This window comes from Sabethes cyaneus, chromosome 1, assembly GCF_943734655.1.
Source record: "Sabethes cyaneus chromosome 1, idSabCyanKW18_F2, whole genome shotgun sequence".
Classification (NCBI taxonomy): domain Eukaryota; kingdom Metazoa; phylum Arthropoda; class Insecta; order Diptera; family Culicidae; genus Sabethes; species Sabethes cyaneus.
In genome coordinates this window covers 65024667-65096755 of record NC_071353.1, presented here as the reverse complement: position 1 = coordinate 65096755, position 72089 = coordinate 65024667, and the positions used below count along the sequence as shown (strand labels likewise).

At 39.2% G+C, this 72089-nt stretch overlaps 1 protein-coding gene across 1 annotated transcript; it reads left to right on the top strand.

The window, feature by feature from the left end:
* Window positions 1–38839: 38839 nt before the first annotated feature.
* On the top strand, window positions 38840–43559 carry LOC128745939 (centrosomal and chromosomal factor-like). The gene has a single exon (XM_053843021.1). The coding sequence runs from the start codon at window positions 39966–39968 to the stop codon at window positions 41649–41651; it is 1686 nt and encodes a 561-aa protein (XP_053698996.1). The 5' UTR covers window positions 38840–39965; the 3' UTR covers window positions 41652–43559.
* Window positions 43560–72089: the final 28530 nt, after the last annotated feature.

Below are 72089 nucleotides of genomic sequence, written 5' to 3'. Positions count from 1 at the left end.
ACTGATCGCGTGTGGTTAATTTAGTAGCTAAACGCCTGCCACTGTTATAAATTAAATTTGTAAGAAATTGTCAAACAATAAAATTTTAAATAATCCGGCATAATCAATCGGCCAGCTAATCGATTATCTAGTAATCGAAGCATAAAGCAATCGATTAAAAATTAATCAATTATTTTAGCGGATAATCGATTAGTTCGATTAATCGACGTTTCTGATCGGAACGAGCCCAATCGGAACGCAGTATCGAGGCGTTTGTCTAGATTTATTGTTCAAATGATAAGATCGATCGAAGGGATAGTTTTACACTTTTACAAACTTGTTTACTTTCAGGACATCGAATTCGTCTAGGTTCAATGTTTAAATTATAACATCGATCAAAGAGCGAGGGTGGTTTCGAATTTTTACGAAATTGTTTACTTTCAGGACTTCAATTTGGTCCTGGTTTACTGGTAATGAATAATTCCTGTCCTGTTGGAAAGCAAGGGTTTGGTCAAATTTTTTGAGAATCAAAGTAAATGAAACCGCAGGTGTATAAGATTGTGGTACCGGGCCTGGGAAGCAAAAGAGTGCTTCCATGTGATTGGCTGATTCGTACGTTCTTGACATGCCTGACATTTATGCTTTTTTCAATAGTAATTTGAAAATTTATTTTTATATTTGCTATATAAATCAGATTTTAGAAAAATTACAGATCGATTGATACAAATATCTCTAAAATCCATTGAAAAATGGCTGAGTTATAGGCGTGCAAACCATAACCACTTTTCATTACATGTTTTTTTCTTGTACTTCTAAAGTGCACTCCTATATAGAAAACAAAAACGTAGTTCTACGTTAAAATAAATATAAAATATTCAGTATGTTCAGCAAATCACTATATCGGTTTTACATTCATCAGTTATGAGCACCCCTAGTCCATGCAGTAAACTCGGCAAACGACGAGAAAACTTAATAAAACTAATGAAATGGAATTCTCTTGCCGTACCAACCCATAGAGAGAAAATGTTTCCCGCCGCGATTAGCTACGGGGACCAAAACGGCGGCAGTGCTCGTTCTAGCTGTGCATGCGGCTCAAGAGCCATTTGGTCCGGAACGGCAAATGAGGAAGTATGCTAGTACTAGAAGCAGGAAAGCGTAAAGATTAAAACTTGTGGAAATGTCGCTCTCATTCCAACATCCAATCCCACCAGCGCCAATTGCTCATTAAGCGAAGCAAGAGAACGTTGCGCTTAGCGTGTTTCGCCGAGTGCGTGTAATAACTTTCGGTTTCGGTGTATTAGTTTTACAGATGCTGGCTGATCTCCTGAACAGCGTGCAGGGTTATACAGCGAGGCTAATGCCTTTTAAAACTCATTCCTTTTAATCAGATCGGACCGATTTTTGGATTGCGACCAGGTTATCATATTATTTTCTTCCTCTTCTTCAAATGCGATGGTCGTTCCGTATACAAGTGGTACTAATTCAACAAAGCATAATCGGTATTTCGGATCCGATTTTCAGCCCTTGCCATAGGGTTTTTTCGGCAGCAATAATGCTTACAGTTGGATGAAATTGTCATTGTTTTGGTGCATAAATGGAAAATTATTGCTCGTCCGGATGAAGTGGCTGATCATTTAGAAGTTAGACTCGACGGGAACGACTAGTGCCATGCGGAAGTTATTTGCACTCAAAAGCTATTCGATGAAAATCTATCGGGATTTTTTTTCTGTTAGTAAAATTGTTATATAATCTTATTTTGCACCAAATGGATAATTGAATCCACCTCGATTTGGACTTGCAACTAAGCTTAAAATTGGACTTGAAATCAGTATTGAAATTGGGCCCGGATTTGAACTTCAAATAGGCTTCAAACTAAACGGTCCCATCATTGCCCAAAGCCCTATGAGTGATGTCAAGGGTGCGGGCAATCGGTTCTAGAGAGGAGATCCATTTAGCAATGACGTTCACACCTTGAAAGTTTGAAGAAAATCCTTCTTAAAATGGCGACCATGTTTGTCTGTCCACTTTTTCGAGTACAGTCTTTAGAATAACGTTGTAGACTGTGGTGTCAAGCTAATATAATTAGCAGTTATAATTTATTGAAAGCCGCAACAAAAATTAATCCGATAAAAACGAAGTTCGATTTTGAGTACGCCAAAGTCATCCGCTCGATGTTGAAAGCAATGACAACTGAACATATTGTATTAACGTGATATGAATTTGAGATGAACATTTCTGTGATAGAAATGAATTAAGGTACGGCGAAAACGAATCGCAAACATCCGAAATGAAAATAACTCCAATTTTTTATTGCACTGCTGAATAATCCAACATAAAGATACCGAAATCGATAGTGAAATGGTAAACGCTTTCAAGCGGAAGGGATAAAACAGAGGTAAAATCGACCGGAGAGCGAAGCCATTGAAAATGCTGCTTGATTTTTTTTAAACAGAAAGAATCATTCAAAGCAGATTTCTATGCCGCAACGTGTTTTAGATATTTTTTTTTTGCAAAGCGATCTCTGTGTCTGCAAATATAGGTAACGTTGAATGCAAGCGAAAGAAAATATCGTTCCGACACAAAAGACAAGAAAAACGAGCTTTGCAACCAACCCGGGTGGAAGGCAGTCTCACTTTTATGCGACACATATGGAACAAAAGACATTGAATATCGGCTTCGTAGTATCACGTTCAGAAGCCTGTCGTCGCACCAATCCACCCCGCCCGGAACGCGTTTCGTTGCTCTATAACCAGAGCTAAAGAGAGAATATTTACAAAGCAGGAGCTCCTTTTCTTTTTGAACACCATGTCTAGTGCTCGTGGACAAACCCGTGCCCGGGGAAACTGGCACGAATGTAACGCATGTCAAACCGGGAAAGATTATCTCTTCCGTTTCAAAGTGATACAATGGCGGTGTTGAGAATATCAAATTTAAGTTGATAGTTGATTGCATGACTGGAAACGGGCTAGTCGTTTGGAAGGCTCTGAGTTTACATACGACCGAAATGAATCACTAAAAGTTTAAACTAATTTACCGTGATTGATGGTTTACTCGAACCTCATTCATGTAGTTCAACTCTAACTGGAACCTTATCATTTTCAAGGCTTCATGCAGCAGTATGCCAACATTCAACAACAGATAACTATCTGTCATGGATTTGAGGACAAAATAACACTAAACGTGCAATATATGAATATTCTCAGTACGAGAATTCGTTTTGTTTATCGAATCAGCAATGGCTGTCCATTGTTCGGTAACAAAAAGGTACTGATTTCAATGGAGTAAAAATGAGTATTTGTATTTGAGCTGAAGATGCATAGAATTTAGAGTATACAACCGCCAAGACACTTATTTTTAACCAAAACGGTTTGAGTACTCCATCAAAGGTAAAGGTAATTTGTCATTTCGGTTTAGTTTTTCATTATGTACATTTTATATGGAGCCATTTTTCTTTTATAGTGAGATGCATCTTTCTTCCAAATGCCATTATTCGAAACCAATTCTGATAGTTTTATGGTCGGTATAAATTAAGCAACATCTGATTTCTAGGAACACCATACACTAACACTCTTCTCGTATGTCGCTGACAAACGGAGGGAACGAGTAAACTTTCAGGAACGATCAATTTTACTTCAAGTCGTTTAGCAGGAAAAGAGAATGTTTACTAAGCTTCCTAGCTTTGGTTTGGTTCGGTTTAGATTACGATTATTGCTTCTAGGTTGTATATTTTCCACTCCGCTTCGCTTCGGCTATCAGCCGTCATCCCTCACGGGAGTGCCATCTACGAATTCAGGGAGAAAATAATATACATTCCGCTTTGTACTCCCAGAACCAGCGACTCCTCTCGGGAACGACCGATGTTTATTGTTTACGGGACGTATTTATTTTCATTAGCAAATCGCTCTAGGTGTCCATAATTTTGTTTTTCCGTTTCTCCTTAGCCCGACTTGTTTCGTCAAGGAGGCTTTCGACGATTGGCTGTTAGAGATTAGAAATAGCCTCCAGAAATCCATCGTATTTGTAACCATGCCTACGCCTTTCCTCAGTTGGGGTGCCCTGCACAATATAATATTCCTACCAATCCTGATAAGTCCATTGAATAGGTCAAACTCATGAACAATTTGACATTTATTAATTATTATTACAGTTCGCCGTGCCCCTTCAAGTGGTATGGTTCGATTATCATTGTTGACATAGTTTTCTGCATAGGCATATACTGTATTCTGCAGGAATAAGACTAAACCTCATTTTTTTCTTCACTTTTAATGAAGTAAGTTGAATTATGAGGAACGTGCTACTCGAGCCTTAAATGTTGAACGTGTTTACAGTGTGTTCAATAAATTCGAATACAACTTTTCATCGTTGTGTAAGTGTGCATCATGTGCATTCTGTGTATTGGTATTGGTGTCAGCTTTAGCCTTATATATAGGCTAATCGACGACGCAAGGTGTCGACTTGATGTCATTTGTTATTTGTTTACCGCGCGCGATGAAGGAGTACCGCAACGTCGTAGTAAAGTTGTTTTCGAGAGGTGAGCGACCTGGCGACATATTTCGGCGGTTGAAATCCCACGGGGTAACGCAGGCTACAACGAAGAAGAGGCTGGATAGAGCAAAACTAATACTTTCGCGGATCAGGAGTACGTGTTTTCTGATGAGAAACTCTTCATCTTGCAATAGCCCAGTGGTGCCCAGGCATAGGCGTGGTGCGGGCCAAATCTGATCGTCCCCTGAGTGCCGCGGGCCGCAACGACCTCTGACTATTCCGGCGCATAACAAAATATTAAATATGCGACAGCAAAAGCCATTTAGGAAACACCATCGGAAAGGAATTTAGGAAAGGTCTACAACATGCACGAGTCATTATGACTAAACTGAGTGACCCCTGTGTCATTTACTCATAAGTCCACCGTCCCTCAAATCAGGCGGGCCGCACGAATTATCGCGAAGGGCCGCAGGCGGCCCGCGGGCCGCAGTTTGGCCATCACTGCAATAGCCGCACAATATCCAAAATGATCGGCTGTGGGCGCCGACGTTGGCCAGCAGCCCCCCGTCCCACATAAACACCCCGCGGTTCCAGAGCGCCGCGTCGGTGATGGTTTGGGGGCCGTTTCCAAGCGTGGGAAGCAGCCACTGGTGTTCATCGAGAAAAACGTGAAAATCAACGCCGCGTACTTTAAGACCGAGGTTCTGGAGAAGGTTGTGGCCCCGGCACTTCGTGACCTCTACTAGAACGATCATTACGTCTTTCAACAGGACGGGGCACCGACCCACACGGCGAATATCGTCCAAGCGTGGTGTCGGAGAATTTGACTGAGTTTCTCGATAAGACTTTGTGGCCTCCCAGCTCCCCGGATCTTAATCCGCTGGAATTTTATGTAAGGTCGCACATGCTGGCCAAACAGAGCGAACATAAAATGAGCACTATGGACCAATTTAAGAAGCTCATTTCCAAGATCTGGGACGAGATGCCCATGGACCAGGTGCGTGCCGCGTGTTATTCTTTTGAGAAACGTCTTAAGTTTGTCATAAAGCACAAAAAGGGGGAGGGGGTGTGCTTTCACCAAGTATGTCGTAAAGGTTCTCAATAAACACTGCTTCAATAAAAATTGACTCAGAAAAAATATCTTGTATTTTCATTTTTTAAACACATTTTTAAAGTGTATTCAAACTTATTGAACACCCTGTATAGTATACCTCAGGTGAGTCCTGTCCCGCACAAGAGAAAAGTAGATAAAGGAAGGTCATTGAAGTAACACTCAAGAACGGTTATCTGCTCCTCGTTTGTGCCAACGAGGTTACAGTAAGATGGCTGGAGAATACGGTACCAACCCTCAAGCCGTGGAATGAAGCGCTGCCACGAACTTACACCATGAAGGGCCTCCCTGTATTCCTGGGGTGTTTTGCGATCAGCGTGGATACCACGAGCGAGAGAATCCTCCGTCTGCTCCAAAAGCAGAACGACTCTGTCACAGCGTGAGAGAGAACACCGTCGACTGACGTTGGAGATAAACTCTCTGTCTGCCAGCCTAATTGCCAAGCAGGGTGCGTACGACGGGTTGGCCGAAGATGATACTGCGCCAGGAGTAGCGAATTTACATGTGGGGCAACCTTCTGAGTGAATTCCACAACCACCACTCCAGGCGACGGTTGCGAAGGTTGGCAAGGTTCCCCGCAAGGGAGCTTTCTATCAACCACTAACCGCACAATTTTGAATCCACCGTATAACGCGCCTGTCGGGATTCGGCCACCAGTCGAATACAGTCACTGAACCTTTCTGATGTAGGGAAGCAGGCTAATCAACAAGATGTTCCCGTGTTCACGTCACTAGCCGCCATTCGAGCAGGTTTGCGAGTCTAACGACTCTTCAAAGGACGGCAGACCTTAGACATAGCGGGCAGCCTTCACTGTGTGTAAGCGAACCTTTATCATGTCAAGGGCGCCCTGATGAACCTAGTTTATTAGACCATAGGCATATCATTTTTGATATTGAGGCAAACTTTTGACGTAGGACTACGTCTTTCAGGAAGGTAGCTGGTATAGGGGGTAATTCCAAAAAATCTTTCTCGAAAATTGGTCAAGTTTTGAATGGTAATAGCTTAGTGGTTTCCCGATCGATTTTCAATATTCTTACACCAATCGATTGGAAAATCTTCGAAGAATTGGCCCAAATGAAGAGAAGTATGGATTCTTGATGTTGAACTATTGAAAAATTGAGAATAATAAACCTATGTTTTACCAGAATTCTCGCTTCGTGATTGGTTGGAAGATTCTTTACGATGATGTGATATCTGTGCTTGGGAAGTAAGCCAAAACAAGTGACAAAGTTTCCTCATTTCAACAAGATTTTTTAATACCGCGATTAAACCTAGACCATTTTGTTGATGTCCTTGCTTGGGAAGTACGCCAGAAAGAGTGACAAAGCCCCCTCGTGCCAACAGATTCCTTATGAACGCGATTAAACCTAGTCCAATTTGATATCTGCGTTAGGGAAGTGTGCCAGAATGACACAAGTTCGTTGTCCCAACAGATCGTAAATTCTTTATTGCGAGATGATTAAATCTAGGCGAATTGGTATCTGTGTTGGAAAAATGTGCTACAGCTATAGTGTTCGGTTATAATATGACTCTGTATGAATACGCATGCTTGCCGTTTTATTAGAAGTGTAGTGAAAAGATGTGCTGTAAGGAATGAATTGGTAAAATCCCTTCAACGTGGGGAACCATGGGTAATTTTGTTAAATTGTTTCCAATTGCACATAGAAACAACTCTGAAATCTGTTGAGAATTGAACGTATGCAATGTTACTACCTTGATAAATGTTATATACAACGCATGTAGCATGTATATATGTTGCATATAGCATATATACATGAAGAATCGAATGATTACAAGCATGGATACAAGCTATTATCACTACAAAGAGACTTACGTAGTCCTGCGTCACCTATATATGCGGTCGTGTCTTGTACGCAACCCCTCTGATTTTTCAAGAGGGAACGTGCCCTGGTGCAGGTAGCATCGCTCAGCAACCTTCGTCGAGAGCCTAGGTCGTTTATCCCATGTCCAATTGGAAGCCCGATAGGGCATATCTCACCAAATACAACGGAGAGCTTCGAAAGGCCAAACGAAAGTTCAGAGTCAGGTTTGGTGAGAGCATCCTCACTCTGTCTGAGGCGGCGCGACTCCAAAAAACGTACTAGGGATGCGTTGGAAATTCTTATGAGCAGGCATTTCCCCGGTTCGACAGTGACCACTGTAAAGGACGTCGACGGGAAGCAGCAAAATCAATCATCACGCAATTTGTCAAACGATTCGGTGCTACTTGTACGCCAATTGTTTACGCAGCCATCAATCAACTAGGCATTGAGCTCCTTTAAACCAATGAAGTCTGTGCTTTCAGACCAATTAGTCTGACAATAATGCTTCTTAAGTTAATGAAAAAAAAAACGAATAATTACATCATTAATGTGTTCTTGAAAAACGGAATATCAACGGAAACTGTCCTTCATTGCTTAATGACGCTGAATGAAATGTCGCTCTAACACCAAGAGATGGCATTCTGTGCTTGTCTTGCTATTGAAGGCGCATTTGACAACACGTCCTTCGCTTCAATTAATACGGTTCTCTTTAACAAAGGAACTGACTAGCCGACATTAAGCTGGATTCAACTGCGACACGAAATTCCGTAGATCTTAGGAGATGCTGCAAATTCAAGCATCGAAGAATGCTGTGAAATCCCAGGGTAGAATCGACTTCTTTTCTCCCCTAGCTGACGAGGCAAGGTGTACATTTGATAGACTCCCCATGTAACCTGGCAGGTCCACACTGATTCAAGCAATGCTGTCAAGCACAGAAATTACAGCCTCATTGGGAGCTACGTCGGTCACGACTTCAGCGATCAAAGGATGCCTTCAAGGAAGAGTTCTCTCTCCCTTGCTTTGGTCACTGGTAGTCGACGCACTCTTGCACAAACTATCACAACATGGTTCTGAAGTCATTGCGTACTCCGACGACTTGGTACTTATTGGTGAATTTGAGGTCGTGTGCAAGGAGCTCTAAATACCACTATTTCGTGGTGTGGCCTAATATAAACCCCACCAAAGCAATCGTTATGCTATTTACACGGCGGAGAAGACATATTCTTACTCCCTCTACACTGAATGGTATCAGAATAAGCTTCAGGCCAACTGAGAACAAGTATTCCTACATGGGTCAAAATTATGAAAAATGTTTTCTTTGACATTTAAGCTTACCTTTACGTCCCCGACATCAAAAATTAAGGAACTTTCATTTACACTTTTGGCTCTATCTCTACTGATTTTCATTCGCTTTTTATACAACTAGTCTTAAAAGAACCACATTAGATTGGCCTTTAATAAAAAAAATATGCTAGTGAATTATGGTTCCATTTTCCCGGAAATATTCCAGATCGCGGTGGGATTTTTTTTGACGTCATAAGTAACAGATGAAATAAAACTCGAAATCTGCTTAATTGACTGCGCAAAAGTAATCCATTTTATTTGTAGTCACTAATAATGACTTTAACACTATCCTGTAGAGCGCTGGCTTACACTTCACACTGCGGAACATCCGTTGTCGGTTCTACCGGAACTCAAAAGTGGTCATTTGGTATTCTCTTCGAAAATATGGTAAATGGGGTATCAAATGACAGGATTTTTCAACACGAGCTCTTTAGTGCATATTTGGATGCATTTTGAGTCAGTCTTGATATTCTGGAACATCATCCGGCTTCGGTTCTACCGGAGCTCAAAAGTGGCCATTTTGAATTCTCTTCGAAAATATGGCAAATGGGGTATCAAATCACAGGATTTTTCAACGCGATCTCTTTAGCGGACATTCGGCTATATGTTGAGTCGATCAACATGTTCTAAGGACATTGTGAATAAAAATGTTCCCTTCGACTGTAATTCAATGCTTAAACGTCGATGAAAAATTAAACTAAATATAAACCTTTTTGTTGAGTTTGGTTGTTGAATCTTGCATGAATTTTTCGTATTCGCTAACTAATTTTAAGGCACATGAAAAGAGCGAAAACGAAACCAACCAAAAGGCGAAACTGTTAGATGACCCTTAGGCCTTAGTGAGATTCGAAGCCGCATTTATTTTCAAAAGCATCTAGTTACAGCAGGGTCCATTATACTACTAGTAATGGAACATTCCGAACGTTAAACTACCTTTCATTCCAGTAAATTATACCGACACACTTTTATAATTTCTAAAAGTCTGAATTGCCTTATTACTGGTGAGATTCATCTTTACGCATTAAGGCGATGAAGTCACTGTGTGTACTAACAAAGATTCATCATTATTGTCTACTAATAGATACAGTTTTGAATTGAATTAGAATCAATAGTTTATTTTTATATGTGCATAGTACAACGTCAGATTTCGAATTACAGCCCTTTCTATGAAATGCACCATTAATGTTGCATCTCAGGCGCTTTCCATTGTGAAACCGTTTTGCAATTGATGACCTCCTGCCAAGGGAGCTTTGCGAATAAGACTGCGAAGAACCGCAGGCATTCTACAAGCTACGAACGCGTAGTATAAATAATGTAATTTTAATTGATTGGAAACAGCGGAATGGAGGCTCTGCCAGGTTTCCGTTTATAATGTTTTCATAAATTAACTCTCATAGATAGAGAACGCTTCACAATGTAATGAAACGTAATGGGCCGTGGAGCGTACCAAATAATGTCAACTTCGTAACAAAGGTAAATGAACAACGCAATCGTGGTTAAATTAATGTCTAAGTTTATTATCCAGCCACAGCCGCCTACTGCCTACCACAACTAATTACACGTTCACATTCATTAAAAACTGAATACTCTAATTCAGCATTTTGTAGCCGAACGTCCAAATTATAGAAAATTGCTGCTGCTGAGGTAATCGCTAGTTGAAATAAGTCGGGAGAAAAACTACACAGAAAATAAGTAATAAGAAAAGTCAGACTGAATAGTCATGCATACGAATTGAAAAAAGTGAAGGAAAAACATCAGTCTGCACTGTTCCATCGTCAGTAACGCAATGACGGTCTTCGGGTAGGCAACTGCGGATACTCGAAATTCCAAGTTTCAAACAGCGGCGTTGCGAGTCAACCCGAGGGAACGAAACAAACTAGCGTGAATGATTATGAGTTATTAAGTTTTAATTACAACTTGGCAAAAGCCAGGATTTTTTAACTACCACGAGTACACCGTCATTGCCTCTAGCTGTACGGCATATGTAGCATCAGGCATCAGTAGCAGTTATACCAAACTCCTAGCTAAATGCAGCTACTTTTTAACTATTCGGCTTTGAAATCCAGCAACGTTAGGCTGCAACATATGTACGTCAATTATATAGTCATTGTATAGAATCATTGTGCAATACAGCAATTTTGGCAGATACACGTACAATAAGCAACTTGTGAAGCATGCGGCGTGATTTTACATTTTCACCTACACCTTGGTGATTTAAACTGCGAAAAATATCTAATTAGCAAGATTTTAGTTGGCGTACCTACATTGATATTATAACATTTGGCAACGTTTTGAAACGTAAATTAGTAATACATTTTATGCTGGGAAACCGAAACTACTATGCGTCACAGAGTAAAGAGGGGTACGGTCAAAATTTGGTCAAGCAAGAATACGAGTAGATTGAATGAATTTTCTATTTAAAAATCATCATCTCGCAATCGAATCTCTACCGCATCGTCTTATACAGCTTCCGGAGTCTTGTTGTTGCCATCTTGTTTTGTTTATCGTAGTCACTTTGTTTCTATTTACCCCATGGTTGCTTCAATGATCCTTCCTTACCTCATCTGCCGTTATTTTCCCTTCAAGCCTTGTCACGTTCTGCTTGGATACTATCAAAACCTATGTTTCATTACTTTCTTGTACTTTCCCTTCAATCGATTGTGAAAAACCATCGTTAGGAAAAATTAATTATATACCTGCCCTCATTAAGCTCAACGGTATGTACGTTCAGATATGATCATACCATCTACCAGAGCTGGGTACAACTTTTAGTGATGGACGAGACGCGGAATCGTGTGATTGAGTAGTGGTCAATTAATCCTCGAAAGCATCGCTTCTTCAACATAAACATCATCACCGAGCACAGCCCTCATCTCAGAAGTACCGATGAGGACAAGGAGGAATTCTATGCACAGCCAGAGCGTGAATACGACCGCTGCCCAAACCATGATATCAAGATCGTCATCGCGGTTTTCAATGTTTAAGTTGGCCAGGAGGAGGAACACAAACCGGTGATTGAAGGGTTCAGAGCACACCGCTCACCAGGTCACCAAATTAGATAGAATCACAGATCGATCTCGTTTTGATCGACGGTCGGCACTTCTCAGATATTATTGACGTCAGATCCCATCGAAGCGCTTACGTTGACTTGGACCACTACCTACTGATGGTTAAGATGCGCCCAAAACTCACTATCGTGAACAACATTCGGTACCGGCGCCAGCCTCGGTTAAATATCGTGCGGCTGAAGCAGCCAGATATCGCCGCAAACTGCGTACACTCACTCAAAGCTGCGCTGCCGGAAGACGACGAACTGAACCGAGCCCTCCTCGAGAACTGTTGGAACACTATCAAAACAGCCATTAGCAGCTCCATGAGGAGAACGCTGCGCAGGTAGCCAAGATGCCCAGCGCCACTCATCAAACGTGGAAAGACACAAACAGAAAAAGATGCAGCGAAATCGAATCTTCCGGGAGAAAAAGCGCTACCTAGAAGAGCAGGAGTACGCAGAATTGGAGCGGCTGCAGCATTTTCAGGAAACGCGAGAGTTCTACCAGAATCTGAACGGATCCCGCAAATGCTTGGTGCCGCGTGCCGAAATGGGTGGAAGCAGCACTTCGATGAACACCTGAATGGCGCCCAGGGGGAGAACCATGTTTACTGGGAACGCGAATTAGACGGTGCAACAAACGGGGAAGAGGTGCCAGACCCAATAATAGGCGAAGTTAAGGAGGTCGTCATACAGCTGCTTAGCCGCTAATAAATCAACTGGGAAAGATGGCATCGGAGCGGAGCTAATTTAAATGGGACCAGAAAATTGGCCATTTGTATCCACCGGCTAGGGTAACCAACGTATTTTGGACCCCATCAGCAGCTGTACATAATTTGGACACTTACAGCAAAATCAAATGAAAGTGTCCAAAATATGTACAGCTGCTGAAGGGGTCCAAAATAGGTTGGTTACCCTAATTGTTAGAATTTGGGATACAATACAGCTACCGAAGGACGGATACGACGGATCACATATTTACACTGCGGCAGATCCGCTAAAAGGGCCGTAAACACAGAGTTTCCGCGCACCGTTTATTCGTTGACTTCAAATCGCCCGGAAAGAGCTATAGAATAGCTGATCGAAGCGATTCAATCTACGAACGATTGTACACAGTGCTGCATTCGGCTTCCAGGAGGATGATATAATTTTTTTAAATCACACAGAGGGCTTCGTCAAGGTGTTGGTCTCTCATGCCTGCTGTTCAACATAGCGCTACAATGTGTTATGAACGGAGCGGATATTTATCAACACGCGGGCACGATCTTCAACAAATCTAGTCAATTCGTCTACTTTATCGATGACATGGATATTATCGCCAGAACATCCATGGCGGTGGCTGAACAGCACACCAGACTGCTGACCAGAGAAACCGAAGCCGACCGACGCCACTTGGGCAGTAGTATGATGATCGACGGCGATGAGTTTGAGGTAGTCGACGAATTTCTCTACCTTGGCTCACTGGTAACGGCGGCAATGATACCTGCCATAAGATTTGGAGGCGTTTTATCAGCGGAAGTCGTGCTTACTATGAGATTCACAAGCAATTGCGGTCGAGCATACTAAGCCGCCGTACAAAGCTGGGCAGAAACGATGGGCAGCGCATGTTGCAAGAATGTCGGACAACTATCTTGCAAGGATGGTGGGAACAGGACGACCAAGAGCGTAGCGAGCAAGATGGTTAGACCAAGCAGAGCGAGATCTGGAGGAGAGTACTCGGTGTTCGAGAAATTGGAGAACGGTAGCCTACAACCGAGTTAACTGGAGAAACCTTGTTCAAAAGGTCACCTAAGTAAGTCAGTTTGTAAGCCCCAATTAAATGTCAAGACAAAAACACGAGGTTGGTCTATGTTGACAAATGCTATTCGAGTACCTTTATTACAATGGGGACAGTTGCTTTGGCAACTTTTAACGATTTCGCTAACACGATCTGTGAGTAGTACAGATTTTTGCTATGCGCTAGAAGATTTTTGATTTGTTTTCGCTCTCCCGTGGACGCCAATTTGTTAAAAAAATTTGATAGCAACACCCTTTAATACCAGAAATCTTCTTTACTGGATGTATGGCAATTAAAAATTACAAGGTATACACCCCTTAGGGTTGAACGAAAGGGTGACGTAGGACTATATCAGATCATTAGATCAAAGACTAATGTAAACTGCATTTCTGGCATATGTATATTTGTAAGAATCTGTGAGTGCCATTGTTTAAGCGAATGTTTAAAAGAGAAGAGCGAAATATTCAGATTCAATTCTTCATTGAATGCAATGGTGGCTTTGAAAATACGTGGACGGGGGTTCATAAGTACAACGCCTGCAACCATTGAGACATTGAGATTTCTTTTAAAAATCACTTGTGTGCATCATAAATGTTGAAATAATAATGAATGACCAGCCCACAGATTATTGTATTAAAAATTATTATGCGTAGCTTGACATGTTTCAATAATCTTGCTTTAACTCGCTTGTGGCCTTTAAAAGGGCCATTGGTTACAAATAAGCCAAAGCACGTTCATCGCAAATATGATGTGCCATTCGAATATCCTTCTCTTTTGACATGAATGGCAACAGGCACGTAAGTTATCGGCGTCGATTTACTGTCTCTTGCTCCGAGAAGGTATTACTAGTTTACTTTCCCAGCTTACCGCCAAATTTGGTTCCATTTGCTTGATGCAAATTCTTACAGTTATGAAGAAATTTGTATTACATTTGTATGAAAGCACCTCCCCCCCCCCTTCGCTTAAAAGGAGAAGAGGTCTCAGTACACTATAGAAAACATTCTTACCTCCGAAAACCTCCACATGCCAAATTTGGTTCCTTTTGCTTGATTAATTCTCGATTTATGAAGAAATTTGTATATTGTTTGTATTGGAGCCCCCCTCCTAAAGAGGGGAAAGGTCTCAATTCACCATAGAAAAAATTCTTGCCTTCTGAAACCACCACATGCCAAATTTGGTTTCATTTACTTGATTAGTTCAAGATTCATGAGCAAAGTTGCATTTTATTTGTATGGGAGCCCCCCCCCCCCCCCTCTTGGAAGGGGAAGGAGTCTTAGTATACCATGGAAAAAGTCCTACCTTATAAAACTCCCACATGCCAAATTTGGTTCTATTTGCTTGATTAGTTCTCGTGTTTTGAGGAAATTTGTGTTTCATTTGTATAGGAGCCCCCCCTCTTACGCCCTCCATAAAATTGCTCTCTTATCCCCTTCAGAAAATTGCTGATTATTTTATCTTTTCAACGACATATAAATTGTTCAGTTTCGTACAGTAGTTTAGCAGTTATTAGCATTTGAAATATTTCATTCAAACGTTACACCTCTATTTTCGTTTTCACAAAGTGCTACCCAGTCCCTGTATAGTAAACAAAGACGTAGTCCTATGTCAAAAATTACGGTTCTTGTACTTTACTACGATATGACAAAACTGTGTCAAATTTCAGGGGAATGATCGTGTAATGACTATCTAATTTATATTTCAAATATGGCGATAAACATTAAAGGCATATGATCCAATTCTGACTTTGTTTTAATTCAGAAAACTAGCACTTTTTAACAAAAGAGCAATCACTATTTTTCCAGATAGGTATTACAATGGCATTCATTGCTTTCTTGCATGATTTTCGTGTGGCATGTGTTGATTTGGTGTGCTTTAATGAAAATGAATTTTGCTCAGAAGCATGCAAATAAACACAATCCGATAGAAAATCGCATAAAATCTCCTAGGCGAAAAACATGCGCATTTGATCATTCCTTCAAAGCGAAAGAGTTGCCTATTAGTTGACTCGTTTCCATGCTCATGAACTAGTAAAGTCAAATTAGGGCAGCTCACCTCATGAGACTGTATTAAAAGTGATTGCCTTTGAATTGAAAACAACGGTCCGTCAGTCAAGGGCTGAAACGAAACGAATCATTGCCGGATTTATGTATGGGAATTACTGCAATGCAAAGACCGTTGTTGGTTTGGAATTGAACTGAGATGATTTCCATAGAAACATCAATTTGTGCTTGCTATAGGTATCCATGAGCAGGAAGCCCTTGCGAGTTAGTGCAGTGCTATAGAATGGTGATCATTTGGTTTTATTTAAATAAATGGGGCTTAAAATGGAAATGAGATGATCGTTAAATTAATGTATCTTAGCTTGATTTTTGTCGTGATCGTCTATCAATATAACACTGACAAATAGACGACTTGGGTGTCGCCAACGAAGTTAAAATTTGCTGATAATTTTTATTATTTCAACCATTACAAGCGTGAATATTTTTCCGGTTTCTTCCATGTCCAAAAGATAAAACCAAGTGATGTTTAGCATAGTTTATTTATGTTGATAAAAATTTAGGGGGCGTGCACGAATTCCCAAATATACTTTCTGTTGTCTCGGAAACAGGTTCAAGAAGACCCAGGAAAGTGGTCAATCTTCGATTTCAACAGCAAGTATTTGGCGACATATCAAAAGTTCCGGAATTTCAGAAATATATTATTAGAAAAAAATCAGAGGGGTTGTGCACAAGACACGACAGTTGACGTAGCACTACGTAAGTCTCTTTGCTGCGTGATCGTCCATCGTCGGACGAAAAATGTGCATGTAACATAGCAGCTTCAATAGAAACATAAACACAAACTGAATACTAAATATGTGCTATCATGAGAGCTATTTACATTCGACTAATTTTACTATGGTTTGGCAAAGGAAATTGGGCTATTTAAAATATTTTTTTTTGTTAGGGGGGACTTAGACTACTTTGTCCATTGAATTGAAATTTTGTAGTATATCCTTATTAGCTGTACGTGTCAGGTAAACCAAACACCATTATACAAGTTATTGGCCATTTGCCGCTACACGTTCCCAGTCAGGTATGATATAGTTAAAATAATTAAACGGCTTTGTAATTTTTTTTGTCGGAAGATTTGACCACTGCGACCATTATTTTGATCTATTGTGGTAGCTTTGTAATTTAAGACGTTAGGGAGAAATTTCAATTACATTGGTTTTTTGAGCGTCTTAGTGATTTATTTTCACCTTAGAAATACTTACATCAATCAATCAAAAAATGGTCGTTGTATTGAAAAAAATACAGAAAATAATAGATAATTTGGGAAAGGACTTCAGCACTGCACCTTCAAAATTGATTTCAAATAAAGCGTTTGTAGTATGATTTAGGTTACGTAACGTTATGTAATATGTTTGTCTACCCTAATCCGTTTCACTCATGTTCCGTTACACATATTTCCGGTATTTTGGGCGCACTGCCTAACTTGTCAAATCAGTACGCGCCAAAATTCTTCAGTGTGTGTGTACGCAAGATTATGGTAACCGACATGATAGGACATGAAAGAGGATTCCGTATTGTAACATTGTTGGAGGCGGACGCAATAAAGTTCAGTTTGCATGCTAAGAGTGTTTCCGTTATTTAGTTTTCCGTCCTCCATTGTGTTTTACTGTTAAAATTTCGTCTCAACACGTTTTTTTTTTGTTAATTTAACTAATTCACACTTAAAGGTATATTTGTTTATAACAAAGTGTTTTATACTGAATTTTCCTTGCGAATATGTTGGATTTATTCTAATTGGATTATGTTGGATTATATTGGATTCCAATTGGATTATATTGGATTCCTACCGGACCGGATTCTAATTGGATTTTTTTGGATTCTTATTGTGTTGGATACCAGTTGGGTTGGATTTCATTTGGATTGGATTCCAATAGAATTGAATTGGATTAAATTTCATTTGGATTGGATCCCATTGGATTATATTGAACTACAATTGGGTTGGATTCCAGTTGGATTATGCTGGACCCCAATTGGATTCCAATTGGACCAAATTTCAGGTTGGATTCCGATTGGATCGGATTTCAATTGGGTTGTATTGCTGTTTCTTCTACCTCTCCACGTTCTGGACAGGCTGTGTGTCTGAACCGGTGCGGATGTTGCCTGAAACAGCCGTGTCCCGACAGAAACTACGTCAAGTGAAAGCTGACCTTCCCATGATTCCTGTTCAAGAAGGTCGACAGAACCGTAATGGGCCTATAGGTCCAACTACCGTTCTCGGCTCTGGCCCAATCCTGCTGCCATTTAGCCAACGATTCCTCTCTCACCAGCTTCCGAATTCCTCTGATGTGTCTTCGTCTGTGGCAATCATTATCTTTCTCCAGGATGATGCAGGTGGAAAGCTATCTGGCTGTAACACATTCTGTTTCCGATGATATCTTTTTGTACGCACTGGCTACTCTCACAGCTATGAACCGGAAGGTACTATTTAGCCTTGCGCAATTCCGCTTCGCAGCGCTGCGATCCAAGCTGCGGCTCCATATCGTCGTATCGATGATGATACGCTGGTCAGCAGTCTTCAGTTGCTGCTACTAGGCCCATACCTATTCGGATTAATTCAAGTCTTCACTGCCTTCTCACAAGCGTAGTCGACATGGTTGCTGAATTAAACCTATCATCGATTATTATGCCAAGATGCTTAAGCATACGTGTTGAGGCAATTACGTGCTCTCCGATCAATATTTCTACCCAATTTACGGCAGCAGAACTTCCATTTTATGATGGGCTATTTGCAACTTCGACCCTACATCCAGTTTTCTATTGTTGTTATTGCTTCAGTCGCTAACATTTTCACCTCCTGAAGTGTTTCGCCTATCACCGATAACACAATGTCATCGACAAAGCCGACGAAAAGCACTCGTCTGGGCAATTTTAGCGTCAATACCCCGTTGTTCATCGCGTTCCAAAGCGTTGGGCGGAGCAAGGAGCCTTGCGCAACTCCCGCCGTGCTATTCATCATCTTCTGTCCCTCCGTAGACTCGTAAATAAACACTCGGTTTTGGAATTAACTCTTCATAATTCCGTACAGATATCCAAGGACATGCATTCTGTGCAGCGATGGTATCCCAACTGGCACTGTTAAAAACGTATTTTACGTCTACCGTTACAACGGCGCAAAAACGATCTCCTCTTATCTTCTGTTTAGATGGCTTCTCGGCTCGCTCGACTACTATCCAAATAGCAACTACACTGGATTTCCCTTTCCGGAATCTGAACTGCAGTTTTGACTGCATATTTGATAGACCGCATTCACGTTTCGTGTACGTCGTCAGCCTGTTTAGGATAATTTTCTCGAGAAGTTTCTAGCAGGCATCGGTTAATATCCTCTGCAGACCAATCTGGTTTAAACAACAGCACTAACTTCTGGATTTTCCACTTGTCCGGGAAACGAACATCCTCCAGACATTTATGTAGCACTGTGATGAACATAGTCGGATATGCCTGTATCGCTGCCTTCAGGGCCACATTGGGGATTCCATCCGGACCTGGCGCCTTCTTGAAGTTGGCTTTCAATTCCGTCACTCGTTACGTCCATAATATTCGCCGTTTTGACTTACTTACTTAAATAAAGGGGCTTACCGTCTTTCTCCCATTAACTCGGTTGTGGGCTACCGCTCTCCAATTTCTTGGAGACCACCTTTGCAGGGTAGGTGTTGTCCAGCATTCTTGCAACATGCATTGCCTATCGTATCAGTCCAGCTTTGGCCACCTTCGCGTTTCCTCGAAGGATGCATTGGCTCCATTTCTGCATATTCCTGTTCTTCCAGATAGCGCTTTGGTTTGGTTGCGAAAGATTTGGTTTCGTTGTATCTTCATCTGCTTGTGTCTTTCCACGTTCTGCCTCCTACAATCATTTTCCAACCAATCGTTCCGCTGATTCCGTGCCACATGCCAGATGTAGCTCTACGCTACACTGCTGATGGCTGTTTTGATGGTGTTCCAATAGTCCTCGAGAGAGGTTTCATCCAGCTCGTCCTATTCCGGCAGCGCAGCTTCGAGTGAATGCGCATAGTTTGCGGCGATTTCTGGCTACTTCAGCAGCACGATATTTAATCGATGCTGGCACCGGTACCGAATGTTGTTCACGACAGTGGGTTTTGGGCGCATTTTAACCATCAGTAGGTAGTGGTCCGAGTTAACGTTAGCGATTCGATGGGATACGTACGGCCATGTTCTTGGAGGCGGCAAAGTTGATAAGTAAAAGCAAAGCCTTGGGCTTAAACCGTCTTTCTAAGATTTGACCCTTCGTTATCGACTGACTTTACAGCCGTCTATTAGAGTACATGACAATTATGGGGCTAGTGCAACAATACTACTGACTCTATCTAGCAGCACCGCCTAGCCGGGATTCAAACATACGACAACTGGCTTGTTAGACCAGCATCGTACCTCGAAACCAACTGAACGGTTAGAGTCGATAAGCCTTAGGCCCATTTGGTTGGTCAATTGGTGTGCGCTGAATCGTTCAAACACCGATTTGCATTCTTCCTCCTGGCCGACCTGAGCATTGAAAACCGCGATGACGATCTTGATAATTACATATCATGTTTTGTAGCATTCGTATTCACTCTCCAACTGCTCGAAGAATTCATTCTGGTCCTCATCGGCACTTCTGAGATGAGGGTTGTGCACGTTGATGATGCTTATATTGAAGAACCGGCCTTATATTGAAAAAGAACCTGCACATTTGAATTTCCTTGTTCTTTGTTCCGTGCTTTACTTTTTTTGTGGTGACGGCTTGCAAAGCCTGCTAATCAACCCCTGTTTCGCGAGAGGGCTAACGAAGCTCGAAAGAGCCCTTCTTCCCTGTCGGCATATGACCTTGGTTTCTACCGGGGTTGGTTACCCGATCTCCACCAAGGTTGCTCGTATCTCGGCTGGTACCACGAGGCTGTAGGGATAGAAGTTGCTGAATAAGACGCTGTGAACCACTGTAGGGTCTATTTTATGCCTACAGGTGCACAAGGCACCGACGTTTTGATCACATTGTAAAGGCCCAGACACAATGCATACGGATTTTACTACGTTGCGGAAATTTGACAGAAAACCCATGGAAAAACTGCCAAATTGCCGCAACGTAGTAAAATCCGTATGCATTGTGTCTGGGCCTTAAGTCTTCAAAATTCAATAGTCGGGTGTACATTTAAAAATTTTTGACGTAGGACTACGTCTTTGTTTACTATACTGGGACTGGGTAGCACTTTGTGAAAACGAAAATAGAAGTGTAACGTTTGAATGAAAGATTTCAAATGCTAATAAACTAAATTACTAAACAAAACTGTACAACTCATATGTCGTTGAATAGATAAAATAACCAGCAATTTTTTAGGGGGGTAAGAGAGCAATTTTGAGGGGGGCGTAAGAAGGGGGGCTTTTATACAAATGAAATACAAATTTCCTCATAACTCTAGAACTAATCAAGCAAATGGCATCAAATTTGGCATGTGGGGTTTTTTGGAGGCATGAATTTATTTTGAATTGATTTATTTTATGATGCTTTGAGACCCCTCACCCCTGTGGTAGGAGGATAATTCATTACCATTTCAACCGTTATGATGCACACAAGTGATTTTTAAAAGAAATTTCTATGTCTCAAAGGTTGCAGGCGTTGTACTTATGAACCCCCGTCCACGTATTTTCAAAGCCACCATTGCATTCAATGAAAAATTGAATCTGAATATTTCGCTCTTCTCTTTTAAACATTCACTTAAACAATGCCACTCACAGATTCTTATAAACATTCATATGCCAGAAATGCAGTTTACATTAGTCTTTGATCTGATGATCTGATATAGTCCTACGTCACCCTTTCGTACAACCCTTAGGGCTGTATACCTTGTAGTTTTTCAATTTCCAAATATGCACTCATAAATACAAAATATTGTTTGATGGGCCAGCTTATTTCGCAAACATTTGTCATCGTAGTATCGGTCAGTGGAACCTTCTGCCGATCGAAAAAAGAATTATAAAAATAAATATTATGTAAAAATTTTTGTTAAGCATTCTTTTTCAGTTTCCTGTTATTGATTAGCAGTAAATTACATTGTACGCAAACTTTGAGAACCATTAGAAGGTTACTTGTGTTACATGAATACATGAATGAATAGTTAAATAATATAATAAATTTTGTTAAACTGGGTCATTTTGTGACTTCGGTTCATCGTAAATCAGCCCTGTGCATGATTTTAGCGAAGAAAAAATACCAAAATATGACCGCGAAAGAAATATTCCTTTGAACATGGGTGTATTAGTTCTGATTTCAATTGTTGTTCTGAAAAAATGAATTGACATATCCATAGCATCCATGTCACATGCACATTTCTTATCCCATGTAATTTAAAACATAAAACACATTTCTGCTGATGTAAGTCTGCACTCCAGTGCTGAATATGATTTACGGAGCATTAATTTCAGCCACCAAATTTCCATTCATTATCATACCTCATCAGAACAATGGTTTCCGAGTATGTCTGCTTTCCGCAGAATTGCCTGTCAAAGCATTTTTTTTACAAAATATTCAGCATCCAGCGTCATTATTTCCGCCTCATTTAATTATACTTTCGACGCTTGCTTTTGATATATTCAGTAAAGGGCCTTACCCCTGCAGAGGAGCCGCCGCATTCCATTCATTGCGCAGGATGCAAAACATTAATTACTCTCCCATAAGGCATTAGCATCGTTGCCCCGAGTAACAATGCTGAAACTGCAGATGCACTCTTCTTTTTATCTGGTTTCTTTCTCTCTCTATCAGTCGACAATTGAAAGCTTTATTCCACTCTGTAAGTCAAGCGAAAACGCCCAAGGGAAAAGAATGGGTTTTGTATTTAATTTTCCGAAGGATCTTCAGATTGTGATAAAATTTGAAGAACACAATGAACAACGGAATCAAAAGCGATAAAGGATAGGCCACTCCTGTCTACTGGAAAATTGAGTGTACTGTGCGATCGAATATACAGCCTTTCGGCTGATGAGAATGTAATTCAATTTCTTTTAATTACCGTATTTTCTCGGTAGCTCACGAGAAATCGAAATAAAGGCAGACTAGACAAATGATTCTTGCTTGCCACTTGCCATATACCTACATACATAGTATACACCACGAAGATGGCGTCTTTTCTATAAAAATGTAATAAATGAGTCTTAGACTTCCTTTTGGACAAAAGCTTAACTATATAATATTACATAGCTTTGTTGATTCCGCATATGTTGTAATTAATTTTTGATACTCATCCTTTATATCCAAGAAATCTAGTTTCTATAGTTTATATAGTGTATAGTTTTATATAAAGCAGAGTGTCTTCCATATCAAATGGTTTATTGTATTTATGTAATATTGCGTCCTTGAAACCACCTGTCACACATTTCGCATACTCGTGACATTTTGCGAACGAAAGTGCTTCAGTATACGTAAGGTTTTCTCCACGAAGAGGTTTCCATCGATTTATGTTGCTTTCTGGATACTATTTCAAACGATAATGGTTGTTCGCAATCTTCCCTTCGAGTAAAATAAGTGTCATACCCAGCAATATCGATTGACAGGCACTGAATGAGTGCATTGGTATCGAGTATGCTTAAAAGCATTTCCACAGAGCACTAAAGCTATCCCCACACTTTTTTGGACTCATTTATGGTGCTAGCTGCTGCCATGCCAGTCGTTGGCCCTGATGGCAACAGTCACGTCATGAGGCAGTACCTACTCTGGGCTCGTCATCAGCAAGAAAAAGCCATTAATTTGCGAACAATGTAGCATGCTGTATTATATGCAAAAACCTCGACATGAACCGGCAAAGAAAGCTGATGGCTGTGCGATGATGATGATGATGATGCTGATGTTGATGTTACGAGGTTATATGCTGGTTGGAGAAGGAAGCAGAATATGAACGGAATGTGTTTTTTGGAGAAATAACACCATGAATGACGGCGACAGTTGCGGTTGGGAATACTAATGTTACCTACAACGAACTGAAATGCTGAGGCCCTTGATCATCCGAAGTTGCAATTTACGGTGGTGAAAATATATGGATATAGACTTTCATCGTGCGGGGCTGTTGCGATATTTATTTTCAAGCTAAAATGTCGGATATAAAAAGTGTAAAATATATAGATTTTAGAGTCAATGTACAATGGCTTATTACTTCCAGTAATTTATTCTTACACGGTATTTCGCACAACCACAAGTTGAACTAGCTTTTCGAATTTCACTGTAAAAGATGGATATTACTGCATTACCTAAAGGTTGCTCTTTCCAATTTACCCGAAATCCAATAAATTGCAACCCATCGAGTGATCAGCAACGCAATAACCATTCAACTGCCGACCGAGCTGCTTTCTCACGATTTTTTGATCAATCAATTGTTTTCCACGTCCTACAAATAAAGTTCCATTCGGGTCGGGACGATGACAGGCAATTGTATGAGATGGGTGCGCCTTTTGCTGCTGGAGCCAGGCCGAACAAATGCTAACTTTATTCATCGTCTCGGCATTGTTATGATTGAATAATTGAAATCAATCAAAAATAATTTCTCCTTTGCACAATGCTCGATGAGGCACAATTCACCTTTCAAGTCTCTTAGCAAGTTCTTCAGATGGTTTTGCTGGCGTCCTCTGTTCCCATTTGGTACTTGGCAGTAATAATGTATAAAAGGACTATTGTTTTCATATTTTCTTTCCTTAGTGCTCATTCAAAATGGAACGATTGTTGAATGTTATCCGCATATGGAGGAATTTCAAATGAATTTGATAATTTACAAGGCTTGATAACGCTTCAAAAAATGAATTGAAAATGACTATTTCTGAATCTATTACACTTATACTTATATACTTTTCGTTTTTACAATACGGAAATATTTTTCTTTCTCTCGACTAGCTTTAGGTAAGCTGTAACACGGTGTTCAAAATACCGTTAATAAAAAATAACATAGGCAATTAAAACGGCAAATGCCAGTTGGTTTGTATTCCCATCCTACACCTCTGAGTCAAATTTTAAAAAAATCGATCGACGAAATTTTGACGCTTCCAAAATGAACGTAGATCACAGCCGGTATTAATTTTTTATGCAACATATGCCCATTGGTGACCATTTTAGGAGTTTTACGCTGTATTGGGACTAACCGGAAATGTTCCGGATTAAGTAATTGCTGTGGGAAATGACCAGTATCGAACATAAACAAATACTTGTCGTGCGACACCGCAAATTACACTAGAATTTATAAACTAGATCAATCAAAGTCAGATCAACTACCTAGCGCCACATTGGTTATATCTGGACAAGTTCCGGGGACTTCCTGTCACACTAGAATTCAATAACTAGGTCAATGGAAGCCAAATCTGCTATCTAGGTTCAGGTTTGGTCAGGTGTAGGATAACAATACAAAGCAAATGGCATTTACCGTTTAAATGGCCTATTTTATTTTTTAATAACGGTATTTTGAACACCGTGTGTAATCTATCAACATAGTGGTGTTCAAGCTGTCCCTTCGATAACGTGGACCGCTAATAATAATCAGCATGCTTAAAATGAAACATATTCACAACAACAAGAATTCATACATTAGGCGGTAGTTTCAATGCTTAACAGCTTACTAAATAGCCCAACCTGTGAGAAGGATGTTTAACTGAAATTCCAAAAGGGCTAGTATTTTTACCGCAGGTTCTGTAACTAAATCTAGAAAGTACAGATTCAAGAAAAAAATATGACAATACATGACAAATCCTAGAATAAACAATAACCTGACGAAACACGAAAGCTTTTTCTTCTTTTGCTCGCTCTAACCGTCGGTAATCAACCTTCGCTCCAGTGCTCATTATCCAAGTGTCACTGACAGCTGCAAACGGTGGCCTAGACGTAAAAATTTGCCTGCATTTTTTCCCAACTGTCCTCGACGGTATCCCAGGGGTTCTCATTTTTCACTCTGCTTCCTTCCCTCGCTCGCTGCTGCTGGTCAGATTGAAGAAGCGAAGATTAAAAAATTCGATAAATCTTTTTCCTTTTATAACTGCTGATCCCATGCTGTCGTCTTTGGTGTGCTCTCTTATCGGTTCCCCTTCAGGCTGACTGCGATGTCGAATTCATCCTCTGCCGAGGCATTCAATTTTTGACGAAGGAAACTCCTGCTCTCCAACCACGATTCTTTCGTTTTCGTCATTCAATAGATTGCTTTAGACAGTGTCACAGCCGGCGGCCCCCATACCAAGTGGTAGTCATAAATATAAAATTTTCATTTCATCTCCGTTGCACTCCTCTCGGTTCCTCACTTTAATAGCCAAATGAAAGTTGTTCGTATAATTTCCTCTATCACTGCATTGAAGGAATGCTAATTATTTTTCTCAGTGGATTCACTTTTGTATTCTTATTGTGCCAAGTTTAGTAATATTCCTAAATATATTTAATTGTTGTTCTATTTTGTGGCTTCACCACCACGGCGAAACTTTACCATTTATGATTTTCTGCGGAGATTCATTAACTCTGAATTTGTTTTTGACGTGGGACTACGTTTTTCGGCAAGGTCTGAGTAAAGGTGTTATTCAAGAAATAAAAAAATCAGAGGGATTATGTACAAGACACGACCGCATAGGTGACGCAGGACTACGTAAGTCTCTTTTTAGTGATGGTAGCGTGTATACACGCATGTAATAAAACAATTCTTCAGGTACATCATGCTAAATGCAGCATTTGTTAAGACTAACTGATTATTATTTTTAAATTATTAATTTTTATTAATTTTTATTTTTTAAATATATGTTACTAGCGCCTCAAATTTTATTTCAACCTCAAACACTATTTGCATATACACTCAACCTCTGCTAATATGAAAAACAGCTCGTTCAGATTGGGCGAGTTCATTTTTAATCTGAATATTTGGTAACTCTATTCATTTTCACACACGCGCAAGACGAGCACCCTATGAACTTGTTGTTTTGATTTGACGAAAACAAACGTTTTGAAAACATCTCAAACATGCGCGAATTCTAAAGGTTCGGTTTGTATAATACGAAATTGGCTCGGCAGTTTCGACTAAAATAGTCTATTTTGAGTGCTAGAGAGAGATAAGTTGCATATGAGCTATATTGCCAAAGCCCCTGAGCAAGAGGAAATGCATTAAGATTTTTTGCTTTTTTTTAATTTACCGGTCCACTTTAACGTCAATTGTGTATGACGCTTGATCGGTATTTAATGTGAACGCATTCATACCACCGGGGTACAGATTAAAAATGTTCAGATTAAAGAAGGTCGTACCAACGGGGGTACACGGTATATATATTTTGATGACATCAAAAAATTGTTATGTTAAAATGGCTCGACTGTACTGTAGGTTGAGAAATTCAAATCTTTGCAAATCGATAATTTTGACGTGGGACTACGTCTTTGTTTACTATCTGGGACTGGGTAGCACTTTGTAAAAACGAAAATAGAAGTGTAACGTTGGAATGAAAGATTTCAAATGCTAATAACTACTAAACTACTGAACGAAACTGAACAATTTATATGTCGTTGGAAAGATAAAATGGCCAGCAATTTTATGGAGGGGGCGAGAAAGCATTTTTATGGACGGCGTAAGAGGGGGGGGGCTCCGATACAAATGAAACACAAATTTTTTCAAAACTCGAGAACTAATCAAGCAAATGGAACCAAACTAGGCATGCAGGGGTTTTAGAAGGTAGGATTTTTTTCTATGGTGTACTGAGACCCCTTCCCCTTCCAAGAGGGGGGGGCGGCTCCCATACAAATGAAATGCAAATTTCTTCATAAATCTACATCTAAGCAGGCAAATGGAACCAAATTTGGCAAGTGGGGGTTTCAGAAGGCAAGAATTTTTCCTATGGTGAATTGATACCCCTCCCCTCTTTAGGAGGGGGGATCTCATACAAATAATATACAAATTACTTCATAATTCGACAACTAATCAATCAAAAGGAACCAAATTTGGAATGCGTGGGTTTTTTCAGGCAAAAATTTTTTCTATGGTGTACTGAGACCTCTTCCCCTTCTAAGAGAGGGGGCGTCCATACAAATGAAATACAAATTTCTTCATAATTCTAGAACTAATCAAGAAAATGGAAACAAATTTGGCATGTAAGGGTTCATGGAGGTATGAATTTATTTTATGATGGTTTGAGACCCCTCACCCCTGTGGTAGGAGGATAGCGATAACTCAAGAATTTTCGGATATTTCACTGCCACACTAAGCCACTTTTTAAATTTCAAAGTATAATTAACCTTACATTAAAGTACACCGGTAAGTAGTTTCCTGGCGTTCCCTGTACTACGGCGTAATGGAATAAGAGAGTGCGATGATGTTGTAACAAGCCTTTTATAGCATTAATTATATCGTGGTCGTCGATCAGTTTCAATTCAGCGGAGTCGAAATTATTCGATGACTAGGTGGCGAATTTGATCTGCATTCAGCGAACCGGTTGAAGAGTAACATTCTATCGCGGATACGCGACCAGAGGATAAGGACTCTCAAACAAATAAAACAGAAATTTTTGCGTATGTGCCATATTTTGAAGTAAGACTACTTCTTTGATTTCTATATTGGGGTGCAGTTTAGAAAAACGAAAAGGGAACATGTAACGAAAAGTGGTTATAGTTTGCACGCTTATAACTCAGTCATCCGTCAACGGATTCTAGAGATATTGGTATCAATCGATTGAAAATTTTTCAAAAAATCTATTACAACACAGTAGATTACACGTTTCCTTAACAGACGTTTAATAATTGAGATGTGTCGAATATTTAATATTTCATTATTTGCATTCTGTTGCCTTCCCACGTCAGTGCTTCCCTAGCACGGATTACAGAAATATATACGAGATGAGCTATGGGTTAAACTTCCTTTCCTTACCTTCTTCGGTCACCGGCTTTCGTTGGAAATACATCGGCAAGCAACTAGCTTGCGACGCATCGGACAGCCAGTTTTCAAGTCACGTGTTCACGTCCGTGGCAATTTTAAAGGTTGTATTTGAAACATTGTTTGCCCTTTGCCTTACGGTGCGCGTCATCAGTCGGTCGCCGGCTTTCGTTGGCGAACCATCAGCCAGCAGCAGCTAGCTTGCGACGCATCGGACAGCCAGTTTTCGAGTCACATCCGTGGCATAATTTGAAAGGTTGTATTTAAAATATTGTTTGCCTTGGCCTCGGTGCGCGTCATCAGTCGCTCACCGGCTTTCGTTGGAGACACATCGGCAAGCAGCTAGCTTGCGACTCATAACATCATAAACATAAAAGTCTATCTTGATTACAGATTCTACCAGTAGCGTTTGTCCCATAAACAGTATTCCCACCATTAATCCATACACCAATAACCTATCTCATGGACGAAAGTAGACAATGTACGCCACGAGTCAGAAATTTGAGAATTCGAGATTAACAAATGGACCTTTTCAGGTCCACTATTTAAATTAGCTGAAGAGTTGAAATTATGAATTTCTCTCTTAGATAAAGATTCTCTCCGAGATAAAGTCAACGGTTCACAGGTGTTGTACAAAATACAACAGCGCAAATAAACCTTCCGTTACTGCGCAACAGGGGAATCTATTATATGAAATTCGTACAAAAATCACCGGCTTTGGCATTGGGAGACGAATTGCTCTACATTCGTAGTCCTACTTCAAGCCTGCGCCCGTGCCACTAGGCATGGACCCTTATACTTTTTTGCTATGTAACAAGCGATAAGCTGTGAAAGTAAACTAGTAAAACCTTCTCAGAGCAGAAGACAGTGAATCGAAGCCGTTAACTTTCATGCCACTTGCCATTCATGTCAAAAGAGAAGGACATTCGAATGGCACGTCATATTCGCGTTGAACGTGCTTTGGATTTAATGTTATTTGTAACCAATGCCCCTTTTAAAGGCCACAAGCGAGTAAAAGTAAGATTATTGAAACATTTCAAGCTACGCATAATCATATTTAATACAATAATCTGTGGGCTGGTTTTTCATTACTATTTCAACTTTTATGATACACACAAGTGATTTTTAAAAGAAATCTTCTATGTCTCAATAGCTGCAAGTGTTGTACTTATGAACCCCCGTCCACGTATTTTCAAAGCCACCATTGCATTCAATGAAGAATTGAATCTGAATATTTTGCTCTTCTCTTTTAAACAATGGCACTCATGGATTCTTATAAACATATAGTCCTACGTCACCCATTCGTACAACCCTTAGGGCTGTATACCTTGTAGTTTTTACATGTTTTTACTCATTTTCATGATTGCAACTGTAGCTTGTTGGATTTCGGATTTAGCATGGTTAGATTTTGTCAACAAAAGTATTCGTTTTTGGCAACACAAGATATTTCACTTCTAAAAATATGCTTAACCGTTATGTGTTCGACAGGGTACCCGGGTACCTTTTCAGCTTTCAAAGTACGAAATTCTAAAGTTTTCTTTGATCAAGGATACTGAAACGCAGACTAATCCGTCTGCGCATAGTCGCGTAATTGGGAATCAAAATTAGGGTATTTATTATAACAAAAGTTTTACAGCTCCTAAATAAGCAAAGATAGAGCTATACTACATTCGGCAAAGTTGTTTATTTTTACTATTTGTACAACTTCATAGAACATGAAAAAATCATACAACAACTACAAAAAGAGCTAAAATAGAAAAACTGATTTTGAAGATTCACATATAAGAAATAGGACTTTTCTATCTTCGCTGAAGAGATAGAAGGTTACGGTCTTCAGCAAAATTTCTTGTAATAATATGCTCTAAAACTTTGCAGAACTCATCAATGTGTTATATTGAAGCTGCAGAAAAATAAATTTTTTATTTCACTTTTAGGGGGATTATTCAAAATTTGAATTTCACCATACGATAGAACTTTTAATTTCAAGAAACTCTCCCAAAGAACACATCCTTGGACTGCCGGATTTCCGGGAACCAGATGAGCCACTTCCGGCTCTGTTATAACCACACTGAAAGTGGATAAGTTCCTGAATCTTTTGGTGGTAAAAGTGTCCGAATCGGTCAAAAATTGCCAAAGTTACAAGCGTTTCAATTTGTGGGTACCCGGGTACCCTTGTCGAGCACTTAAAGGTGTTTTTTTTGTCGAACACATAACGGTTAAATATCAATCAGTTTCTGCATACATGCTGTAAATGACGAAAAAAGGATGCCTTCAGTATGTTCATCAAAAAAAGTTATGTGGTTTCGAACAATGATATTTTTATTGCCGTAGGACTACGTCTTACCATAGGGTGTCAATAATTTATTTGCACCGGACGGATAGCTCTTGGCGTACTTTTTAAACATAAAATGGTTGCAATCGTTGATTAATGATATTTTGTCAATTTCTAAAGCATTTACATTAAAACTTTTCATATCGAAAAAGAGTCTCGATTTTGGCACGGTTTCGATTTTGGCAACACAGGCGACACGTATTTGTTGCCGAATTCGAAATCCTACTGTACCTGAATATGCTATTAATAAGTTATTTTACTTGTCGAAACATAAGCTTTCTATTTTCATACGACAGATTTCACAGCCAGCCGTTAGAGTACATGCCAATTGCGGGGCTAGTTGAGATTCGAACATACGATGACTGGCTTTTTAGTCCAGCATCGTACTTCGAGGCCATTTGGGAGACTAAGCAAATCATATATATTGTAAGAACTTGAACTGAAACTGCACGACCTTTCAAAATTACTGGTCTGGTAAATCTAGTGTTAATAAGCGAATTCGTTGTGAAAACCTCTGGCTCAAAATTAAAAGGAAATTCTTGTAATAATTTATTTTATTACAATTTTGGTAGTATGACAGATATATTACTTTTATTGTAACAAATATATTACAATTTTTGCTACGGGATCATTACAATTTTTATTGCAGATTTATTACAATTTTAGTATGTAATAAATTTATTGCCATTGTTGTAACCGAAACGCACAATTTTACGCAGGATTGCCTCAACCCGTTGAATGCTGTTCCAAAAGTTTGGTGCCCACACATTTTGCGTTTCTGCTTCAATTGCGTTTTTTTTTGCTACTGCGCGTCATTACAAATGTACGAGTAGGGTTTATTTTTAACTCCCGTCGTAGTAAGGAAAGCCACGCTAATTTTCATCATTTCTTAGGTAGATTTAATAAATACTCCAAAAGCTCTGCTGATGATTTGACTCAAACACACATACCTTCCGATCCGTGCCCTTTGAATTCACTAAAAAGTGATTAATAAAGCATTTGATTGAAATTACGCAACTGACTTTTATCATGAATTCGCCGTACCGTTTTAAAATCTGTCCATCAAAATTTTTCATCGTCCGAACTAAAAATCACAATAATGCTTACGAAGGTAGTGCAAATGTATTTGTGTAGGACAACATGACAAATGTTATTCTGCAAAATTTCTGCTGGTCATGCAAGTTTTCCCGGCTGCAGAATAACGACAATGCGTTGCGTGAGTTATTTTCATTTTATGAATGACGGAAATTGAAACGATTAGTCGACATTTTCTTCTTCGTCGCACGAAAAAACATTGGAAATTTGGCTGCTAGGAATTATTTGATGAAAAAAGCATTTAAATAGATCTCAGCTCACTTTGATTGATTGCGTATGATAGTCAACAAATTAAAATATTAGGGAATGACCGTGACATTGTGACATTGTGCATTGTGACGAACCGTTTTTATAAAAAAGTACATACAATACGATTATGAAATAAAAAGAAAATCTATTATTCAAAAATTCTAATTGTTTGTAACCCCTTGACAAGATTCCATCAATTAATTTACATTTAATTTCAATCTGCTGACACAACTGTCCAGTACTTACTCTTATAGCTGGCTGCGAAGTCTGTTGATAAAGAAGGGTCAAGTTCTCAACAGGACGTTTATACCCATGGCTTCGCTTTGCTGACACAATAAAACGGTCGAAAAAATGCTGGAAGCTGTATAGTCCCCACTAAAATTGACGATTAGTTCCGCCAATGGATGGAAGAGAAAACAATTTTGTTGGCAATTTCCAGGGAATGTAATCTACAGTGCAAAAACAGTCGATAAAAAATGCGTAAGAGCTCATGGGTGGCATTTGAAGATATTCAGTTTGTGTAACTAGACCCTATAAAAGAATCGGCTAAATAAACGTGTGAAATTTTACAATGTATTGTGGTGTCCCCAGAAAAAATTGGCTTCTCTTTCATACAGCCAAATTTATAATTACACAATGTATTATATTGTACATTTTGCAAAAAAAAAAGTTGTTTTAGGCAGGCTGCTCCTCTTTATTTGCAACGAAAAGCTATGCTAATTGAGCACGCTTCCTGTGACATAAACTAGAAATAAATTAACGGCCTGTTATGAAGGAGGTTGTTACCCCGATCCTTCGTGGTGGTATAGCAATGTAGTCGAACATGGTCAACATGTTCAAAACGACCCCACGCGGTGCATGAATATGTCGCCTTGCTGTGTGTTAATTTCTTTTTCACTGTGCTTCTTCATTCCCAAGCCCACCCATTTCCCCCGATCAAAGAAACAGTAGACCAAGCAAGACCTTCCCATCCCTACTTCTTCCCCACCTTCATTCATTCGATCATATGCCAAACCCGCCACGGTCAGGTCTTGTTTTTCTTGTGATTCCTCTGCTGACATGTACACCTATATCCTAATGTTTATGACGTCTCGCTGTTGACTTACATCTTCTTGTTCTTCTTTTCGTGTTTCGTCTACCAACATCTAAGTAAAGCGGTCTCATCTGCCGGAGGAAGGCCCCATGCGAACCTTCGTTTTCGATAGATCGTCTTCCTCTAAATTTACACTAGTGGGATAAGTATGCGTGTGTGGTGGGTTTGAATCGTAATATATGCTGTGGTGTTGTTTTTGTTGCAATAGCTCACGAATTGCTTCGAAATTAATGGCTGCTCAGCTAGTAGATTCTCAGTACGCATTAACCGCGCAGGGGCCAGAGAATGGGAGAATAATCAAAGGTTAGAGAGAAATAGTGAAAGAGAGAAGAGAGAAGAGAGAGCAAAGATCCTAAGCAACTATCATCACTACTACATATATTATATTCTATTGGCTCTTTGCACTTCGCAATTAGACAGCAATGGCGGCACATCTCTTTGTTTTTTCTTTGCTCGACTACTCTTTTTCATTTCGTCTTACCAATCGTAAAACTCATACACATTCAAATAATTACAGTCGGCAATGGGCGAACTGTTTGTCGGCATCGGAAGACACGTTAAAAGCAAGACTGTTTGCATTATGGGAACTCATTTTCCAGAGGTTGCAAACTGGTGTACACTCAAGCCGCTTTCCGCGGTAAAAAAAACTCGTAGATTTCTAAAATTTGTGCTAAAATAGTCACGTGAATTTCGAAAAGCCGTAAACAAAACCGCGTAAAAATATGCCCTTTAAAAGCGATTTCAGCGTATTTCAATTTTGGCTAAAAACTTATTGTTCAGACAAACCATTTCAGTCTGTGACCTCCCAATTGATCTCGAGGTATGATATTAATAGTGTTCCAAACTGAACGGGAACAAGGAGTGAAGAGGAAAGAGCAGAAAATTAAGTAAGCGAGGGTCATTGAAGCAACGCTTAAGAAGTTGTGTACCGCTCCTTTTTGTCTGGGGTTTCCATGGGTCGAAACAAGCTGTAATCGGAGCATTGCAACCGCATTCGAACCCATTACTCCTTTCCAGGCCTGTCGTCCAGGTCGCCGGTAGAGATGATCCTTTGAACCACAGCGGACTGGACAAAAGGGAGACTCCACAACTCCCTTATTAGGCATGCGACTCACTGGTGCGATCAATACGTGAAACAAGCTGCGTTTTATGCGGTCCTCAATTTGAGTTTTGGGCTAGGCGGATTGAGAGCATCCACAAACGCTTCCAATGGAGTTGCACCTGATGAGAACCTTTGCTTGTTGTTCGATGTCACTTCGCTGGAAAAACGAAGGAAAGACATCATAGCGACGACGGCACATAAAATTCTAGCAGCGGTGTATGACTGTCCAGCCATACTTTCTCTGCTTCGGTTGCATTCAAGTAGCTGGCAGGCAGCCATGTTTTCGTTGCCAACATGTTTTTATATATTCGCCACTTTTCACACAAGTTAGCTTTTCAGCTATCAGTGGGGCTCACGACTCCTGAGCGCGCAGCGATGTTAGCTCTTGTCAACGGAAAGCAAATTAGATAAAGGTGTTAGTTAGCTGGTTGCATTGCTCTTACAGGTTTCAACGACACAACAGCTTCTGCGAGAAGGAACAGTGTATACCAATTATGGTCTATATGAAGCAGTCCGAAATATCGCTGTTATTTACAATAGTCGGCATGATTTTAATTTTTGGCAGTTTATGTAATTTATGTTGTTATTATGTATGAGGGGAGAGACGTCTACAGTGAGACACTTCTTTTTCCAAAAATTTTAAATTTTTCTTGATGATAGCTACCAACGCGCTCTTCAATCTATTTGAACGGTGTCTCCTTCTAGTTACCTGAAAAAAAGTTTCAGTCGTTTTGGTTATAAGCTAAATTAGTTTCAACCACAAACATGGAGGTGTATTTTTGTTTCACTGTTAACCAATAGGTGGGAAGATTGAGACAACGAATATTGCATACTGAGACACCAATTTGAAATCGATTTAAACCATATTTTTGGGTAATAAAGAACATAATAAAATTGGTGAACAAGACACAAACACGTATCACTCTTACAACAATGTTGTAAGAGTGATACGTGTTTGTGTCTTGTCCACCAATTTTATTATTGTGGTGCTCTTACGGTGGCACGAAAGTGAAAAAAATAAAGAACATGTTTATTGTTTATTGTTGTTTATTGTGTCTATAAAGCATACATTATTATGGGTATGATTGAAAATACCAATTATTTTCACACATACATTTATGCTCATATAAAGGACAAATCCTGGACATCTGACTTTTAACTTACACTTCAGAATGCATTTACAGTCAATTCCTATGGATTGATTTGCAATTGAACACAAAAAAAAATTTCAAAAAAATTTGCATGGCAAAAGTTATGTCTCAGTGTCACCCACGACTCTGTGTCTCACCGTTTCCAATAAGAATGTTTTATGAAAAATAATGAGCTAGTGGAGTTAGCAAACAATTCGATTGTCATATTTTTCAAATATTTACTCTTATTAGTATGTGATGCCATGCAGTAATTTTAATTTTAATTTAATATGTATTTTGTTGTTGAAAATCACTTGAAAATGATTGCAACAAAATTTACTTTGATTCCCCCAAAACTAATTTTTGTTGAAAAATATGTTAAAAAATCAACAAATTTTTCTGAAACTACATTATGCAATGTAGGTTCACAAACTTGACTTTGCATGAAAATATCATGGATCTTGAATGTTTTATGACGCAGCTATTCCCGTTGACTCACTGTTCCTGTTGTCTCACTGTTGACTACTCTCCCCTATGTAATTTTTAGATTTTTCGTAAGTTGTGCTTTTAGAAAATGCCGGGGGTTCATGCCGCATTGGCTAGTTTATTCTGCTTAAAGTGATTTTTCCCAACCACAATACAGTAATGACCCGATTTTGTCACCCCCATGATGAATTTTGGGGTAACAAAAACGGAACCGGGGTCAGTTCCGGCGTAGTGGTTAGCATTCACGCCTCTCACACCGAGGTCCTGGGTTCAAATCTCAACCCCGCAGAAGTCACGAATGACCCAAGCTGGTTAAAGTGACTATAATTTAACAAAAAAAAACGAGACAGTGATAAAATCGGGTATTTTTTCAATTTTTATTTTTTTGCAGATATAACTTAGAACGAACTACATATATTTTATTCTGATCACTTTTAGGACGTTTCGCACTTCCTTCTACCTCTCTGTGGACATTTATCACCTGTTCACAGCGCAGTCCCGCAGGTATGAAAACACGCGTTTTTTAATTGCGCCGAAATGGTTGATTATACTGGTTAACTATGTTCACAGAAATTTCATAGCGTAAAAAGCTCTTTCTTATGGTATGAACGATTCTTTGACTAACCCCCCTAAAAGTAAGATAGAAAATTTATTTTTCAAGCAGCAAGAGATAGAGCAAAACAATGTTCTACAAAAATCTACAATAATCATCACAGTTCTTTTCACAATGTTTTAACATATTTGACATGTTTGAAAATGATTTTCAAACTAAGCTTTTGATAAATCAAAAGCGTGACAAAATCGGGTAAAAAACGTGACAAAATCGGGTCAAAAACGTGACAAAATCGGGTCAAAAACGTGACAAAATCGGGGAGTGACAAAATCGGGTTACCACTGTATTTCATTTAGACCATTTATGACGAATAAATAACCATGACATTTTCCGCTGTCAATCGAGTAGTTGTCCCCATTTTAATGAATTTAACCACTAATCTTATCAATATTTCGTATCGCATTTCTTTGTGTATCTAGCAAATTGACTAATCCAAATTAATTATTCAAATACTACTCATAAAATCCCCGTAACTGCTCAGAAAACTATACTTCAAGATATCGACAGGTGCCTTCTACGGGAACATGATTTTTCACGTTGAAGGTACGGGTCGATTTCTTAGAGTGTAAATCTATGATAGCAACTGGCATGGATTTCAGTTTCTAGTTAAATTAATGTGAACGTTACATAAAAAATGCGACGGATGAGAATCACGTATATTTTCACGTAAGTTTAACGTGCCGATTTTTTTGAGCCTAAGGATGGCTACCTGAGATGTATGGGTCTGGGTAGATGTGGTACGCCTATTTTCCCATAAAAGTGGTTCAAATACACTACCTATAGAACAAGCCTCTTAATTAAAAATATGTAAAGTTTTTCGAATAACATTTTATCAAGTGCACTTAACAGAATGTCTATTACTGTACTGGCTGTACGCTGAACCTCTTTTATTTTTATTATTTTTCCACCTGTAGCAGTTATTGATTTCAATTCACTCTGACGAGTTGCTTCAATTAGTTCTTATATTATGCTTAATTCTGGAAATGGGACCGCTTACCATGCCACAGTTAATGTTCAAAATTCTTCCAAGCACATAAATGTTGAAAAAAGGAAATTTTGCAGATTTTTAGATTAATGTATTGCGATGCTTTATAATGAGTTTAAAACATTCTATTTTATGTTTATTGAATACAGTTTAGTTTAAAAAAATCTAAGCAGATAGTTTGATAGCATTGCCATATGATTAAAAGTATTTTGTGTGCTCTTTTTAAGCTTGAATATGTGTGCAGGTTAATCTTCCCTGCAATTACCTAAATGCAAAACAATTTCTATCGATTCCGGTCGGGGTCGCTAACGTTTGTATTGGTACACAAGAGAACAAATATTCCACTGCTCATGCCTACCAGACTGCAGCATTCACCAGTAGTAACGTGTAATAATACTTCCAGTATGACAATCATATGTTTTTAGATATGTATGCGTATATAGTCAGAGAAACGTGAGATCTTATCCGAAGAGAAAGAGCGAACTGACTCGTGCTCGCGATTGGTTTCACGCAAATCGACCCCCCATAGCCCAGGCTGCTCTCCAGAAATGAGCCGCTCCCAGCCGGATTCCCTTGATATGATTCAACGCCAACCATTATTTGCTATCCACCATTGCTGATACTACTCGTTGATCACACATACCATTGAACGGGATTCCCAAATGACAGAATTGCTACGTCACCTACGACCGTTCGGTTGACGAAAACTAACGAAGCTGGTCTTCCCTAAATTGATTGGTTGCCAGCTTTTCATCAAGATCAGTGAAAAAAGATTTAGTTCAGTGATGACTAATAAACAAATTTAAGTATTATACGTCTAATGAACAAATTTAAGTGTACAAGAATTTCATTTTAAACTCTTTTAAACAGTCTATAATCCCGGAATACTCTGAAAATTGGTATACCATCAAATGCTTACCGACAAACAGAAATATCAGATTTTAGAGTTTATTTAATTTGTACAAAATATACACAAAATTCAACACAATCTTACAAATTTTGGGTGATTTTCGTTACGTTCCGTTTTTAAAGCCCATTTTCTTGAATCAATTCGATGTATCACGAATAATAAAATCTATACAAATCCGCAAAGGTTACTAACGTACAAACAATCTGGCATCTCTGGTTGGAGTGCAACATAGTCAATGGTAGTGAGAGAGAGAGAATTTTAGAAAGAGTTTCGGCGATGTGCGCATTCGTACGTGCTGGAAACACAGACTTGTAGTGCTTGCGAGCTTTGATGTCGCTCAATTTTTAGTCGAGGCTTAACGCCCGAAGAAGAAACATCAATTGGAAAAGAAATAACTCCGTCGAGTGCCGGTGTGAGCTCATGTAATAAAAAATACAACCAGATCCATAGAAAATATGTCGGATCCGTCGTGAGAGTGAAAGAGAACGAAACGCCGGTCGTGTGATAGAAAAGGACGGTAACAAAGATTTCAGTGTTGTTCAGTTTGGGACGAAGTGAGTCTCGCGCAAACAAGAGAAAGAGCGTAAACCAAGAAGTACGCACGGGCAGACCTAGCTTCAATACTGAAGAAAAGGGCACTAACTAAAAAGCCACGGATCGAGCGCGTGTGTGTTGTGCAAGTAAAAGAAGAAAATCGATATTATGTGAATGTGTCAAAATCAGGTCACTGTGGATTTAAAGCAAGCATGGCTAAAAAGCCAACGCTCCATGGCTGATTAGTCTTAAAGTGAGACAAATCGAAAATAAAATTTGATAAAGAGTGTGATACTCGCTTTTGACGATTGATCAACTGCGAATACATAGCCGTGTCGCTTTGCGTAGTTAAAAAAAGTCTGTTGGTCCCTCTTAGTGAAGACTGAGCTGAAAGAGGTTAGACGTTCGCCAAGATTTAGGAATAGAGGAACAGCACGAGCAAACGAAAATGGATTTTTTGCTGTCAGTCTAATCCCACATCATCGAGAGCAACGCTCAAACCATCAGCGCCATTTCGTTTTAGGAAGACTGAGTTCTTGCAGCCAACGGCATCAAGTGCCAGTAGCGGCGGAAGAATACTACCGCCGGTGATTACGCTGTCTACACGGAGAAAGCCGATCGCATTGGTTTGGAATTTCACTAGTTGGATGTTCCTGAAATGTGTTAATTTGGTGGTAACGACGAAAAAAGGGAACGTCAAAATTTGAATGTGATTTGAATCAATAAAATTGAAGCATATCGATAGAGTTGAAAATTGCTTGTATACGGTGCCAAATGTATAGGAAAAGTGTGTGTTAACGATTATCAAGTATTGAAACGAAAAAAAAATAAAGATTGAAATGAAAATTGTTTGAAGTGTGAATTGAAAGTGTCGTTCACCCGTTTTTGGTGGTTCGAGTACCACCTCGGGGTATAACGTTGGCGTGAAATAAAATCAATACCTCCAACCCTATCAGCATTAGCAGGATGGCAATGACAGCGTGTTATCCGAACTATGAGCTATCAGTGGGGTCCGGAATCTCACACCAGCAGCAGCAGTTGCATCACATACCGGTGTCTACACGGTTAGCTAGCACGGCACCAATGGCACAGAAGGACTACAGTATTCCGTTGCATGTTGATTGCAGTGTGGAGTATGAATTACCAAATCAGGCCAAGCCTCCGGTAGGAGCTAGGGTGGAGCCGTTGCTGATGATACATCCTTGCTATTTTCGAAAGATGGAAAGTCAGAGGCGCAGTCCATTTATAAATAATATGCCAAATTCATCCCGTAGTTCTAATTCAATTGTTGCCAATGTTGTTGATTCGTCGTCGATGAGCCGCCGTAGCTCCAAATCTAGTTCACAACAGACTTCGCAGCAGCCACAGCAACATGTAGTTTCTAGTCATCAAAGCAGTATGCATCATCATCAAAATTTGCAGCAACAGATTGATGAATACGTACAGCGGCAGATGGCTCAAAGGTCCCAGCAGGCGCACTATCCTGTTGGGACGAGCAGTCAGCAACAACAGCATCAGCAGCAGCAGCAGCAGCAGCAACAACAACAACAGTCACAACATGTTCAATCACAACACCATCGCCATCATTCGCATCAACCACAGCCCCAACAGCAACAAATCCATCAACAGTCACATATAACCAGTCAACAACAATCCTCCAACCAATACAGTTTGCAAAGTCAACAGCAGCAGCAACAACTAGTAAATACCTCAGACTGGAGCCGTTATATGGGCTCCGACGGGGTAGTTCGGAGCTACGGAAAGGTCAATATAGCCAATCAAACTGCCTACAACAGCAACAACAACAACAACAACAACAGCAGTAAGTCAAAAGCCATTAAGCGTTGTAATACGGGTATGACCCAGTTGGCGCACACAAATACCGCCGGCACTGGTCAACAACAACAGCAGCCGAATCTGATTCCGGCCAGCTGTGCTGCGTTCAACACTAGCAGCAGTTTGGAGGGTGGATTACCATCCGGTCCCCGGTGGGACGTTGAAAAGACTTCAATGGCCGCTGTGCCTCGTGACTTTCAGGCTGGTCCCGAATCGTTACCGATCAAAGTGAATGCTAGTCTACTGGCAAGCGGAAACAGTTCCCAAACTGCCAGCAGTAACAATAATAACTACCAACCGTCGGCAACAATGTACCGAAATCCGTCGGTCGTTGGCAAACGTGATGCTATGCTTTCCGGAGGCTGTGGTGTATATAGTAATAGTAGCAACAATAATAACAATAACACTAGTAACAATAACAACACGGATCTAGGACTATCAGCTAGTGGTCTGTGGGACTCGACGGCACTTTTGGAGAAAAGTCCAATGGCTACGATACCACGTGATTACCAAGCTGGTCCGGATCACATGGCGTGCAGCAAAATGGTGGGCGCTGGTAGTGCTATGCTCTCATCCGGCCATGCGTTGATGCGGAGCAGCAGCAATCACCACACCAGCTCCAGTAGCAACAGCATCAATAGCAGCAGTAGCTATCAGTCGGAAAAGGCCGTCCTGTTTGGCAAGTACCGACAGCAACAGCGGGCATCCCACCGGCTACATCCGTACATGATGACCGGTTCAATGGGCGGCTCTTTTCCACCGCTGATGGCTCCAGCATTCCCTCAGATGCAGCAAGTGTCGTGTTACAATGTGTGATTTTAATGCTAATCGGCAAAGAGAAAAATAATGATGAGAGTTATTGAGAAAAAAAGGAATAATTTATTAATGATTATTCATTGCTATAATCTCTTTGTTTGTGTCTTAAAACGACGAAGAACATGAAGGTAAAAATATAAAGAATATAATCAAGCAACTTTTTTCGTTGCATTTAAATGTGATAGTAGTTTTACTCCAAGCAACTTCGAAAGATAGTAAAAAGTAATGATTACAAAATAGGATACAAGTTAAACAAAATATCGCTATATATAAAAATATGTGTTCCAAAGAAAGTCATGCGAAATGTAGTGAATGCAAAAAAAAATACTACAGCAAATGAAGAAGTTAGAATTGCCGTCGGATGTTATACAGGAGCAGAAGAAAGAAGAAAATAAAGTTGAAGCAGGAAAAGTATGAAAGTTCGATAATCCGCGAGAGTTGAGAAGTCTGTCGTGTACGGGTTTCCGCGAGAAAGAAATAAGCAGTATATAAAGTGATGATGATGTGAAGGATGTTAAAAATGTGAGAAAAGAACGAGTCGAAAAGTTTCCTAGCCACCATTTTGGATTACCGTCGATGTTCTCATCAGTCATTAGAACAAAACGACTGATTTGTGTCTCCATTGACTAAAACCACGCTCACATGAGCACCGTCAGCACCATCACCCATCAATATTCATCAGCTTCAAATGATAACCATCGTCATAGCCATGGGGAAGTTTCGAGCTATTCAAAAACAAAATATCGTCAGTTTTCATCATCATCAAGCATCACCATCATCATCGTTCTTTAGACGCTAGCACAAAGAACGTCTACTCGCATCCGTCAGCTTGGGGCTACTTTCTACGTACATATATAGCCTCAGCTTATGGCCATCATTAACGGATTGTCTCGTAAACTTTTTCAACCATTGCCTGGACTAATTGGATTACCGAGTTTTCTTACTGCTAGTTCTTGGTTCCACTACTCATCTCCTCGCTAAAATATAAATTACATATACTGAAAGCAAACACACAGACACGTTAACACATCTACAATCACACTTACAACTATTCGAGAACCCTCTTCCTATCTAACTACAAAATTGAGGGATTAGAACTGATTTCCGGAAAAATATATCTAAATAAGTAACTAAAACTAATACGGTCAGGAACCTCTTGAAAGACACAACTTTTAGCTCGCCCTCGAATGATATTGTTATGTTATTATTATTATTGGCTGGTCTTTGTTGATTTGTTATTTTCTAGAATCCATTTCTTTTGTTTTATTAAACTTTTTCCTTAAGTTGACTTCAGTTCTATAAATATAGAAAACATAATAATATCGCATACAACTATTCTCACAGTGAACGATATCCGTACAAGAATCTATGCGTAAGATTTGCTATCTATCATGAAATTTTGATTATATTTTATTTTCTATTATGTTTCTCTTACTGACTATGAATAAAAACTCACTTAACTGCTTTAAACAAAATTAACCGAGGGAAAACATAGCAAAACATAACGAGTCGTTGGAATTATTAAGCAAAATTGTATCAAAAATTATACCAAACGTAACCGAAACAAAATAAAACACACCTTAGTGAGAAGAAGAGGATATAGGCAAGTAAAACAGCATGAATGGTCGCAGTTATTTCTTATGTAAAACTGACAACTATAAGCGAAAACAGCAGTAACCTTGTTTGTACATATTCTTTAGGAGAAACGAATGAAAAACGCTAAACAACTGATACAGATGCGTTCAGGTATGCATTAGTCGCAAAGACGCAAAAGAAAACTGAAAGAAAGATAAGTAAAACAGTAAACCAATCGTGTATAAATTATGATAATTTAATAATTTAAAAATGGTGAAGAAAACTATGAAAAAACCACGAAAAATCAAATGAAAATAATAATCGCTCTTATGCAAAAAGTTGAAACATTGAAAGTTTTCTTACTCTTGATGATAACTGACCTACTAAAGGACTTGGCCATGAACTGTCGGATCTGTCATCTTTTACTATGCGTTGATAGTATTTGGCTGCGGAGTAGTATTTACATTGATTAACAATCTTGTGAGGTAGATTGTTAGTACACTGTTGGAGTAAATAGCTTACGTTTCTTGGTTGCGACATGGGTTTGTTCTAGGTGCCGAAATTCAAATCGAAAGTAGTCCGATATGGATTTGAGCTCAACCTACCGATCCGTTAGTGCTCTATTCGTTTACCGAACTTTGTTCTGGTACAAGTATGATACCAACGGTGAATGGAGGGATATTTGAAGCTTATTAAGTTAAATGTAATATCGCGTGGTTTATGAAGTTTACTGGTCAAGGGATATTTTTTACAGGCCTGTCCTTTTGCGCTACAAATATGTATTTTCGTGAGAGAGTATAGATGTCTACAAACGCGCAAATGTGACAAACATTTGCAGTATTACTAAACTTCACGCTTAACAAGAGTATACGCTTACGGATTTTTACGGATACGGATTTTTTTTATTAAGATTGGCTTAAACTGACTAGAACCTAGAAGGATGTGGCATACAGATTTACCTAGTCAAATACTGATTTATATACATAATAAACTTGTTGTTACAGTGCTCCATCGTACTGCTTATGTCAAGTTTTAAGAATTAAATCTGCAGGTACTCAAGTTTTTGCTACGAAATGAATTTGATTCTTTCTGTCGGTCATGATGCGCCCATTTCGACAGTCGAAGGTTACATTTTTTACTAAAATGAATTTTCCTGTTCTAGCGACAAATTCACTTCATCATATACCTACAAGATGTTGTTTCGAGATTTTTAGTGGAAAAATTAGTGAGAAACGGTTTTCTAACGTTACTTTTTATCAATAACGATGAGACAATTCACTAATATTGATGCTCTGTAATACTCTGAATGCAATTTGCATCAAAGTTGGGTTTAATGTTGTCTCTCGTCTCTATGACAGGAACGAAGATGTGACAAGTCAAGACGTATACAAGGACATCCACAGAAGGCTATTTTTGCTAAACTAAATGTAACTAGGCTTCTGATGGATCTACTGGAACGATGCTCAAAAGATTTTTTTATAATGCTACATGATTTGGTAATCAAATATGAAAATTTTCATTTTTCAACTTTCTTACAGCAGCCATGGCAAAGCAAGCTCGTAGACAGCTGTGCTGTCAGAAAATATGCCAACACTACTGAACAAGTGGCAATAGATGATACTGTGGAAATAGAATAACGCCGGCGCCGCGGCTGCGCAGTGTCTCGACCAAAAAAAAATGATGCAGTAATTGAAACATTTTTTTTATTACAATAACGTTTGTTACTGAATCGTATGAATGTGGTAACAATAACGTTCTAAAATATAATGCAAGAATAATGTTGTAAAGTTAAACAAAACAAACAATAACGAACCATAAACAGTTGTTGAGCATGCTTCCTCTGTAATAGCAGCAAATGTTCCAAAAAGACCTGAAAATTGTCACTGAATCAATATTAGAGAAACAATACTGCTCGTCTGCAGTAATTTGAATACATTCACTCTCTATGCTTCTTTTATCACCGTAAAACTTCAATTTTTTATCTTTCCAAATTTTTTCACCGGATTTTGGAATTTTCCCAAAAATGTTAATATTTTTTGAAACGGGGGTTCTACAATTGATGAAGGAACGGTAGGGGAAAGTAAAGGACTCCAGCGCCTTTGTGGTTCAAAGGTACATGGTAACCAGCGAGCCACATGTCCTGGCGGGAGTTGTGGGTGCGAATCAAGTTATAATCTCAGATTATAGATAGGTTCGACCCATGCACCTTTCAGCATTGGACAAAAGGTAGGAGTCACAACGATTACTTGTTAGCTGCCAATAACCCCACCCTCTCACCTTTCGCTTTTTCCCCTCCATTCCAAAAAAAATTTCATTACTTTCCCTTACCGTCCCTTCATCAATTGCAGAACCACCGTTTCAAAAAACATTAATATATATGCTTAACCGCATTTTAAGGTCAAGATTAAAAACAAGAGGTTGGTCCCAAAAATGTCCCTATTTTCATAATTCCTACTGATCGTGGTCATATGCCACATGGTCCCGGAGTTATTCCTTGGGGAACCGCAAATTATTTTGTTGTGTTTTTTTAATTTGCTTAAAATATGTTGATTTTCAGCGACTGCAGCCACCTCAGTTACTTTGCTGCAGTTATCCGGGATTCGGGATCCAGGAGGTCACTGCGAATTAGGGACCGGATCCAATAGAGGTATATTTCGACATCGGTAATCCCAAGTAGCAATCTGGGTTTCGTTACACACTTATGATGGCATTTGTAACCAAAATTGGTCATAAAAACCGACATAAGAGTATAATAAAACTCACATTGTTTCTTGGGATATGTCATGTCGCATATCAAAAAATATCAGCACTCTGTGAAGGTTTCTAAAAACCCCAATTTTTCAAATAGACCTATGTGACAATGAGAGTTTTTCTTCGTGCCTCTTCTCTTCCTCTGTTTACGGCGATACTAACGAATTTTAACATATCAGTTTTGCATGAATCGGTTGCCGGAATCACTAGTTAGCCAATTGTTTTGAAAATTTTCTGCGCTGCTGCTTTAAGCCTACAGTGAACATTTGTTAAATTAACATCCCCTTATCACACCATTAAGTCAACGGAGTCGCCACAAAAAAACCTCTGCCGAATTAACAGTTCTTTATGCTATAGGTACATGCAGCTATACCGGAGTTTCAGAGGTTCCAGGGATTTTCTGTTGTGGCTTTGATAAAAAAAAATAGAGAAATTTTCTCATTATTATCGTTGCTTGCGTGGGGACAGTTCGCAGTGAGGGTTTGTGCGAATAGACTTCAAAATATTTTTCAGCACTAGCAGATCACGGAATTAGGTTTTATGTGAGGGGTGAGATATATTTTGTGATTCTTGTCACATGCTATCAGAATGATTTTCAGAATTATTGAGACTTTTTGAGAAAGGAAGGGTCTATTAACAGCAGCAGATCAGGTAAAGAGTGTTCACTTTCACTATAAATGTAATACTGTGGAAAAATACGAAAAGTTCAAACACACTTAAAGAATTCGGTATAATTCACCGAAACGTGAACCAACGTCCAACGTTCGGTAAAAATGTCGACGGTGCATACCGACGTTTACGGATCGTTTGGTAACCTAAAATAATTACCGAACGGTCAGCTGTTGAGATTTTACCGAATTCGGTGCTTTTTTTAAGTGTGACAGGTTAACAAAATAATCTGAATCGTGTTGTAGTTTAAGTTTCGAAATAGTGTAATTTGCCAATTATTGAACATCATCCTATTATTGCACTCTTCGTAGTTTTGTACCTTTTCTCAGCGGTTTATTATGTTAATATAATTTGCCTACACACTTAAAAAATAGCACTGAGTTCGGCAAAATTTTGCCGAAATCTCAACAGCCGAACGTTCGGTAAAAATGTCGATGGTATATATCGACGTTTACGGATCTTTAGTAACGTTTGGCAACATACAATATTTTATCGAACGCTCGGCTCTTGAGATTTCGGCAAAATTTTGCCGAGCTCGGTGCTTTTATTTAAGTGTGTAGATAATTTCATTATCCATCGGAATGTTACTATTTTTCCAGTAAATCAACGTGATTTTAAACGTAATAATCAGTTTTCTTCATGTGTCCCAGTTTCGCCTTCACCAGACCATTTTCTTGTTACATTTATTAAGAAAGTTGATTTACAAAATAAGCTTTTATCGATCGTTAGATGCAAATACACATGCTCTGTCACATGCGTCCTAACCCCTTTATTTTTGCATCGCGAATGTGATGTGACCGTGTATTTCTCTCTTGCACTGTTTGTCAACGCAAGCGGTAGCAGCCGGAATTATCCGCCTCGCGATTTTTCCGTTTTTCACCGATTGTTGCCAGGTTTTCAGGTCTATAATGGATGTGAAGGATCAGGTCCGTAATTGATCTGAAGTATATGTAAGTGATTTCGTCCATAGGTAAATCAACTTGGCAATTGGAATAATGAGGAAAAGCTAAAACAAAAGCAGTGCAATAATTGGGCGTGAAATGTGCAATAATAAGCTTTGAAGGTTATTTTGGTGTGGGATAACTTAACTTCACATAACTTTTCTCGTGATTTCGAAATGAAAATCATGTGAGGTGTAACGTAACTGGTTCAAACTTGATTTTTTGAGATGACCTAGAAACGTCGTTTATATCTGACGATAGAGTTTGTTCCAAACACAATAGGAAACTTTTTTCGTATGAAGCATGTGACAAACCGATGCCAAATCTCAGATTAAAATTTTCAGTAGAAGGGCTGAACTATGTTTTGGATACTGTAAACAATTGAACTGAAGAAATTAAAAGAAGGATAGGGTTTCCCATTTGAATGTTTCTTAGTAGATTTTAACGAATTTGACAAGGCATGGCCGAGCGTTGTCATGCTGTACAATCACTAATATCGACCTAGTCCTAAAAAATACACAACGCGTGAATAACCTCTTGCGGAGCTTCTTTTGTCACTTTTTTTAAGTTGATTCCATATTGTAATAAAACCGTTATTTATAATAGCATGAACTGTAAGCACTTCCGTGTGAAGTTTAAAGCTTTTTAATGTTTTGACAAGCAGCACGTGGCAGGTAGGTTCTAAACACTGGCCACCTAAACACTAAACACTGTAAAAGGATAGATAAAATGTGTTTCAAAAAATGCCAATGAAATGATACGACGTCCAACAGGTTTCCTGTTAGAAATCATTTAAAAGTTAAATTGTCCAAAGTAGTCCCGCACTTCAAAAGAAGTCCTGTACGATGGGATTTGAACGAGCCGGTGTCGTAGAACTATGGTCGGGCACTTCCCATGACTGGTTTTTCTTTGGGTTGCTGTAAGGAATCCATTGTTCATCGTGCGTTACGCTGCGATCAAGAAAATTCTTCCTTGTTTGAAGTTGGAGCAGTTATTCGTAGATGAAAAACGAATACGATGCTCAACATCCCTGGGCTACAAATCATAGCGAACCCAAGTTGCTTGCTCTTGAATCATTCCTAACGCAAGCAATCGCTTGCAATTGTATTGGCGTATAAATTTTATTGCTTAAACAAGTGTTTTTGCATTTCACAGTTATTCTCATCGAGCAATGTCTCCAATTCAGCGTCTTCGAAGGTCTTTGCCGTCTTTCACACGGATGGCGGTCAATACTGAAATCACTAAGTATGGCAAGTTGCTTCATTTAGAGCAGCATCTAAGCATTGAAGAAAATCAACACTTCTCGCATATGATGATTATTTGCCACAAAATCAAACTTAAAGAATATAATGGTTAAACAAAACTATTAAGGTGTCGGAGCGGTTTGTTTACCAGATTACTCGATCGATTTTCCAGCAAGCTCATTATTTTTCCAGCAGAGTATCTATAAAATCCATACAAAGATTGATGGCTTCTTCAGCATTCAACATTAGGAGTATGAATGATTTTTTTTCTATACTCGCTCGATGGTAAGGGTTTGTGAGAGAGTTGTGTAGTGCGTAAATGTGCCTGTGCCAATGAGAATGTTTCTCAAATAATGAATTTACTTTGGGAAAATTCATTAATTGATTTAAGTTAGACCAGCCTCGTGTTTCTAGTCTTCACCTTGAAGTGCGGTCAAGCATATACATTTGGATTTCGAATTTGGCATGGTTCGATTTTGGCACCAAAAGTATTCGTTTTTGGCAACACAAGATATTTCACTTCCAAAAATATGCTTAAATATCAATCAATTTCCGCATGCATGCTTTAAATGACGAAGAAATGATGCCCTCAGTATGTTCATGAATAAAAGTTATGTGGTTTCGAACAATAATATTTTTATTGTCGTAGGACTACGTCTTACCGCAGGGTGCCAATAACTTTTTTATACCCGACGGATAGCTCTTGTCGGACTTTTTTAACATAAAATGGTTGCAATCATTGATTAATAATATTTAGTCAATTTCCAAAGCATTTACATTAAATTTTTTCATATCGAAAAAGGGTCTCGATTTTGGCACGGTTTCGATTTTGGCAATACAGTTGGGTTTCGATTTTGGCAACAAATGCGTGTCGCCTATGTTGCCAAAATCGAAACCGTGCCAAAATCGAGACCCTCTTTCGATATAAAAAAATTTAATTTAAATGCTTTAGAAGTTGACTAAATATCATTAATAAACGATTGCAACCATTTTATGTTTGAAAAGTCCGACAAGACCTATCCGTCCGATGCAAATAAGTTATTGACACCCTGCGGTAAGACGTAGTCCTCCGGCAATAAAAATATTATTGTTCGAAACCACATAACTTTTTTTCATGAACATACTCAGGGCATCATTTTTTCGTCATTTAAAGCATGTATGCGGAAACTGATTGATATTTAAGCATATTTTTCGAAGAGAAATATCTTGTGTTGCCAAAAACGGATACTTTTGTTGCCAAAATCGAGGCATGCCAAAAACGAACCATGCCAAAATCGAACCATGCCACATTCGAAATCCAACTGTATAGGCGACACGCATTTGTTGCCAAATTCGAAATCCTACTGTATATTGATATTTTTAGAAACGGTGGTTCTACAATTGATGAAAGGATGGTAGGGGAAAGTAATGAAAATTTTTGACGTAAGACTACGTCTTTGTTTACTATCTGCGACTGGGTAGCACTTTGTGAAAACGAAAATAGAAGTGTAACGTTGGAATGAAAGATTTCAAATTCTAATAACTACTAAACTACTGAACGAAACTGAACAATTTATATGTCGTTGGAAATATAAAATGATCAGCAATTTTATGGAGGGGCGAGAGAGCAATTTTATGCCCGGCGTAAGAGGGGGGGCTCCTATACAAATGAAACACAAATTTCCTCAAAACTCGAGAACTAATCAAGTACCAACCAATTGGAACCAAATTTGGCATGTGGGGGTTTTTGGAGGTAAGAATTTTTTCTGTGGTGTACAGAGGCCTCTTACCCTTCTAAGAGGGGGGGCTTCCATATAAATGAAATGCAAATTTCTTCATAACTCTAGAACTAACCAAGCAAATGGAACCAAATTTGCCATGTGGGGGTTTCGAAATATAAGATTTTTTTCTATGGTATACTGAGACCCCTTCCCCTTTTAAGAGGGGGCGCTTCCATACAAATGAAACACAAATTTTCTCATAACTCGAGAACTAATTAAGCAAATGGAACCAAATTTGGCATGTGGGTGTTAATGGAGACATGAATTTATTTGAATTTATTTGATGTGATGGTTTGAGACCCCTCACTCCTGTGGTAGGAGGATAAGGATTCTCATACAAATAAAACAAAGATTCTTGCGTATGTGCCATATTTTCTGCTATGTAACAAGCGGTAAGCTGTGAAAGTAAACTAGTAAAACCTTCTCGGAGCAAAAGACAGTGAATCGACGCCGTAAACTTACGTGCCTGTTGCCATTCATGTCAAAAGAGAAGGACATTCGAATGACATGCCATATATGCGTTGAACGTGCTTTGGCTTTAATGTTATTTGTAACCAATGGCCTTTTTAAAGGTCACAAACGAGTAACAGTAAGTTCATTTAAATATGTTAATACAATAATCTGTGGGCTGGTCATTTATTACTATTCCAACCTTTATGATGCACACAAGTTGTTTTTAAAAGAAATCTATATCAGGCGTTGTACTTATGAACCCTCGTATAACCCACGTATTTTCAAAGCCACCATTAATGCAATGAAGAATTGTATCTAAATATTTCGCTCTTCTGTTTTAAACATTCACTTAAACAACGGCACTCACAGATTCTTATAAACATGCACATGCCAGAAATGCAGTTTGCTGTAGTCTTTGATCTAATGATCTGATATAGTCCTACGTCACCCATTCGTACAACCTTCAGGGCTGTATACCTTGTAGTTTTTGGAATGGAGGGGAAAGAGCGGAATGGTGGATTCCTACCTTTTGTCAAATGCTGGAAGGTGTATGGGACGAACCAAGCTATAATCTGAGATTATAACCGGGTTCGAATCCACAACACCCGCTAGGGCATGTGGCTCGTTGGCACCCATGTACTTTTGAACCACAGAGTCGCAAACTAGATACGTCGCTACCTTAATAAGGGGGTTGTGCAGTCTCCTTTTGTCCAGCGCCTCTGTGGTTCAAAGGTACATTGGTACCAGCGATCCGCATGCCCTAAACTCTAAACTTACACTACTCGAGATCGTGACAAAGGTCATCCGAGATTTACGATTTATGTACAGGCTGTACAGTACAGCACTGTTTAATTTGTGCCAATATAAAATTTGCCGGATCAGCTAGTATATCATAAATGAATATTGCTTTAGCAACCTCTTGCCATTTAGCTGTAAAAATCAAACCCAATTAGATTACAGCGGTGTTAGTGGGTTGGGAGATTTAAAAGCTCATTCCCAGAAAGGAGTCGCAATGCATAGCGGATAAATTTACGTTGGATAGTCTTAATCCATTGAACGCTATTTTGGTAGTACAGTGCCCAAACTACGGCTGCATATTCTAATATCGACCGTACTAACGAACAGTAGCGTTTTTAAGTACCGGAAATTGACGAAATATTTAGTAAACTGGAACAAAAAACCAAGATTTGTTCATACTTTGACTGAAATGAAAACTACCTGTTCCCTAAATGTTAGTTTCTAGTAGAACTCTCAAGTCTTTTACGCACGTTTCAAAGATGTTTGAGTTACTTTGTAATCATGGCACACAATTTATCTTTGGCGTGTAAAAGAAATACGGTTGCATTTCTAAAAATTCAGTATCTGTGTTGTTGCTGATATTTGCATATGATAATTTCATATAATTTAGTGAAAAATTGCTTCACGTAAAGTAAAAAGATATATGGCCCTAAATAACTACCCTGAGGTACACCAGATGTGACAGAGAAGGGTGAAGAGATAGCGTTACCTATTTTGACAGACATTGAACGTCTAGTGAAGTAGGCCTCGAACGAGTTTCTTCAACGAGTGTGCTATGAAGAATGTATATGAAACGATGCTAAGTGTCATCAATATAGCGAGAGAAGTTCAAAGTTAAGTATTAGAAAACAATAAGGTCGAAAAGCTTCCCGCTAGTACAGAGCGAAGCGATTCCTCGATAATTAGCTACGCTCTGCTTCGAACCTTTTTTATGGATCGGGAACACATACGACATTTTTCGGATGGCAAGGAAAACACCTGATAGCAGGATGTATTGAAAATTCTGGATAAAGGGCCGTATATAAAAGAATTGTATTTTTTCAAATAATTGACGGTGTATTCCATCAGTGCCAGGGTTTGAGGATCTCTTTAACCTGCAGCAAGAGTTCTGGACAGATTGAGGTGATAAGGTTGGGTAGGATCCAATTACTTCCTTGCGAGGAACGTTTGAAACAGCATTTAAAACTTGTTGGCTACTAAGTGTCTCGTCGGAGAAAACTACGCTAAACTGTTTACGAAAAAGTTCGTACATGTGGTAAATGTAGTGGGAGCTTCAGTTTCACTAAAAGTCATGGTTGTGGGTAAGCTGGATTCATTTCGTTGCCAAACCTTTTTTGGATTACTGCGAATGCAATTCGAATATATTATAAAATTAAAACAAAGCCTATTGGTCCTTTTTCTTCCAAAGTAAGAAATGAAATATTCACTCAATATATTTTTCGCATATATCTTAATTCGTGTTTTTGCAAGATGAAACTTTTTAAAGCATGGTCAGGATGTTGTATGTATCAATAACAATACGTCAAGAAATCTGTTTTGAACATATTTTGCATATTGTCAATTTAAAACAAATGACGTAAGTGGCTCTGAAGCACCAAAAACGAAGGCCAATTATCGAAGGATTGAAAATATTTTGAATTTGACGATGTGAAACCATTTTACTTGCATTCACCCAGTTTGATGAAAAAATACACTAGTTAACTATATTTTCATTTCTTCAGTCGCTTGAGCTCACTTGATAGGTTGCTGTTTACTCCTTTTTTGTTAACTAAAGTTTGCCTTTCAGCATCTTAGCAGAATACGAAAATTGAATGAACGGAAAGTCGAAATTATTTTCACAATTTAATTCCACTATTATTTTTATGATGAAATCTTCAAGCCTGCAAAATTAACAATAGAATTTGATTGTGAAAATAGTCATTATCCATAATCTCGTGTTTGAGTATTCTATAACATGCTGCATATATGTATGAGATGTGACATGACATGACTTTCATTTCTTCCATTCAAATTTTATTTCGCTTACAAATGTTACTACCGCCAATATTGGTGTAACTAGAGAGGGCTAAGAGGACTTCCTCTAAGAGAAACTTAGCCCCCGTTCTGGCTAAAAATACGGCCCAAATTTTACATTATTTTAATTGGATTTTATTCATTAGTTTGCATTTGATTCGAACATATTGTCGGAAAAAATACTCGGGGCTGTAGCGCGCCCTAGAGATGAGCGGACATTTTACAAAAATATGCTAAGAAGCGGTAAAGATAGTAATGGCAATAAAAAATTCTCGTCCAGTAAACTGACAGAATGCGACTTTAACGTTGCGATTGTTGGAATTGATACTTTCTTGACCGTTTTGGGATCCATCAGGTCATTGAGACCACTATTACATGGTCCCTTCTTAGGATTAGAGCACGAATCACTGATTTCTGAGATTTCAAATGCAGTTCTTGTGCTCAAAACGATAGTAATGTTTCCATGAAATTGTTTCCATTTTATTCTTTCCATCTATCACACAATGAACATAAATGCCGGAACGTTACTTTTATTTTGAGTATAAAACCTGTTTTTGAACTCCCAAAAATCATCGATTATTTTTCATATTTCGCAAGAACACGCAAGCGTTAATTTTTTATAATAAATTGCATTAACAAGGATATGAAGTGTATCTGAACGTACTTGAAGTCAGAATTTACTAACGAATGCCGTTCGTTGTTGGTCTTTTGACGTATCAACTATAAATAAATCGAACAGTACTTGGCCAGGTAACTGGATGGATGTTACTCGGTCTCGTTTTGCTCCACCCAACCGCAACATTCAACCACCATTTTTACGTCAAAACGATTATCGTCATATGGGGAAAATCCTTGAACTCGCGTCACGTTGCTGGTGCGCATTCAGAGCGGAGAGCTGCTTTTCGTGACAGGAAAACCGGGATAAACCACTCGGTTTGTTACTATTGCTTTTTGTTGCGGCGGTCTAGGATCGAACCGACGGAATTATTGGAAGTTATAGTGCGTCAGACAGAATTTAAGTTAAAGCTAAACCAATTAATTAGTTGCTTACAAAACGGTAAGCTAACGTTTTCCGTTCCTGCTGTATTTTCCAAATCAATGAAATGGCTGGCTTGTCTATGTTAAAAGGCAGTCTGGCTCACCAACACAGATAATAGGACTATCAAAAACAGCTGGTCTCTCTGAACAATCTCTGCCGAGGAGTCAAATGACGACAGCAATAGCAACCCCGGTACAAAAACAAATTTATGTTCCAGACATCGGAGGCAAAAAAAATAGTTTCGGAACATGCGCAGATCCACGGGCGTGGTACGAAAGATGGTTGCAGAGAGGCAGATTCGTTGTGATTGTGCCAATGAGCAAGCCTTCATTGGCCTCCATTTGCTCTCCGGACCGTCGTCCACAGTTGGACCCAGAAAAGAAACGATATTTGCTCTCCACGGTCGATGGTCGTTTGCCGATATAACTTTGCAGATGCTCGAAGAGAGTTCCGTGCTGATTTGTACAGTAGAACTGAAGTTGGATTCTCTCCCACGTTGATTCTTTGCGATGTCGGCTGTCTCGAACACGGTGCGATTGTCCGTCCCAAGCGCAGAAGATAAATTAAGAGATAAACCTTTGGCTCGCGGCACTTCAGTACCCTTTCCCCACACTGGAACTCACACCTTCATCGCAATATGCGGCCTCCAACTTCTACCGGGGAATACTCGGTTTGCCGCCACCTCCGGAGACGAGGTAGAAAATAAAATTAAAGATAGTTTTTATTACTCCCTGCTTTGACTACCTTAACTATCTCTGAATGTGGTCGCTGCCAACGTGGAGTGGGTGGACGAGAAGTATGACTGAAGGTGTTAAACCAGCATTCGTTTTTTATGTCGTGCTTCGAATTCTTACTTTTTAAATTAAGTACCATGGACCCCCAGCCGTAAGTAATGGCAGAAATTAATTCAATTACTGCAGGAAGATTGTACTTGATGTTTCGAAACGAACTGTTCATAGTATGCCGCAGCTCGGGAAAACTGTTAGCTTTCAAACGATGCTCGAAGGTAATTGCCAACAGATATCAAATTTATTGCAGAATGCAAGGCGAAGGTAATACAAATAGATTAAGTTTCGCCTGAAATCAATTTTACGGCCTTCTTTTTCACGTCCATTGTTTAATTTTCCTCAGATTGTAAAAATTTCCGAAACACATGCCGACAAAATCAGTCGTTTGGCCGGCTCACGAAACAGAATAGATATTCTCCGCAGCTCACATTCAGCAATACACATAGTTGGTCCGTGTATCTCGAAGGGGATACAGGCAGGAACAGTCAGCGGTAACAACAGCTAGGGATGATGGGAAGGATGGAAGCGTGCAGCGGTAGATAAAAATTCGTTTTATTGTTCCTTCTGCCGGGTTATACCCTCGGGTTTTATTATTTTTTACGACTTTCGGTGCTTTTCGAATTGCTGCTCTAAAGCCACGGTATACCTCTAGCTGCAGCTATCTGGCCGAAGCTATCTGTTTGCGCCTTTTATCTCGGTACGTGCTCTGGGGGGGTTTGTAGCCTTGCCGCTCTTCATTGCCCGGCGTGCATAGAGAGCCGGTCGAGGAAGGTATCTAACATTTTCCATTATTAATCGCCTGTGAGTCAGATTGCCCGTGGGTTGTAACTTTGGATCGTTTGGTGCACCCATTTATAGCGTAGTGGAGTTGGTAGATTATGGAACTAGAGCTATATTTCCACTGACGGGTGTACTATTAATCTATCTAACATTGTATTTAGCAATGGTATTCAATTTGTGTAGCAGAATCGAGCCATAAATTTTGTACATGCCGAATTAAAAATGCCTTTCGTGCCTAGTGACTTGCTGATTATTAAACATGAATCATTTGTGCCGAGTTGAGGGCTAATCTATTGAATGTCACGCAGCAAACGGAAAACGAAGTTTTAGCATTCGACGGCCCGGTGGCAAAGGAAGCGATTTTTGCGTGACATAATTAATGAATGTTTTGTTACTAGGTTCCACTCTCAAAGCAACTCATTCGATGTGACTAATGTGTTATCAATCGGATATAACGCCATATTTTTGAATCAATGCAAGTGGTCTCTACGGATGTTATCGTTAAATCACAAAAATCAACTGAGATTGCATCAACATTCACCAATAACGAATCATGGTTTTCTACGTGTTTCTCTGGAAGCTCTCCATTCACATATAATTTTTAAAAAGGTACATCCAGTTAAGAAACACTCCTGGTTTTGTATTATGTTACCTCTAAATAAACTACTCTGGCAAGCAAGCCAAACTTTCCCCGAAGCTATTGCACTCTATGCCATTATCCGATATACACATACCGTGCCCAATGTTTACCGCAGCACAGGTCATTAGGACATTGATCGTCTAAAGATCCCGTACCGGGTAGACTGCCTTCTGAATTCCTTTGTCGTTGGGCGGATGCAAAGGCCGGTAACGCCCACGACGTTAAAAATTACCGACCGATTTCGATTCTTTGCTGTCGAGCAAAAACACTCGAATTTCCGATTCACGATAGTATGTATTTTGCAGCTAAACCTTACTTTACCAACCGAGAGCCGGGGTGGCTCTTGCCATATCAAGAATTCCTCTCCATTGTAGTCGGTCATGGGTTGCTCGTCGCCAATTCGTTGAGCGTCTCGACACACGCAAGTCGGTTTCAACCTGGTCGAGCCATCTAGCACGTTGGACCCCTCTATTTCTGGTGCCGGTGGGGCTCTTGAAGAGCACGGTTTTTACTGCCCAAGTAACAATTTGAGTTTTATTATACTCCTATGATGGCATTTAAGACCAAAACTGGTCTTGAAGACCACCATAAGAGTAGAATAAAACTCACATTGTTGCTTGGGTGGACAGTACCTCGGCATCCTTGCGATGCACAGTGGCGCCAGTCAGAACAAAACTGAGACAAAACTAATAAAATTGGTAAAGTAGCATGGAACTTACATATTTTGTATATAATTGTGAACTAAATTGACTACTAAAACTTTCAAATTCAAATTCAGTTTTCAAATATTAAAAAAATAATCAATAATTAGGGTGTCTCTAAAATAATTTTCTAAGAAAAGTTTTATAACTACTTGAACTATTATTTTTATTTTGTGTTTTTTTGCATTGGGATAATTAGGAGAAGTAGTAATGACCTCGAAACACTCAGCAATCCATAACATTGAGCCATATTTAAAAATAAATTTTGAATTTTAAGTCACTTTTGCTCTGCTGACCTGGTACTAACCTTTAGCTGCTAAATACTCAAAGATTTACTTTAAAAATATCTATAATAGTATTGCTAGTAGTAATTACAAAGCGGAATTGCCTAAAAACACATGGTTCTATAAAATTCCTTGCGCAAATCTGCGGAAAGCCGACTACATAAAATATGAAAAAATGACGGTTACTTTCCGTTCCCAAAAAAGATGCTCAACTTTGAAAATGCGAAGTCACATGTATGTTACTATTTTGAGGTTTGAAGTAAATATATTTTAGAGTGTACTTGATTTTTGTCAATCTGCAAAATAAGGTGCTAATCCATAACCATTTCAATACCAAATCACGTTTTCTTTATATCCAAATACCTAACAGGATACGATTAAAAGCAGTTGTTCGAAACTTGCGTTGAATGAAAAATATGGGAAGATGTCACAGAAACCTCAGATTCAAAAAATTCTCCAAAAAGCTGTATCATTCCTAGTGCTCTGAAATTTTGAAACATAGTTATCTAGTCTGTCTACTTTCATAGAAAAATAATACTTCATGAAAAACTTCAACTCCATTTTGGGTGTTTTGTCCCAGTATTTTCCACCATATGATGTGGCCGGCCCATCGTAGTCTCCCAACTTTTGCCAGGTGTACGATGGGGATCTCCAAGTAGCGCCTGCAATCCATGGTTCATACGCCTACGCCCTTCTCCGCTATCCATTTGTGCTCCACCAAAAATAGTCCGCAACACCTTTCGTTCAAATACGGCAAGTAGTGATGTCCGAAATTTTCAATTATTCGATTACCGATCAATCGGTGAGCGTTGTCTGCACAAATCGATTAATTCAACTACTCGTGCTGGCAGTATTCGATTAAAAATTATTCGAATATTCCATGTGTTATTCGATTAGTTGAATTAATCGAGCGATTAACGGACGTCACTAACGGCAAGTGCACATATGTCTTCCGTAAACAAAGTTACTGTCTCAAGTTAGTAGAGGATTACCAGTTTGATTAGCGTTTTGTACATCGTCAGCTTTGTGCAGGTCTCTGATTGCAGCTGCACTGATTGTTTGCTCCTTGTGGAGGGAAAAGTAGGCTCAATTTCCAGCTTGAATGCGTCGTTGGATCTCCTTACTCGTATTATTGTCGGTGGTGACCAGAGATCACAAATATACGAATTCATCAACCACTTCCAGTTCATCGCCGTCAATAGTCACTGTTCGTGGGAGGCGAACGTAGCTCTTGACAGGGATGGCACAATGATTTTGACTCAATTCATATTCATTTGACAGTACCGTCCCAGTCAAGCAGAATTTGATAAAGTTATGTATGGGACAGTTGAAGAATTAGTTATTACCTACAACTTTTCTGAATAAAGTTGGGCTGTATATTTTGTATTTACGGTGCTACAATGCTAATAGCTCATTAGTAGCCAAATAAACGCTCACTTAGCTACTAATAAGCTACTAGCATTGTAGCATCGTAACTACAAAAGATACAGCAAAACTTTGTTCAGCAAAATTGTAGATAATAATTAATTCTGCAAATGTCCCATATAAATCTTTGTCAAATATTGCTTGGTTGAAACGGTACGGTCAAATGAATATGAATGAAAGTGAATTCAGTCAAAGTGACCGTCCCATCTCTGGCTCTGGAGTCTTTTCTTACCATATATTTGGTTTTCAATGCATTGATTTGTAACCATATCCTCTTAGCCTTCGTTTTTAGTCTGGCGTAGATTGCCTCCGCCACCGTCCCAAGGTTTCTAATAATAATGTCGAGGTTATCTACAAAGTCTTAGAGTTGGCTATTCTTGCTGAAGATCGTACCTCTCATTTCGATGGCCGCTCGCCAGATCACACCTTAAATAGCGATATTGAATTACATACAGGACTTGCCGCAATCCTCTGCGCGATTCGAAAGGACCCGAGAGTGTCTTCGAAACGCGTACGTAGCACCTCACTCGCTCCAGGGTAGCTTTGATCAGCCGCGTCAATTTGTCCGGAAAACCATTCCATAGCTGTTCGCGTTCAACTGTATCGTATGCTGATCTGAAATCCACGAAAATATTATATCTGGGCACGTTGTACTTTCGACATTTCTGGAGGATTTTTCGGAGAGTAAAAATTTGATCCGTAGTAGCACAGGCCCCCATAAAGCCTGCCTGATACTGCCCTACGAATTCTCTTGCTATTGGGGATAGACGACGCAACGTAATCTGAGAGAGCACCTTGTAGGCGGCGTTGACCAGCGTAATGCCGCGGTAGTTACAGCACTCTAGCCGGTCACCCTTTTTGTAGATGGCACAGAATACACCTTCCATCTACTCCTCCGGTAGTTTCTCCTCCTCCCAAAACCTTGAAATCAAGTGAAGTGCGGATCTCTTCGAGATTGGAGATCGAGATCGAGTTTTCGATTGGAGGCACTCCTAGGTTAACTTCCGTTGCGTTTTCTTCTGCTATATCGCCGTTAAAGTGCTCATCAAAGAACTGCTTCCACCTGTCGACCACCTTGTGCTCGTTTGTGGTTAGATGCCCACCCTTGTCCTTACACATGTCAGGTTTAATTGTGTAGCCCTTAAGAGTTTGGTTCGTAAAACTTGCGCGGGTCATTAGCCCGAAATAGTAGTTCCTGCTCCTCACGATTTCTGTCCTCCTTCTGGCGCTTTTTCCTCCTCAGGATCGTGGTTAACTTATTTTGCGCTTGTCAATATTTGGCCAAATTCTCTCTTGTGAATATGATTACTTAGGTAGTTTTTCCAAGCTCTTTTTACCTCTCTATCGCTTGTTGGTATTCCCCGTCCAACCAATAATTTTGTGCGCACGAGGTTTCCTAACCTAGTACCGTGGTTGCGGCCTCGTTGACCTCGTTGAACTCCAGGTGTGTTTCCGAATATTCAGACGTGAAAATTAGATGCTACACATGGCCATTCATCTGGCCGCAGCAAAATAAATAAGCCTCAAACCGTTAACATTGGCCGACAGATGAAGGCAATGTTTTCTAATAACAGAACGGAAGAATTCCTCCCTTCCGATCCGCGTATTTGCTACTCCGTTGATGATTTTCACCGCATGTTTTGGGTACTTTCCATAGGTTCTTCCGAGTCTGTCGTAGAATTCGTCCTTAGCCTCATTGAATTTATCATTTGTCGGTGCGTGTATGTTGATTAGACTGTAGATGAAGAATTTGCCCTCAATTCTCAACAAACGTATACGGTCATCTGCGGACCTCCACACCGGATAACTCGTTGCTTATGCTTTCCCAACACTACGAAGCCGACTCCATGTTCTGCTTTTCTACGACCACTGAAGTAAATGTGGTACTTGCCTGCAATAGGGTATACTGCGTGGAAACAGCGATCTCCACTCCAAGTCTGTGTGGCTCTCGAGCAAGCAAGCCAGCTCGCGCCGGTTCATGAAGAGTTCGGATATTCCAGATACTAAGTTTCCAATCGTTATCCATTAATCGTTTCCTTGTTCTTTACTGTGTCCGATTGATCCGTTCCGTATTTTCAATTTTCGTGGTAAATGAGAGTTTCGGTATACTACCTTACCTACATTCCGCTAATGGGTCTGCCATCTTAGGTGTAACTTACGGGATACTGCGTTTCATATTCAGCCGCTCGCTCCGAAACAGACGCTGCTTGAGCCGCCCCTCATCTGGAGAACAGGCGCTCAGGTTTGCCCCCTAGCTCCGTCTAGCTGCTCCTCCAGTATGTACATGAAGCATTTCCAAATATGGCCAAGTGGTGCTAGGTAGGGGCTTGAGAGAGCCAAAGCTATACTTGACGCTCCATCCAGGTAACTCTTCCCATTTCAATCTCAATATACAAATTTGTATATTAAAAATTTCAATAAAAAATCACACTTCATCCGGTGATTGACGACGATATCCCATTTTGAAAATTTTTATGTGACTTGTAGTACTAGTCAACTTTAGGTAACTGGCTTGAAGCGAATGTTAACTGATTAAAATATCTTGCTCAAAGCATAACATATTTGTCATTGGACGCACAACTTGTTTATTGAACGGAAAAAATAAATAATCATTTATCATTATCATTTACCACTGGTTCACTTTCGTCAATTTCTTTGACAGTAGTTGATATATAGCATCTACATTATTGTTGAAGAAAGTATAGTTCCATCTTTCGTACTTACGGCGTTATGGGGCTGCTACCCCGTTGGTAGCCAAATGAGCGCTCTTTTTGCTACCAACGGGGTAGCAGCCCCATAGTGCCGTAAATACGAAAGATAGAACTATACTTTCTTCAACAATAATGTAAATAATGATTAGCTCTACAATTGCCCTTTACACTGCTTTTTCGAATTCTGTTTAGTTGAGGCGAGAATGAAGCCTGGTCGAATCCAAACCTTGTGTGCGTTTGAGATGGAATGAGCCATACAAGAAATTAGTTTTGAATAGATTTTTTCAGTAGGGGAACACAACAAAGCAAGCGAAATTAAAATGCAAAACCACCCAGAAACCATAGTATTTGATGGAACTAGCCTACTATGTAAGTATGACAGTTGTCACATGCTGCAAAAACAAAACAAAAATAAATTTGTTTTTGAGCAGCTTCCGATGTAACTTTTTGCGTCGTTTCCATAAGCTATTTTCTTATCTAAATTGGTAAATAGTGTAAATAACCGGTTGTTGCGATTCGATTGCGTGAAGTGAGCTTCAAAAAGGCATCCCTGCCAAAAACCCACTTGTGGTGGTGCAATTTGCCCCTTGCAAATGTAGCTATAAACATAGGTAAACAGATCTACGTTGAATTCAATTGCCATTTTTTAATTCAATTAGTATTGTATAGTAACCGTGGTGGGAATAATTTATTACCAACGTCGAAATTTCAGGTAATTCAACTACGCGGTGCAAAATGCCACAGTTACAGTATAATGTGCCCCATGCAGAAAAGAAAAAGGGCACCTGAAGAACGAAACTAGGTTTATTTTATATAAAAATACGAAATTTTGAAAACAACGGAAATAGTTTTACTTTCTACAAAATAGCATAGGTCTGTCACTGGTAGAACTACTCAAATTACCGCATTGGGCATATTATACTGCAGGTGGGGCATTTTACCCCGCGCAGACGAGAAACACAACATTTAGGTGCTTTCATTAAGTAATTCCTAGCATATTTATTCCACAATACTAAATGAACTAAAAAATTGCAATTGGTTTTCAGCTCAAATACCAACATATACTCGTAGTTATAACGATAATTTCTTGGGGGTGCCACATTATACACATTTCCCCTATATGGATACAATCGGGCGATTGCTCACTTTTTTATAACTGTTCACATTCAGGACATCAAATTGGACTAGAGTAACAGCGGTCCTGAAAAATGTTGTTGAGGCGAGAGGACTTTATCACCTTTTCCGGCGTACTTCCCAAGCACAGATATCAAATTAGTATAAGCCTGAACGTTGTTATTAGTGATGTCCGAAATTTTCAATTATTCGATTACCGAATTACCGATTAATCGGTGATTGTTGTCTGCACTAATCGATTAGTTCAACTATTCATGTCAGTGGTGTACGATTAAAAATATTCGAATATGTATTTCTTTGATTAATTCGATTAATCGAACGATTAACGAGCATTATTCGTACTCATTGAACTATTCGATTAATTCAACTACTCGTGCTTGCAGTATTCGATTAAAAATTACTCTAATATTCCATGTGTTATTCGATTAGTTGAATTAATCGGCCGATTAACGGACATCACTAGTCGTTGTGTATCTTCGTCCTGTTGGGACGAGGGGGCTTCGTCACATTTTTTTTGTAAAAATAAAGAAAAAATGTAGCGGAAACCATGAAATGCAAGTATAAAAACTGGAATGAGTGTACAGCCGTACTGCTCTTGGTATGGAAACATCATTATCGCTACGGCAAATCAGCACTACTTATTCCGACCAATCACAGAGCGTAGGTTTGTAGTAAGACATTGCCTAACCTTTTTCAATAATTTAAAAGTTTGTTAGAAAAACATTTAATCTGTAGGGGATTCTTAGAAAAATTTCTTATCGATTCATACCAATATCTCTAGAATCTGTTGAGGGATGACTGAGTTATAAGCGTGCAAACTATAACCACTTTTCGTTACATGTTCCCTTTTCGTTTTCCTAAAGTGCAATGTAGAAATCAATGACGTAGTCCTAGGTCAAAATTGCTAAAAGATCGGTATTCTTTCACTGTAACAGAATAATACCGCAATGAAAGTTTACCGAACTGCTGACACAAAAATAAGTGTTTAAATATCGACCTGTTGGAAAGAGGCCCAGCGTAACACAACCCTCTAGTTGGAATTTTAAATGATATCAGCGTATTTATTGATGAAATCAAATCAAAGGAAAACGATTTAAAGCTTTAAAATTCACTGGGTGGTGATGTTCTCACCATCGGAACTTTTCACCCCTAAGGAATAAGGTATAATGAAAAAATAGCCCCACTTCTAGTAACAATTTACAATGCGCACTGCCGCTCAATATCTAGCACAACACATGTACACAGCGCATATTGAGGGTGCATACGTTTCAGTTTTCTAACCGCAAAGTTACTATAAGTAAAATCAAAGGCATTGTGCGGGTACTGAAAATCAACCTTCTGAAGCTGCAGGCAGAGGCAAACTTCTACTATAGAAGGTAACTTTTAGTAGCTACGGCTCACGTTTAATTAAACTCTCTATAGAAAATATTCGATGCGGTTTCTCCAACCCTACTTCGCGGTCATTTTACATGTACTTTCATTCTATAGAGCTGTAAGTTCATAATTATTTCACATTCTTTCCAATGTCACTGAACTGACGAATGATCCACATTGCAGAGAATTGGAAATTTTTCCTAAGTAATTTTTCTCGTAAAAATTTCCAGTTACTTTGGAGGGCATTGTTGAATGTCAAATCGTATTTTAAAACTAATGGCGTCACCAACAAAAGGAATGAAATATGCTCTATGCAACAACGAAAACGATAAACAATAAACGTTTCTGGCACTGCTGGTGACAAATGAAGTCCGCCCAGCAGACGAGACGTTGCCGTAACGCTTAAATGAAATTGAAGAAACGATATATCCCCGTCGTCAGGCTGCAACCGTGGTAATGACAATTCTGCTATATCCTTTTATATACTTGTATAGAGACCTCGCCCCTCGTCACCATGAGCATTGATCGTAAACAGCAATAAAGAAACATAATAAAATCACGAAGAGCATCTCGCAAAGTGGTGCTGTTTACAGCTGACACCCAATCTTGATGGAAGGATTTATCCCACTCGTTTCTTTCCGTATCCATCAGTTACGAATCGAAGTACTGAATTGGAGCGTTAACTATTTGCCGTAATAGGAACAGAGCCGTCGTCGTTGTGTTACCAAGTTTCCATAGATCGATACTGTGTGCACCAAAATAGACTTGGCACAGTAAAAGACGAACAAATGTCTCGAATGCTGAAGAAATGCCAAACGGAAAAGCACCCATGACGAGCGATGCTCTTCGTAAAACAATTATCAGCAATCGATGAGTGATATCGTTTTTCATCTTCTCGAATTCCTAGACCTCTGACGTCTTTCAGTTGCCTTTACGGTTGTATAAATTGTTTCTTTTTTGTTTATTGGAGAGAAATCCGGTTGAAGAAAGATTCATTTCTTCTTTATGAGATATTCAAAACCGAAGCGAGAAGATAACTTATTGCACATACATACAATACGTATTTAGATGAAATAACTTCAATGGTTTCCTTAGGGAGGACGGAGGGGGGGAGGGAGTTGCATACCCGCATAGTTTGAAAACAACACTAGACATATCTTTTCAACAAATCGTGTATTCCTTACAATATTCTATGAACGAACATGTCAGTACCTATATTTACAAGCAGTAACGAATACGAGCGAGACAATCAGTACAGTCATGTTGGATTGTTATTTGCGAGTCTTCTTTTGTTTCTTCTATCATTCAAAAACATATGCAAAATGCTTATTGTACTGCTGTAGTTTCAGTAGTAGGCATTTTGTGGGGTTTCATTTCAGCACCATCGCATAGGTTCGATTGCACAGCATTTGATTGAGAGTAGTTCAGGATTAAATCCAACCATGCCGACTTATTGTAACATTTTCGTAACGACAATTACTATTACTACCGCCTTGGGTTGGCTTCCTAACAAAATACTGTCACGATGACTACCGAGTCTCCCTTTATCTTGCTGCTGCAAATCCCATAAACGAGTTAGCAGCCCACCCACCCACTTAGGCGAAAATAGCTTTCGTCTAAAAGTCATGTAGCACTTTCGTGTTTTGCACCATGCTGCTTCATACTTAACTATATACATCACACACTGCGCGGCTGTCCCCACTGCTCGTTGTGCTAGTTCTTTTCAGCTTGTCGATTTCCTTTGTTTCCAACGTCATTACTCATTTTGTTGTTGTTGTCGCTGCTGCCTTGTATTGTGTCCGGAACACACCGCCTCCCGCCGTATTGCTAAATTACTTCCATCCAACTTAACGTAGGCTCGTGTTTGGTATTTTTGTTGCTTATTCCTTCCATCACGAGTGAAACTGCGTGAACTGTGCCATCAGCGTCAGCACGGCGAGCCTAATTCGTTTCCTTGAAACCTTTTTATTTCTTGTGAAATGGGACTTCGATAGAGCTAATTATAAAACACGAACTAAAACCACTTACATTACTATGCACTTGGGATGAGTGGCACACAGTAAAACTAAACCGAATGATTCTACAGCGATTCATCATTGTTATTTTCAGTGAATAGATTGATTGAGTGAAGGAATGAATAGATTGATTTAGCGCATGTCACAAAGATGATTAAATCCCCGGAAAGACCTCCTCAATAAGCTGGTACGAAATTAGCAGTTCGAATTTCCTTTGTTGATATCCATTTGGTTGATTTACGTTTTAGGATTTTATTCAAAGTTACAGTTCGAAGGAAAAACTTTCCATCGAACGGCGAGGTAATTAGTTTTCATTACTTTAGATATGCACGGGTAGAAATTTAATCTCCTAAATGAGCATGGCTCATGATTTCAGGTTTCTAGCTTATGTTTAATGAAAATACACCATGAATCATGACCTCACTAACTTCTTGAAATACACCGTAACGCAAGATCATGAACTATTTATTCATTCATGATTTTATGCTGCGTGATATGGCAGTTCAGGCATGTTTTGACAGCAATTTAAACCTAATGATTTCATGATTTTATTCATAGTATCAGAATCAGATTTCTTTTCGTGTGGGAAACTGAAAAACTGAATATTTCCGTTGCTTTACTTTTCCAATAAGGCCATTGCAAATTATTTTTATAGTTTTTGTCACCCCCACCTTCGAAATTGGTATGAAAAATCGGGAGGCAAAAAAATAATTTGTCAGATATAAGTCAAAATATTTTTGTAAAATCAATTGTCCGTGGGCTCTATAGCCTACAAAACTCGAAAAATGAGTAATGACGCTTCTAACACGAAACAGAAATTTCAAACAACGGAATTTCCGAAAATCGGCAAAAAAAAGTTTCATTCGCTTTTGTCTTTCTTTTCGTATTTTTTGCATGGAAAATAATAACGGATTAGGTTTATTTCTAATTCTCGTCGTAGTAAGGAAACCCACTATAATTTTCGTCATTTCTTAGGTGGATTTAATGAATAATCCAAAAGCTCCGCTGCTAATTTGACTCAAACACACTTACCTTCCGATCCATGCCCTTTGAATGCTCTAAAAAGTGATTAATAAAGCATTTGATTGAAATTACGCTACTGACATTATTTCTTAAATTCGTCGTACCGTTTTAAAACCCGTCCATCAAAATTTTTCATCGTCCGAACTAAAAATCAAAACGAATGTTTACGAAGCTAGCGCGCATGTATTTGTGTAGAACAGCATGACAAATGTTATTCTGCTAAATTTCTGTAGGTTATGCAAGTTTTCCCGGCTGCAGAATAACAACAATGCGTTGCGTGAGTTATTTTCATTTTATGAATGACGGAAATTGAAGCGATTAGTCGACATTTTCTTCTTCGTCGCACGAAAAAACGTTGGAAATTTGGCTGCTTGGAATTCTTTAATGAAAAAATTTTGTTTTTTTTGTTGCCGCTGTTTTTAAGGGGTAAAAAGTGACTTTTCACTTTTCTTATGTAAAAAATCACGAGAAATCGATTGGTGATGGTCTTAACGCGCGAAGTAGTCCATTTTGCCCTATTTACCTCTATTTTACAATAGTTTTGAAAGAGACATGTGCAAACTCTCACTAATTTGAGATTCTATGGTAAGAAAAGACCTAGAATGTTAGGAAAAAGGTATATGAACAATTTTATCTTAATGCAACATAGTCTAGAAGTCTGTTTTGTCCCATTTTATCCAAGGTTTTTGTATTACAGGTAAAATGACAAATCGATACTTTTACCAGAGAATTTCAAGGAGGCATGTCTGTTGGGCAGGTTGAAAAAGTCAGAAGATCAAACGACGATCAAGTTTTTCACTAGAATGTCGTCTAAGCGAATGTATTGACTTGTCTTACCCTACAACTTTTATTGAAATCTAAGAATGTATTGACAGGAAAAGGAGCAAATGTGAAAGCTCCGATTTCGTCCAAATTTTGTGTATTTGTTCCTAGTTGAAAAAAATTAGACCCATATTTTTTTATTGTACACTTAGGGTGCCTCTTTCTGATTTAGGGTGGCCTTCTTGAAAATCTCTGGTAAAAGTATTGAATTGGCATTTTGCCTGTAATACAAAACCTTGAGTAAAATGGGGCAAAACAGACTTCTAGATTATGTTGCATTAAAAAATATTGTTCATGTAGCATTTTCCTAACAAATTAGTGAGTTTGTACATGATTCTTTAAAAACTATTAGAAAATAGGGTTGAATGAGACAAAATGGGCTACTTCTCGTCATTTACGCGCTTTGAGACCATCACCAATCGATTTCTCGTCATTTTTTACATAAGAAAAGTCGCTTTTTACCCGTTGAAAACAGCGGCAACAAAAAGTTTCGTTTTTTCGGTCGATTTTGCCCACTGTGTATTGTTATATTATAACCACCAAGAAAACGCGAAACCGATCGGAGGCTTGACGTACCGAGTCTTGAAATTAAACTCAATGTCTTGAATTGGTCTTGAAATTATTCGTTCATCTGTTTAAAAAGTAAAATGTGAAAACATCCAGTCTTTTTCAGATAACTTCAATAACATGAAAAAATCCTTGACGAAGATTAAAATAAAACGGTTTTGACGGTTTTGTAAGACGTACGACTACGTCTTACCACAGGGTGTCATTCAATAATTTAGATTCTAGTCACGAAAATACAGTGTCCGGCACAAAAAAGATCTACCCCCAGTATATAGAAATTTGCAACAAATTTGTCTGAAGTTTTTGGAGCGTTTTAATAGAATACGATAAAATTAAAAAAGAAGAAAACTTATCCAATTTAATTCTACTATGTATATTTTATTCACGACAGATACGTATTTCGCCTACGACTTGCAGGCAGAGTTCGAAAACAGACACTGAGGAAGCCTGCAAGTCGTAGGCGAAATACGTATCTGTCGTGAATAAAATATACATAGTAGAATTAAATTGGATAAGTTTTCTTCTTTTTTAACAAATTTGTGTTTTTTTCTAACCTCATGATCATGATTTCAATTTAAGGAACATAAAAATTAACCTCCAAACATCTTTTTGCTATAGAAAAATCAATGATTTTGTGGCGGCAGAAAGCCACATTGTAATATTCCCTGGCAGTTAGCTTCTATTGTCCTGCCGAATCTAGTCACAAAAAACTATTGTCCATTCGACCGAACGAAATAAGCAGGAGCTATTGTTCTGAATGTGGAAGAAATCTATTTACCACAAGTGTATAAAAGGCGTTCAATAAATAGCAATCAGTATTCAGTGCAGTAGCAGCCACCGCCACTGGCGGGTGGTTGCCGTCAGACAATCTAGCGTTTTATTTTACTGTGAAGAATCACTGTCCCGTTGGTAACCGGCCCACCCTAACGACGATCACGAACAGATTTTTATTTAAAGAACATTTGAAACAAATTTCCACTTATTGGTTAGTTTGTTTAAGAATGACAGAAAAACAGTTCCACCACCTCCGTGTAGTTCATGTTGGTGAACTCTCCGATTTTGACACTTTATTGTTTTTGTTTGTCTAAAACATTTATTGTAGAACTCGTAAGACAACTTTAAGTGATAAACAGGATTGGTTTTAGAGCTGTAGAAGCTGTGGGAAATTGACCGGTGGCAAAATTTCAATGTAGGTCCGAAACCTTATTGTGCGTGATGCTAAGCTTAACGACTCTTAACGAAAAATAACGGAGAAGTTTGGAGTGCGCCATGGACCAGTGCAAAAAACAATATACTGAAACATCATGCGCTCGGGAATGTCGCTGATCGACCGGGAAGAGGAGCGAAATGCCAGAGTAGTGCGTGAACCGACGATCAGATCATCCGGGAGATCAAGAAAGGTTTACGCGCAACCTTGCGAGCGGTTAAAGAAAACTTGAAGTTAACGATTTCTGATTTCACCATTCGACAACGCATTGCAGAGCGGGTTTTGAAGAGCTTTTTTGCAAGGAAGCGACCGATGATCAGCAAGGTCAACAAAAATAAACGGTTTCTTTTTGCCAGAAATCACATCAAGAAGCCCCTGGAGTTCTGGAAGCATGTTATCTGGTTAGATGTTATGTTGTATTATCGGCGGTGACCAGCGATCCCAAATATATGATCTTATCAACAACTTCAAGTTCATCACAATCACTATCCGTGGGAGGCTAACGTTGTTTTCTCTGGAGCCTCTTCATATCATGTGTTTGGTTTTCGACGCATTGATTTGTAACCCAATCCTCCTCGCCTCCGTTTTTAGTCTAGGGTAGATTGCTTCCGCCGTCCCGTGGCTACTTTTGCTGAGAATCGTTCCTTTCGTTTCGATACCCACTCACCGGATCACATCTTCAATAGTCATGATTAATAACATACAAAACAGTCTATTCCCTTTCTGCAACCTTCTGCGCAATTCGAAACGAACCGAAACATGTTTGTAGCTCTCGCTTTAGAGCAGCATGGATCAGCCGTGTCAGTTTGTTCGGAAATCTTTCTCGTGCATCATCTGCCATAGCAGCTTGCGTTCGACTCTATCGTACGCTGCTCTGAAAGCCATGTATTCATGGCATGTTGTACTCCCGAAATTTCCGGAGGATTTTCAGAGAGTAAAAATTTGATCCGTAATAGTCCGGGCCCCCATAAAATCAGCCTGATAATTACAGCCTGTTGGCACGTTATCATTAGCATATCTAAACAAGTACTACTCTAAATGAAATCGATAGTACATAAACAACATGTAAAACATTTATTGGCGTTCAGCAATTTTATCGCTAAAAACAAAATGTTGTAAGTCAGAATAACGTCCCTATCTTACTACATAATCATCTGGCACAATTGATAATGATTTTTGCAACACAAAGCGGTGAAAGCGATTGGTCAACAGTGAGGATGGTCGCAGGGTCTTTTGTATTGTGCGAAAATTCATTAACGATAGTAATGGCGGTGAATCAAACTCGCCGTGTAATTGTTTTGCGAAAAACAAAGCTTGTTGAATTTTGCATCAATGTTCTAATGTATCTGGACCACGCAAGCAACAGCGATCGGGATAGGGAGGTAAATTTTCCGGGCAAACTACGCAGGGCCAATCGTATGATCCTCCTCTGCACTCGTTCATTTCGGAGGTTCTAATAGAGTTGACGCGGAGTCCAAATTGGGTAAGAATTTTTCAGAAGGGGACGAACGAAGGCGCAATAAAGTGCTTCAAGGCTCGTCCAATATTTACAATAAATCCCTACTGGCGAGTCGCTTTTGCAATTATCGTTGTACGGTGACGATTGAAAGTCTCTTTCGGATGGAGAATCACACCAAGGTCATTCACATGCTCAACCCTTTTCAGTACCTGGTCACCAATTATGTAGTCGAAAACTATAGGCGCTTTAAAGCGGTGTAACGTCA

What these genes read in the sequence shown, in the direction of transcription:
- LOC128745939 (XM_053843021.1), top strand. Translation starts at nt 39,966, where the DNA reads ATGGCAATGACAGCGTGTTATCCGAACTATGAGCTATCAGTGGGGTCC.